The sequence below is a fragment of the Lampetra planeri genome, chromosome 5 (assembly GCF_965212315.1).
Source record: "Lampetra planeri chromosome 5, kcLamPlan1.2.h2, whole genome shotgun sequence".
NCBI lineage: Eukaryota > Metazoa > Chordata > Hyperoartia > Petromyzontiformes > Petromyzontidae > Lampetra > Lampetra planeri.
In genome coordinates this window covers 3,900,892-3,963,686 of record NC_136111.1, presented here as the reverse complement: position 1 = coordinate 3,963,686, position 62,795 = coordinate 3,900,892, and the positions used below count along the sequence as shown (strand labels likewise).

The 62,795-nt window shown below is 52.2% G+C and overlaps 1 long non-coding RNA gene across 2 annotated transcripts; it reads right to left on the bottom strand.

Moving 5' to 3' along the window:
• Positions 1–13,541: 13,541 nt before the first annotated feature.
• Positions 13,542–61,396, bottom strand: LOC144719192 (uncharacterized). 2 transcript variants are annotated; one of them, XR_013585556.1, is made up of 3 exons: positions 61,141–61,396; positions 15,408–15,506; positions 13,542–13,990 (listed from the first exon to the last, which is right to left on the bottom strand). It is a non-coding gene; the product is annotated as an uncharacterized LOC144719192 (long non-coding RNA). The 2 variants fall into 2 exon arrangements; XR_013585555.1 differs by lacking the exon at positions 61,141–61,396 and adding an exon at positions 58,290–58,415.
• Between the last annotated feature and the right edge of the window lie 1,399 nt (positions 61,397–62,795).

Here is a 62,795-nt window from a genome sequence, read left to right as displayed (position 1 = left end):
ACCATCGCAATCAAATCGATCACTTAACACTTTAACGCAGTTTCTTTTTACCAGTTGATGTTATTCGGGAATACAACGATTGCTGTCTAGATTTTAGAGGAAAGTGTTAGGCGCGGAGATATCTCAAGGCCCCACCGAACGAACATATTTCGGAATAGCCCTTAACGAATCCTACAACAGCTGTAATTGCAACACTGCCCCTATACGGAATCAACATAACGGCGACGTTCCGGACAATGGCTCTTCTTCAAGAAAACGTGTCGTGCCTGTCAATGAAACATGACACGGGGGTTGGGTGATGGAGGTCGTGCCATCCATACCCCGCGCCCGCGCGCCCCGCGCCCGCGCGTTCCTCCTCCTCCTCCCCTCCTCCTCCTTCGCCTCCTCCTCGATTTTCCGCAGCTCGCCGGTTTCTCGGATCAACTTTCGCCGCAGGAGAAACCGCTCCGACAACGCGGCGCAGGAGGGGTGTAGGTGGCTATAGGAGGGGCCCGGGGTGTGTCGAATGGACCGGCGCTGTGACACCAGCCTCCTCACCCTGAGCGCGAGAAGGACGTCTATGTGTGGGTGGTGGTGGTTAGGGGAGCTGGTGGTGTAGCGGTTAGCGCTACGCTGCGCTACGAACCCGGCGACCCGGTGACGATTATCTGAACGGTCATGGCCTCCCCTAGGGTCGACTCAGCTTCAAATGAGTACCTGGTGCGGTGTGTAAGCATCGCCACTGGGGAGACAAAGGCGGTCGGCGTGGTGCTGGCCACCACCCCCTCGTGTACCGTTCCGGCCCTTCATAGGTGCTCGCTAACAGCACTTGTCCCTACAGTCTGTCAAGGCTATAGGGGGATCTTTGTCTTTGTTTGGTGGTGGTTAGGGGAGCGGTCGTGTAGCAGTTAACGCTACGCTGCGCTACGAACTTGGCCAACAACCGGTAGCGGAAATCTGAACCGGTTCTGCCCCTCCCCCTAGAATCGACTCAGACTCAAATGAGTACCTGGTGCGGTGTGTGAACATCGCCACTGGGGAGACAAAGGCGGGTCGGGCGTGGTGCTGGCCACCCACCCCCTCGTGTCCCGTGCCGGCCCTTCATAGGTGTTTGCTAACAGCACTTGCCCCAATAGTCTGTTAAGGCTATACGGAGGATCTTTGTCTTTTTTGGTGGTGTTGTACACGCGTGTGTCACTGTTGCGCTGATGAGCGGTGGTTGTAGAGGTTAGCGCGCTGCACGACAAACCCAGCGAGCCAACACCAGTGACGATTATCTGAACCGGTTCTGGGCCTCCCCTAGGTCGACTCTGCCTCAGATGAGTACCTGGTGCGATGTGTAACCATCGCCACTGGGAGACAAAGGCGGCCCGGCTTGGTGCTGACTACCAAACCCCTCGTTGAATGCCGTTCCAGCATTCATAGGCGCTACGTTTACTAGCACTTGCCCCAACAGTATGTTGAGACTATACGGGGGATCTTTGTCTTGGCGACCGAGCTCAATTCCTGCGCACGGCCACCAACGCCAGTGATGATCATCTGAACGATGTCTGGGCCTCTCCTAGGTCCGACTCAGCCTCAAACGAGTACCTAGTGCTCACTGAGCGAGTGTTTTTTTCAGTGAATATTTGCGCAATGCGTCTCGTTGCGGGTCTAACGGAGCGAACCCCATCTCGACCCGCGTCACCCAATCGGCTCTCGTTCCCGTTCGCGAGTAATCCGATATCATTTCACTATCTGAATCACGCGACGCGACTTGGGTGCATCTGCTGCCCGATGACTGCCACACTCGACAATACTGGGCTGTGTGCGGTCCCCCATAGGCTCCATGCTTTGCTCATTCTTTTACTGGAAATAAAATAGGAATTTTTTTTGTTATAAGTCACGAACGGGGTCGCGTGCGCGCGCGTGTGCGTGCGGTGTGCGGTTATGCATTTCAACATCCGTGGGTTGTTTCAATACGGGCACGCGTTGGCATGCGAGCGAGTGTGCAGGACGTGGCGAATGTGTGTGTGCGTCTCTACAAAGACAAAGATCCCCCCCCCCTCCGTATAGGCTTAACAGGCTATTTGGGCAAGTGCTGTTAACGAGCACCAATGAAGGCCGGAACGACTCACAAGGGTGTGGATGGCCAGCAACACGCTGGGCCGCCTTTGTCTCCCCAATGGTGATGTTTACACACCGAACTAGGTGCTAGGCGCAAGAACGGTTCAGATAATCGTCACGGGTCTTGGTGGTCGTGAGCGGGAATCAAACACGGGTATGTGCGTCTCGTGCGTTGGGGAGCAGCTGCGCTACGAACCCGGCCACCCGGGTTCGATTCCCACTCACGGACACCAGCAGCAGCGACGATTATCTGATCGGGTCATGGACCTTCCGTAGGTCCCCGCAGCCTTAAATGAGTACGCGGTGCAGAGTAAAAAAAACCCATCAGAACTGGAGATACAAAGGTGGTCGGGCGTGGTGCTGGCCACACCATCGCCTTCAAGCGCCGTGCCAATCTTCATAGCACTTGCTCCAGCAGCCTGTCACCTGGGTTGGATTTCTGGTCGCCTGCGTTGGATTCCTGGATCAAGAGCAACTTCACTGGCACGATGTGTTTGGTATCTGATGCTGTCCTGCATCGACCCCCACCCCCCTCCTTCGCCACCCCCCCCCCACACCCCGATAAGATTGACTCAGCCTAAAATCACGAACAACAAACGCGGTTCAATATGAAACTAGTTTGGGGCGTTACTCGTCTCCGTTCACGGCCCTGAGTTAGTGAGGGTAATTCCACATTCTCCTGACGGAGCCACTCATTGTACACGACAACCAACAGTTGGCCTCCAACAAATTGTGATCCGTTATTTATCAACCCGTGACATAAATCATCACCATTGTTCCTGAACAGCGTCGTAATATGTGCTCGCATTGACAAGCGATGTATATCCACGTCGTGATGTAATTAAGGCCCGTGACGATGAGGCCAAATTAGCAGTCCATATCAGAGCACCCTCTATTGGTATAGCCTTCTGCTAGCAGCGGCGTGATCAAGCAATTCCGGGGCTGCACCTTTAACTTTAAACACGTTGACATTAGACGGGTTTATTTTTCTTCTAAATTTGTAGTTTTCCGTTTTTATTTATCTAACACGAGGGCTCCATAGAGAACAGCGAATCCAAATGGCCCAGCGCCACACAACGCAGGAGCGAACGGAGGTTTTGAGCGCAAGGCAGATTAAATATTGTTTTGCAAGTGTTCAGGGACAGGAGAATCGTGAGCGGAGTTTATGAATTTAGCAGTCGTTCTTGGAACGCGGCGAATTAATTTTGGGCCACGTCTCAAGCGGGCGCCGAAGTGGCGGGATGTTAACTACCTTGCCGGGTATACAGGAGGTCGTGCGTTCGATCTCGACCCTGACGCCGACTGTTTAGTTTGAAGATTGTGTGTTCTCCCCGTGGTCGCGTGGATTACGGGTTCTACGGTTTTCCCCTCCACATTTAGAAGCGTGCGTTTCGAGTATGCGGCTGCTCCTATAAATGTCCACATGGTAAAGCACTTCATTGAGATATCGTTTGCGGCCAGATCGCTTCTGAAAAAATATCTACATAGCTCAGTGGGCCTTACCTGGTAAAATAAAAACATTTTAGTTTAAGTTGCAGGTTGGTGACAAGGTGGGGCAGTGGTTGCACTGGTTCTTAGAGCACTGCGCCACGACACCTGCATGGCAACCCGAGGGCGTTCCCCGGCCACGACTAACATCAGTGGCCTGTCCTTTGTTTCCTACCACGCCTAAGTTCACTAATTCACACTGACAAGCATGGTGAAGTATGGTCAAACCCCAATGACCGACTCGGCGCCGTGGTGGGGTGGGGGGCGTCATCCAGCACGACAGTGGATCGATTGCCAGCGAGGGCTTTAAATGACTATTCAAGCCACGGAATGGAACAAGCCAGCCCGAGTGTACGTCCATCGAGGAGATGGAGCGATGAAATCAGTTCATGTCCAGCTACTAGGTGGATCATTACATCGCAGCATCGCGGTGGCTTTGGGAGGCCTTCATCCAGCAGTGGACTGAGCGTCACTGATGATGATGATGATGACCGCGAAGGTCCAGTTACTTTTCGATTTAAAGCTTTCGTGACTGCAGAGATTCATCTTCTTGGTACTTCCGGTAAAGTCACGCAGAAGGGAAATAATCATCAGCGTCACTGATGATGATGATGCTGGCCGCGAAGGTCCAGTTACTTTTCGATTCAAAGCTTTCGTGACTGCAGGGATTCATCTTCTTGGTTCTTTCGGTAAAGTCACGCAGAAGGGAAATAATAAAGTAATGAAAATAATTATTATTTTATTATTTTTTTCCCTTCTACGTGACTTTACCGAAAGAACCAAGAAGATGAGTCCAGTCACTTGTTTAGATATTGTATAGGTATCACACACACGCCGGAGCTTTAGACTTTTAAATTTAGCTCGGCTAAGCCTCGTCCTGGAGGCTGCTGGGTCGGGATGGGCCCTCGGCTGCTGGTATCGGATGTGAGTTATGGGTCTCACCCGCCCCCGCCGCTCTCTATCCTCGCCCCCCCCCCCACCTTCACCCCCCCCGCCCCCCACAGCTATCCATCCACCTCCAACCACCCCCCACCGTGACACGGGACTTGGTGGCTGTGCTCCTGCCCCACTCGACGTCTAACGTGTCACATTCCGCCCGAGACACAGGGATCGGTGGGGGGGGGGGGGGCGAGGGATCGGTGGGGGGGGCGAGAGAGGGATGGGTGGGGGGGGGGCGAGAGAGGGATCGGTGGGGGGGGGGGCGAGGGATCGGTGGGGGGGGGGGGGGCGAGAGAGGGATGGGTGGGGGGGGGGCGAGGGATCGGTGGGGGGGGGGGCGAGGGAGGGATCGGTGGGGGGGGGGGCGAGAGAGGGATCGGTGGGGGGGGGGGGCGAGGGATCGGTGGGGGGGGGGCGAGAGAGGGATCGGTGGGGGGGGGGCGAGAGAGGGATCGGTGGGGGGGGGGGCGAGAGAGGGATCGGTGGGGGGGGGGCGAGAGAGGGATCGGTGGGGGGGGGGGGGCGAGGGATCGGTGGGGGGGGGCGAGAGAGGGATCGGTGGGGGGGGGGCGAGAGAGGGATCGGTGGGGGGGGGGGGGCGAGAGAGGGATCGGTGGGGGGGGGGGGCGAGGGATCGGTGGGGGGGGGCGAGAGAGGGATCGGTGGGGGGGGGGCGAGGGATCGGTGGGGGGGGGCGAGAGAGGGATCGGTGGGGGGGGGGGGCGAGGGAGGGATCGGTTGGGGGGGGCGAGAGAGGGATCGGTGGGGGGGGGGGGCGGCGAGAGAGGGATCGGTGGGGGGGGAGAGGGATCGGTGGGGGGGGGGGGCGAGATAGGGATGGCTCAGAATTGTGAACGAAGGAATGATTAACAGCGTTGGAAAGAGCAAGACCGAAAAATATATACGTGCATATATTTAACAATAATTACACTTTTATTTTCGGGGGTAATTTTGTGCTCGAAGGCCGACAATGTAATGGGGATCCCACGTGTGTATGCCACCTTTGCCGGTGTGAGATGCAGCGTGGAGTTTTCCCCTCGAGATTTTCTCCCTCGAGGTTAAAGGCTTTGCGAACCGCGGTGTAGATTCTGCAGTGTAATCGATCGCGTCCGAACCCGTGTTTCTTTTAGTCAGAATGTATTTATGGTTGAGTCCGAAGCCTGATCGATGACAACGCACGTGGGGTTTCAGGCACGTCTCAGTGTGTGGATTTCACTCGGTCATTCTCTTCGTCTCGTTGACTAAAGCTGTGAACAATTTAATCGATTTTAAGTTATTGAGGCACCACGGCGGCGAGATGTAACTACCTCGACTGGTATACAGGAGGTCGTCGGTTCGATCACGACTCTGACGTCCTTAAATTTGGAGTTCGCGTGTTCTCCCCGTGGCCGTGTGGATTTTTCTCCGGGTTCTCCGGATTTCTTTCCCCTCCACATTTAGAAACATGCGATTTGAGTATTCGGCTGCTATACATTCCCACGTGATAAACCACTTCGTTGAGCTATCATTTGTGGCCAGGTCGCTTCTTTAAAAGAGCTATACAGCTCAGTGGGCCTTACCTGGTAAATTGAAATTATATATTTTTTGTAATTAAATGTTGGTGTGGAGCCATTGCATATTCCCCTCCAAGTATTATCAGGTCAGCCAATCTGTTATATAAATATGTATGTTGAAATTATTTCGCACTGTAAACAGCCAGCCGTGGTAATGTGGTCAATTCTCATGTTTGCACTTCTAATGCATTGCAGTTTGTAATAACGTAAACTAAATGATATAATAGTCTGCGTCTTCTTTTAGACGCGTTCGTTGCATCTTATCAGAGCCGGTGTCACACTTAGATCTTTGGCAAAACAGTGGTTATCACACTGCACTGTGAGCCTGGCAACTGGAGGTTATATATATCTATATATTTAAGTATTTATTTTATTATAATTTTTATCCTTGTTTACCCAGGACAGCCTCACTGAGTCTCATGACTCTTTTTCACGAGGGTCCTGCCAAACTTTCGCAGTTTATTCCCGGCTGTGGCTAACGTTAGTGGCAAGTGATATCTGAACTGGCCCCAAGCCAGATTCAGATGTATTGGGAGGCCAGCGTAGCACGGTTTGGTTATCGCTTGGCTCAGTAAATAGCCAGTGGAGAATCACCCGTGCCATCTTGGCCCCGTGCTGGCTCGACTCGGATGTGCCAGTGGAAAAGGTGCATATTATTCACCACTGGGTGTATACAACATGTAAGTCAGCGTTTTCCAATGACAATGGTGACGCTGTAATTTCAGCGGTGGAAGCTCTCGTCATGAATGCACGGCCGAATAGATGTGGCTTGGAGGGCTGTGTCATTTTAGGACTGTGTGATGCACCAAGTGTAAAGGGCGGGGGAGGTTTTTGGACGGATTACAAAGGAACTTTAGACGGGATGGGAATGACGGGAGATGGAAAGAAGGCGAGAGGAAGTATTTACAGAGTATGCAGCCAGGAACCATTGCGAGAGAGGAAGGGAAGTCATTTAGAGAGAGAGAGAGAGAGAACGAGATGGAGAGGGAATTTGCAGAGGGCATGGGAAGGAGATATGCATAGGCCCATGAGCCAGTGGTGGAAATCCCGCATTCTTTTTTTAGAAATATAATTTGGAAGTTGTATTCCTCATTGTATTCCCGGTGCGACTACGATCAGCGTCGTCGCTAGACAAATAGTCCATTTGGAAATCTCGACCAGCAATGCGATATCTCGCGTGCCCGAGGACGCCTAGCTCAGATTTGTTTTTTAAATCCTTTATATTAAGTTCACTTGCTTGCTTGCTTGCGTGCTTACGACCGTGCAAATCTTTCGGTCGTTTTTTAACCCACTTCCCGTGATCCAATCGAGCTGACATTTTCCACACAGACTCGTTGTGCTTGACAATTTATTTTCGTGAAGTTTTTTTCCCAAAATTTTACACTTTTTAGAAGAAAAAAAAAAGATATTTAATTACCAATTGCTTAATGGTGGCAGGCAATCATCTGACCCATAGGTGGCAGCCATCTCAAGCCAGAGGACGAGAGGACTCTAGCCGCCACGCATATAAAGGATTTATAGTGAAAAACTTTGTTTGTTACGGGTTAATTTTTTTCTGCTCCAGAAAGTTTTTTCAACACTTCAAGCCGCCCTTGTATCTGCAGGCGATAGGTGGCGCACTTTCTCAAGCGCTCTTCTACGCGACTCGTGCTTGTTGCGAGCCGGTCGAACCGATAGCACTTCAACGGTCAGCAGCGTAAGTCTGCGTAATTAAGTGCAACCGGAATTTAATGCGATGGCGTCTTGTGCAGTCGTTGGTGACCAGGCTGAGACCATCACTTCACGACACTTGAGAGCCCGGTGAAATCATTGTCAGCTGCTGGGATTCGAACCCATCTTCTCAGCGGTGCCAGCAGAAGTGATGTGACCTCTGAACTCCCCCGCCACACTCCAGCACCTGAACACGAGGGGCATGCTGTGATGGGACTTCATCTCAACGTGGTATTCCACTTAAGAGCGATTTTGAGCCGAGCTGCACCCTGACCAGAATTTCGACTTCACAACCTTCTGTAAAGTCGAGTGCTCCAACCACGGCACTTGCGAGCATCCGTGGTCTATCCACTGCTGGCTGAAGGCCTCGCCAAGCCACTGCCGTCTCTCGTTGGTCTCGCGATGCAATCCCCACCTTTGGTCTGCCAATCCATTATTAGTCTTCACCACCGGCAATCGTTCGTTCTGACAAAGTGTTCTGCCCTAGCCCACCTGCCAGGCAATATGATGTCTCCAAAGAGAACCGAATGAAATTTCAAAAGTGTGCAAAGAAGCGTGGAGAGTTATGTGTTTTGGAATTACACTTACGAGACGGAAATAGGATGAACACGCCGATTAGAGAGCCGTAGGCCCGTTGGAGACGTTGCATTGGCGTGTCACTGATAGTTACCGTCATAGCGAGAGTGAGCGACAGAGAGAGACAAAGTGGGCGAGAGAGAGACAGATTGAGATAGTTAGAACGAGACAGAGTGAGCGAGAGAGAGAGACAAAGTGGGCGAGAGAGAGACAGATTGAGAGTTAGAACGAGACAGATTGAGAGACAGAGTGAGCGAGAGAGACAGAATGCATGAGAGAATGATAAACAAAATGAGTGAGCGAGAGATATCGAGTAAGATATTTAAACAGGGTGAGAGAGACAGTCTGGGAGAGAGGCAGAGCGAGAGATAGAAACAGGGTGAGAGAGACACACTGAGACAGTGAGCAACAGAGAGACAGAGTGAGTGATATATAGACACACAGTGAGAGGCAGAGAGAGACTGATAGAGACAGAGAGAAAGGGACAGAGACAGACACAGAGTGAGAGTGTGTTATATAGACACACAGTGAGATAGACGGAGAGAGAGACAGATATAAAGCCAGAGCGAGAGAGACAGAGAGAGAGACAGTGAGAGAGACAGAAAGAGAGACAGAGAGACAGACAGAGACAGAGAGAGACAGAAAGACAGACAGAGACAGACAGAGAGAGACACAGAGAGAGACAGACAGAGAGACCGAGAGAAAGCCAGAGACAGAGAGAGAGACACAGAGAGACACAGAGAGAGACTCAGAGAGAGAGAGAGAGCCAGAGACAGAGAGAGACAGAGAGACACACAGAAAGACACAGAGAGACACAGAGAGAGAGAGAGCCAGAGACAGAGAGAGAGAGACACAGAGAGACACACACAGAGAGAGACTCAGAGAGAGAGAGAGCGCGCCGCTGCACCTGTTGACCGGGCTGCTATTCATAGCCCTCAGCTGCCGCGGGCCGTTCAGGCCGCCCCGGCATCCCGGGGCTCTGCCGGGCGGAGCCTCGACTCGAGGGCATCCGTGGAGGCTGCGAGGCCGCGGGCTCGTTTTAACGACTCGGCCAAGACGCCTCCGTCAGTAGCGTAACGAGCGGGGGGGGGGACAGGGGGGTGCCTTGCCCCCCCTCTACCTCCCCCCCCCATGATGGCCAAAGCCACGCGTTGGGGGCCCTCTTGATAAACACAGTGAGAAATGTTTTCAATAACAGTAAAAAGAAAACTTACTTCTTCTTGGTTCTTTCGGTAAAGTCACGTAGAATGGAAATAATAAAATAAAATAAACATAATAAAATAATTCTCACGACGTTTCGGCCACAACGCAAGCAGCCGTCCTCAGGTCTTCTCGACGGACCTGTTCTTCACCTGAGGACGGCTGATTGCGTGGTGGCCGAAACGTCGTGAGAATTATTTTATTATGTTTTATTTTTATTATTTTATTATTCCCATTCTACGTGACTTTACCGAAAGAACCAAGAAGATGAATCCCTGCAGTCACGAAAGCCTTAAATCGAAAAACTTACTTATAACGCGGTTTAATCTTTTTTTTTTCTTCACGAAAATTGTTTCATTTACGTCCCACGTTCTGTTTCAAGTTAATTCGAGCGGTCACGTAATTTTGCGACGAAAGCGCTAACGGAGCATTTGGCGACGATGGAGCCGCCCCGACATCGTCAAATGTTCGAGACCGTGATGAGGCAAGAGGAGCCCCGATAAACGACAGCCCTCGGTGCGACCGTGCGAGGCAAATCAAATATCGGGGCCCCGCCTGACCGATGGCCGCACCGGTGAGCTGACAACGTCGTGGTGATGACGCTATTGAGTATGGCTGACGAAAAATCATTATCTTCTTGGTTCTTTCTGTAAAGTCACGTAGAAGGGAAATAATAAAGTAAGAATAAAAAAACATTAATTATTTTATTATTTCGCTTCTACGTGACTTTACCGAAAGAACCAAGAAGATGAATCCCTGCAGTCACGAAAGCTGTAAATCGAAAGAAGAATCATTATCTGCGCATTGCGTCTCTGTCAACAACAACACACTGCATCACATCAGTTCGTTGTCCTTCCCCGCCGCATACTCCGATTATTACAGTTGGCTACGTACGGTGCGAAAGAAGTTCAAAATGCATGCATTGGAACGTTGGGTGAATTGCGTAAAACGAGCGTTCGGTGCCCACGTGGGAGTAATAATGCCCGTGTTGTGTGTAATAATTCGAGCTGTTTTGTGTATTGTGCAGCGACCATAACCCGCAGAGGACGCGAGGTGGTCTGTAATGTTGCAGTACAGAAAGTATGTCGCTGATCTATTTGTATTAGTTACGCAATAGTCCTTAAGGACCCTGCTGTACTCGTCCTCTGCGACATTGATAGTTGTTGTTTTTTTTGTTGCTGCTGCTGCTGCTGTGCTTACGAAGTACCGCAGATCTCTCGTGTAAAATTAACCGGGCCACTGGCTCAACGGGATCATCATCCCGACCCTGACGATGCCCGTATACTTTGGAGTTGGCGTGTTCTCCCCCTGGTTGCCTGGATTATTTTCTTCGGATCCTCCTATTCCCCCCCCCCCCTCCACATTCATAAACGCGCATGTCGAGTTTGTTTTTTGTTGGCAGCTATACATTTCCGCGTGACGATAGGGCCACTTCGTTGAGTTTTCAATTGTGATCGCCAGATCGCTTCTTAAAATAAGGAATATTTAAAAAACGTTTTTAAAAACACGCTTTAATGCAATGTACCGTGCTAGCAATGGAAGAACTCAACGACTCCAGCAAGTGGCCCCGAAGCTTGCCATAACGTAAGGGACCGTGGCCAATTACAGCCAACGTCAGTTGACCGTGGACAATTATAGCCCAGCCGAAACATAACATAGAAAAAATTACGTTTTAAAATATGTTTTTATGATCAAATATAGTATTGTCATCAGTATGACATAAGTATACCAAGTTTGCAGTCGATACCACATTGGGAAGTGGGTAAAAATTTAGTTAGAAGATTTGAGGATTCAACAACAACAACAGAGTGAGTTAATAAAAAGCGTGTAAAAATAAAACGAGCTAAAGCTCAGTGGGGCACTTACCTGGGAAAATAAATAAATTAAAAGTTTAGTTTAGTTTAGAGCGGTCAACAAATGTTTCGCTTCAATGCTATCCACGTGACCTGGCTGCGCCCTGCACTTACAACGCATTTCCCCGTGCGCAATGACAGCGTTCGTGGAAGGCGCTCCGGCTCGCGGCGGCGGCGGCGGCGGAATGTTATTGCCTCAATCGCGGTGAATGTTTACACCGTGTGTGTGGGTGTTGTTGCATCGCGGGGAATCGCTCCAACCCTGAGCATCCAACTAAACCAGTGGGGAGCGCGGGGGGGGGGGGGGCTTGGGGAGGGGTGGGGGGCTCCCTCATTCGCCGCTCGTGCTCCTCGCCACGTGTCAATCATGTCTGTCACTCTCGCCCCAGAGTTAGAATACTCGAGTTGATGCGAGGATCAAGGTTTGTGCCGTCTCCGTGGAGCGGTCCGAGACCATCAACTCGCCGCATTTCAGAACTCGTGTTGCATTATAATAGTATTCATCGGGAGCTGCCTGGGGTCTGGATTTGAGCTCCCAGTCAACGTGAACCGCCTCATCCACTCGACCACACGACCAATGCCATTCGATCTTGGAAGCTAAGCAGCATTTACCTGGATAGTGCGTGGATGGGTGACCACCGCGCACGGCAGGTGGTATAGACTACAAACCGTGGAGCTGCGTGGCGAACAGCAGAGAGCAGTGCGGCAAAATCCATCGTTGTACCGCACTTCTATGATCTCGCATCTGTGCTCGCCCGGCGAAATCCGGGCAAGCAACTCCCACGGCCCGCAAGCAGCGTAGGGCAGGCCCTCATCCGGGAGTGCATTGGGCAAAGGGCTTGTAAGGCGTACGTGGGGCATCAGTCAGTTAATGCCAACTCACAGATCTCCAGTGGATGACTGCTAGGGGAGGCTTGTGGGCGTCTGTTGTCGCCTGCGGAATCGCGACAGACGGGCACAGATGCTCCTTGGCGCTCGAGGACGGCGGGGGGGGGGGGGGCATGAGAATCCGACTGGTGGTGCCGACGTGGTGAATTGAGCACTGGAGCAAGCAAAATATCCAGTGAGCTTCATGTTCCGTGCACTGTCACAGAACACTCCGGATAGCTTTCCTCAATTCAACAAGCCTTACGGGAAGCAGGGTGACTTAGCAGCCCCGCGCGCTGTTTCCCAGAGCGCAATTTTTACGCATGGCGAGGATGAGTGCGGTGGTGGCGGGAGGGGGTGGTGGGGGAGCTTGACGGATCATGCAGAGATCATAATCTTCTTCATGAGAGACCCAACTTACGGGGGCACCAACAGGACGTCTGTCCTGGGAGGTAACAGCAAATCGTGGGCTACTGATCTATACATCTGAAAGGTGTGGGTTTTTTTTTTACTTTTAATCTCAAACCACGGGACCTTGTGGTAACGTCACTGCACGGTCCGAACTTTCGCCGGCAGCTTTTCAGATGTTGACCAGGCTGCTACTGCTACTGCAGCAGCAGCAGCAGTCCACGGGCTCACTCACCAAGCTTGACATGAGGCATAGACACAGTGCCGATCACAACTCCTCACTGTAAGACGTCACGCTACACCACCACTTGCAATAACCCCCCACTCTTTATGTGAACCACTGGCATCTTACGTGCGATTTTATAATTGCTGTAAAGTGCCTTGGAATTAGGCACTATATATATATAAATCTGGATTAAAAAAGAGAAGAATAAAACATTCACCAAACATCCAAAAGCAGAACTCTGATTAACAAGAGCTTTGATAACAGGTGAGGCTTTAATTCTAGATTTGAAGCTTTCGTGACTGCAAGGATTCATACTCTTTGTTTTTTCGGTAAAGTCACGTAGGTAAAAAATAAAATAAAATAAATGAAAACAACTAAATTAAATAACAACGTAGCGCCCGAAACGTCGTGATTTAATTTAGTTGTTTTCATTTATTTTATTTTTCTACCTACGTGACTTTACCGAAAAAACCAAAGAGTAGGTGAGGCTTTCTTCTTGGATAAATAAAACAAACACAGCAATTCTCCCACTTAACATATATGTACGAGCAAAAACATGACACTACCCTTTCTGTGTTTGCTTTGATGCAAAACAATAGTGACACACACACATCACGCACGCATGTTCTGCCAACATCTATTGCGAGTAGACACATTTAATCGAATGTCATAAATACAGCAGGCGCGTTTCCCCGTCAGGATCCTGCCGGGCTAAGGTCATCTCCTTGGGCCGGGACTGTCTAGGCAAGACAGGAGGGTAGGAGGTTGGTCCTGTGTGCCTTCGTGGCCTGTCATCAACATCATCATCATGGGCTATCCCTCGCAATCGAGGACGATCGCCATCCGTAGAAAAGTTGGATTATCTGAGGGTCCCAACATGGCCGAAGAGAGCGATCTTGGATTGACAGATTTTTGCCCGCAGTCTGGGCACACGTGGTATTGGCTGCTACTACACACATGTAATGAGCTGTTACTACACGCGTGTCGAGACAAGACTGGGCTGAGTGGAACTGGATTCGTAAGTCGGCCAGCAGCTTTGCTGTTTCCACCGTTCCCTCTTTCCTTCCTCTTCTTCCTGTTTCCACCTGTTGAGTAAAAAAATAAAACATGTTTGGGATCAGTTTAACACGTAGGCTTTCGCGACCAATATCCGTAATGGAGGTTTTTGTTTTGGGATGAAGTTAGTTGTAATTACTGGCGAAATTTCGTAGTCTGATTGTAAATGTTGTGGCTTGGCTCTGCAACACACCGCTGTGGTGCTGTACTAGTATACTACACTATACACTACACTATACACTACACTATACACTACTATACACTACTATACACTACTATACACTATACACTGCACTACTATACACTACACTATATACTATTACACTATACACTACACTATACACTACACTATACACTACACTATACACGACTATACACTACTATACACTACTATACACTACACTATACACTGCACTACTATACACTACACTATACACTACTATACACTACTACACTATACACTACACTATACACTACACTACACACTAGTGCTGTACTAGTGACGAATTGGCCACGTTCTGTTTACGTGACAACCCTTACTAGTTGGCTGTGTCGAGTGGTGGCGGGTTTAACGACACATTTCTATATTTACGTGATCTATCCCGCCCCCCCCCCTCTCCAAAAACCCCCTCTATGATGTTTGGGATCGTTGAGAGTGACTGTCTGTGCGTGGTGATCCTGGGCCAGAGTCACCCGTGAGTTGGTGTCGATGGTTGTCGGCCTTGGGCACATCCTTGACGCGCTTTCTCTGCCCACCCGTCATACGCCTGTGCCGTATTAATGGTTAAAGACACGGGGCCCTGCTTTATATTGAAGAAACGTGCAGCTTTTGGTGCAACACGGAAGGAAATTAAAGTTGCGGTGTTGCACATCGGCTGTTGAGTAACACGTTGAGAGCGTGAGACGGTGGCGTGCCTTTTGACAGCTGTAAAACTCATTCTTGACGATTGCCTTTTGCCTCGCGTTTTCCTAATGTGCTCTGCTATTGCCCACAGTCACTTCACTGCGCACCAGTTTATGATTAAGCGATTAGTAATCCAGTACAGATACCGCACGAGGACTCGTGCTGAGTCACAGCTCATCCTGGCTATTTAAAGTTTGTTTATTTTTACAAAAACATCGCATCCACTTTGAAAGGCACGGCACTCTCGCGTGGTACGCGACACAGCGCATGAAGATTAACCAACTCCAGTTGAATGCATCCATGCACTTATAGGAACGGCAGCAACAGCGTCCAGTCGCCAATTACCCATTGTGGTGCTTGTGCTAGACTAGGTGCACTTTTGGGACAAGTGGAAGTTTAACGAGCCCCACTGGCAGGAGATCACAGGGCAGTTCCCGGAGTTCTGAATCGACACACCGAGGTGACCGGCAGATGCATCGCCTCGCCGCATTTTATCCGCCTATCGCTGTGCTCAATGTTGTGAGCGTTGTTCTTCGACCTACCGGTGAAGCTGCAGTGAAGCCGCCACCACGTGTCCAGTATCCGTCGCGATATTCACAAATTCCCTCCGCGGAGTTCCGATCCCGACATCGTGGCACGGGCTAACACGCGCACACACAAAATCGCTAAATGAGCCGTCCAAATGTTACACTCATTATAGTTTGGTGCGAAACTCCGTTCAGATTTACAGGGCATTGACACCAAAATGCAGTAGGCACGTCCGCTACCGGCCATGTATGCACGTGCGTATGTATGTCACCGACGGTATGTGTGTGTGTAAGTATGCTCATGCATGCCCGGGGATGATCTCCGCAGCGAATTGCTGACGGATGGAAGGTGGCGCTTCTGCACAAGCTGCCTCGCATGACATCATCGTAAAAGCTCGGACTACATTTAAATGATGCTCTGATGGTTTAACACATAGTAGGAGGCTTTCGCGACCAATATCATGAATAATAGAGGGTTTTTGGGGTGTTAGATCGCGTAAATATACAAATGTGTCGTTAAACCCGCCACCACCCGACACAGCCAACTAGTAAGGGTTGTCACGTAAACAGAACGTGGCCAATTCGTCACTAGTACAGCACACCGGTGTGTTGGAGAACCAAGCCACAACATTAACAACATTTACAATCTGTTATTTTTCCAAGAATGGGGGCCGCACTGACTGGACTAACCACCAGAGGTGGGACAAAGTCATTGTTATGCAAGTCCAAGTCGAGTCGCAAGTCATCAAATTCATGACTCGAGTCTGACTCGAGTCCAAGTCACATGACTCGAGTCCACATCTCATAGGTGGGACAAAGTCATTGTTATGCAAGTCCAAGTCGAGTCGCAAGTCATCAAATTCATGACTCGAGTCTGACTCGAGTCCAAGTCACATGACTCGAGTCCACATCTCATAGGTGGGACAAAGTCATTGTTATGCAAGTCCAAGTCGAGTCGCAAGTCATCAAATTCATGACTCGAGTCTGACTCGAGTCCAAGTCACATGACTCGAGTCCACACCTCTGCTAACCACAGGGGCATCTTCCTCTTCAACGTGCCGGGAAAAGTCATTCCACGGACCCCATTGTGGTATATTTGTATGCCACTTGAGCTATCTGATCATGAGCATTAAGGACTTTCATGACGGTGGACAAGCCTGGATAAAGATACGTAACCAGGAGTCTGAGCCATTCCATTCCCTGTTCGCCTCGGTCCCAAAACTATTTAGGATAATTTTTTGACCACGTAATAAAAAATCAAGTCTTCCCTGGCTGTACCAGCGGAATTCACATCTGGTGCAGATATAATAGGAGGGTTATCCCATTCCTGAATGCGGTCAAGGGATGACTCTCTACGGATCGACCACATCATGCGTGCATGCTGATGGCAGGGTGATTGTTGCACACTCTGAGGTGCCTCTTCTGCTGAACCTGGAGTTACCACGAAAAAAAGTGCCTTACTATGAACACCACCAACACAAAACTCATGCCTAGATACACCCCACCCAACTCCCTCTCCATGACCATTGCTGTGGTTATGGGGGGGATGGATGAGTTCCTGTACCTCTGCGTTGACAGCAGAGGTCTCAAGCTGAATGAGCCAAGCGGCATTCTCTTTTCGTTGGCTGTATCATCTTGCGTGGAAGCTGTCTGGCCCGTTGGTGCACACCAAGATCCGAGTCTTCTCCAGGAAAAACGTGGCCTCTAGTTTATAAGCGTGAAAAACGTAGACTCCCTTAAAAGAACACATATGCCAGCTTGAAACATGCAGGCTGTCTTGCCTGAATTTGAGGACTTCGCAGATACTGTATTCGAAATACCCGGGCATAGATCCATCAGCGAGCTTCTCCAGCAAGCGAGTGTTGACTGGGCATGTAGCCCGCAGGCCCAGCCACCACATGACCAGGCAGCTTCTGTTTGGCTCGATAGAAGGGACTAAACGGACATGGCAGAGGCTAAATAAGAGATGGGCTGATGTGGTGCAGGAAGTTCTGAAGTTGAGCTGGCTTGCCACTGTTGCCAGCGGTGTCAACATCGGCCTGTGCGGAGGAGGCTCGTGAAGGACGCTACTGGGCAGTTGGAGGCAGTCGTCCTCCACAACGACAACGCAGGGCAGAGGAGCGACGCTCACAACAACGGGCAGAGCAGCAGGTGGTTAAAACACAGCAAGCTGGCACAGTAGGAAGCCCAGGTGGTGCATCCGCCAGTCATCTCAGTCAAGCCATAACACCTGGGTCTGTCCCGTGACCCGCCTGCTAGCAACGAGCCTTCCACATTTCATGTGGCCTCGAACGTGCACCTAGCCTGGCACATGCACTGAGGTGGAGTCACCGCCACTTAGTGGCGAATCGCAGCTGTTGTTGTACACACCAGGTACATATCCGTATTTATATCGCCACTGGCATGATGGTCACCACTGGAATCTATGCACGTACACGCAATTATATACCACGTGTGTACATACCCTACACAATAATGCATGCACATACGTCTTTGTCACCATTGACATAACTGTCACCGCTGCTATGCTTGCTCGCATATATAGAAGTGTGTGTATATATAGTGAGGAGCGGTGGCACAGTGGTTAGCGCACTGCGCTACGAACCCGGCGGCCCGAGTTCGATTCTCGCGTAGGGCCAATAATAGTGGCGAATATCTGAACCGGTCCTGTGCCTCTCTCTACTCAGCCTTAAATGAGTACCCGTTGCGGTGTGTATAAAATATCATCACTGGGGAGACAAAGGCGGCCGGGCGCGGTTCTGGCCACCCATCTCGCGTGCCACAGTGCCGGCCTGCATTAGGCGCTTCTTACTAACACCACTTGCCCCAACGTGTCTGTCGAAGGCTATACGGGTGACCTTTGCCTTTGTGTGTGTATGTGTGTGTATATGTTTGTATGCATGTGTGGGGAGCGATAGTGCAGCGGTTTGCGCGCTGCGCTATGAACCTGGCGACACGAGTTCGATTCCCGCTCACGGCCAACACCAGTGACGATTATCTGAACCGGTCCCGGGCCTCCCCTAGGTCGACTCAGCCTCAAATGAGTACCTCGTGCGGTGTGTAAACATTGCCACTAGGGAGACAAAGGCGGTCGGGCGTGGTGCTGGCCACCCACCCCCTCGTGTACCGTTCTGGCCTTCATAGGTGCTCGCTAACAGCACTTGCCCCTACAGTCTGTTAAGGCTATACGGGGGATCTTTGATCTTTGATATGTTTGTATGCATGTGTGGGGATCGGTCGTGTAGCGGTTAGCACGCTGCGCTACGAATCTGGCGACCGGGTTCGATTACCGCTCACGGCCAACACCATTGACGATTATCTGAACCGCTCTTGGGCCTCTTCTAGGTCGACTCAGCCTCAAATGAGTATCTGATGCAGTGGTGCGTAGTAAACATCGCCATTAGGGAGGCAAAGGCGGTCGGGCGTGGTACTGGCCACCCCACCCCTTTTGTGTGCCGTTCCGGCATTCATAGGCGCTGCTCGCTAACAGCCCTTGCCCCGACAGTCTGTGACAGTCTATCCGGGGGATCTTTGTATTTGTCTTTGTGTGTCACCGTCCGTTTCGCAGTGACCCCAGCGTGCATCTCTCCGCGAGACGCGTCGGCGGGATGGAAATAGCGCGGCGCCGCGGATTTCGGAGGCGCCAGGCGCCGCGTCTCATCTTTCAGGGGCAACTTTCAGCGAAGCGCGCTCCGGTCCCAGGGTCCCGCGACATTGCAGCTCCGGTAGCCCAGTGGAGCCAGTGGTTCTTCACTCGTTTTTAGAGGCGGTTGGGGGGTGGGTGTGGGCAATAAGACCATCATCAGTGTGAGTGCGGAGGGCCGCCACACATTTGAATCAATTGGGGGGTTGACAGCAGCACGACGACGATGATGATGATGATGACGACGTGGGGTGTTTTCACAAGTGTGTTTATTGTCCGTGGCCGCAAGGTCAGGGACCGCACGAAAGGCGCATCAGGGCTCGCCGGTGACCCGCGGGCCTTGCGATGAAGATCACTCCGAGTGGAGACACTCCACGACTTGAGGATCCCGAGCAACGCGTGTCAAACGGCGTCCTCGTGGTGGTGTTTGACACGCGGGGAGACTGAGACAGGATCAGGAGCAGGAGAGAGGGGGGAGCAGAGTGTTGTCATCGAGGTTTGTTTTGGGCGCTGAAGGCGACTTCGTAACACGGGGATGGTGTGATCTCTTTCGGAGCGACAGGTATAGAAACACAGAGACACAGCGAGGGAGCGAGCGAGGCAATGGGACGGACGCGAGGATGGAGACAGGAGACAGATATAGGGAGAGGCACGGGGTTACCGAGAGGCAGATGTACAGACGTAGAGAGACAACGAGAGGCAGACGGACACAAGTATATACACAGAGAGACCACACAGGCACAGAGACCACACAGGCAAGGCAATTGGGCAGAGTACCAGTGGCGCGCACCCCAGGTATAATACACATTCATCTGGGAGGGTGGCAAATGGTTTTCAAACCAGGGTACTACTTAGTTGTAAATGAGTTTGCCAAACCCTGTTTTTTACGTAATATGCAACCAAATGCTTATGATTTGAATATACTCCGGATTCATTTAATAGAATGATAAACTATTCCTCTGACTTTTGTGTTAAGTTTGTTATCCCTTCTCCCGCATCTCCGATTCGCACGATTGGCCACGTACGGTGCGAAAGAAGTTCAACGTACATACATCCACTGCGCCACCACTCCCCCATATATAAACGCTACCATGAACACACACACACGCAACACACACACACAGGCAACATAACTTTACGATCAAAGCGTCAAAAATACGTTTAATGACATACATTGGGCCGTCTAAAAATGTCAGGATTTGAGTAGGGGGGGGGGGGGGTCAACTGCCCCGACCTCCACCCTCCGCCCCCTGATGCGCCGCTGGGCAGCATCACGGGAGACGCGAGCACGTTTCGCCTTTTTAGGGGGGGGCCTCATCAGCGAGACACGCCTCCAAAACGCAGACTGCCAGCGACGACGTGAGCCACGAGGCTTACAGGGTAACACATCGAATTAATACGTTGGCCTGATTACTTTCCGGAGAAAGGGATCGGAGAGCCCCCATGCAGTGAAACTATAGAATCTGGGGTTCAAATACCTCTGCGTGGAGCAGTGCCCCCCCCCTCCCCCCCGAGACCCCCACCGGTTATCAATACCTGAGGAAAAACACAGCACGCGCAGACAAGATTAATTTGAACGGAGCCTCCGCAGCAGAACGTGGGGGACACTTCCTATAGAATTTCAGACAGAGAGCAGAGAGGGTGGGTTTTTTTTTGTAACGAGTCTTGTTTTGGCACGAACTCCGATCTCAGAATGCGAGCTGCGGACGATCTGATCTCTTTTTTCCCCCACAAAAAGTTAAAACAAATAATAGGAGCTTAAAACAACAGTAATGAAGGTTCCCCGCACACCCCCCCCCACCCCTCCCCACGCAATTTAAATCCCAACCCCACCAGCACAAATGACCAGACTCTTTCTGGCTCGGATGACAACGCGACACCGTGACGCAAGAGACCCGCAACCCGAGATCCAGTAATGGTCTCATCAGATGTGACTGTCAATAACTCGCCTAACGAGACGCGCCAAGTGCTAGCTACGACGTGGTGGGTGGGTGGGGGGCTGGTGGTGGAGGTAGTGGCGGTGAGTGACAGGGGGTGGTTTCGTTTGCTGGGGGGTTAGCGCTACGCTGCGCCACGAAACCCGGCGACCCGAGTTCGATTCCCGCTCACGACCATCAACACCGGTGGCGATGATCTGAACCGGTCGTGGGCCTCCCCGAAGTCGACTCAGCCTCAAATGAGCACCTGGCGCGGTGTGTAAAAGCATCGCCACTGGGGAGACCAAGGCGGCCGGGCGTGGTGTTTTCCACCCACCCCCCCTCGTGAAACGGTTCCGGACTTCACAGGCACTTGCCCCAAGACTGTGTTGTTGAGGCTATGCGGGGGATCTTTGTGGTTTAGTTTGCTCGGCGTTTAGTGGTGTGGTTTGGCTGGGGAGATCTGCGGCGCGTTGCACGGGGAGGTGTGGTGGTGGTGGGACTTTTAATCCGGCGCCGGACTCAACGCCGGAGAGAGTGGGGGAAGCAAAGGACTAACCCCCTGGTATGATGGTCAGCGTGAAAGTCTCTGTCGCGTGCAATATAGCAGCCAGCTGTGCCTGCGAGCGCGTGCGCGTAAATAATATGCAGTGGGACAAAGGGTTAGGCGCTTTTTCTGATAGTGGGTGATAGCATTGTGAGTGGTGACATGTTAAATAAACGCAGCCTGGAACATGTCATACCCCCCCCCCCCACTCCAAGCCGCCCGTGTTGTTGACTCCCTGTCCCTGTTGCAGGCCACGGTCAGGCCTTCACGTCCCCCCCCCTGCCGATGACTTACTGAGCGTCTACGAAAAATAACATGCCGCCCGATTCAGCGGATCTCAGACGATGCATTTGAGATGCGTTCGCAGCGAGTCGCTCTGTAATTCCACATTGTATGTAAGCTGAACTTCTTTCGCACCGTACGTAGCCATCCGTGCTAATTGGGGGTTGAGGGGGGAAGGACAACAATCTAAACACGACATGGCAGCTCTAAAGAAATTAGTTTTTAATTTGGAAAATTTGTTTTCAATTTGAAGTGTGCGATGTTCCATGCCGACCAGAAAAGCAAACGACATTCTTGTTCCATGAACCAACATTCCACGAGGTTCTGCGCTATCCAGCAACAAACATTTGTTCTAGAAAACACCGAGTGATGAGACCCATTTCTTTTTATCTACGTGGCTTTATCGAAAGACCCAACGAATATGAGACCCATAAAGTCGAGCACTCAAACGCGACTCCTGGAGTTAAAAATACGTCTTCCAAGGCAGTCCATAGGTGGGTATTGGTTCACGGGTGAACCGATAGGGGAATCCACGAACGATGCGGACTTTACCTGGCAAACTCTTAGGTTTTTTCGATAAAGTCACGTAGGTAAAAAATGTAATTAAAATTAATAAAAGTTAAATAAAAAATTACGACGTTTCGGAGGCAACACAAGCTTCCGTCTTCAGGTGGAACCATCACAGCACGATTGCTTGATACAGAAGACGGAAGCTTGTGTTGCCTCCGAAACGTCGCGATTTTTCATTAATTTTAATTATATTTTTTACCTACGTGACTGTACCAAAAAAACCTAAGAATATGAATTCCTTGCAGTCACGAAAGCTTCAAATCTAGAATCTTTACCTGGCAGTCTGTAATTGGGCTTGGATTGCTGATGAGCTCGGAGGAAGGTGAAACGCGTGCGTGTTTCGCTGCGTGTGGACTGCCTTGAAGTTCTTTTTTCGACGAGCCATCGAACGAAGATGGTCACTGCATCGTGCGCGTTCAGATGCGCTGCTGCTGCCACGTGTGTCTGTGTGTGTCTGTGTGTGTGTCTGTGTACATGTCATGGGGAGCGGTGGTGCAGAGGTTAGCGCGCGGCGCTACGAACCCACTGACCCGAGTTCGATTCCCGCTCACGGCCAACACCCAGTGACGATTATCTGAACCGGTTCTGGGCCTCCCCTAGGTCGGCTCAGCCTCAAATGAGTACCTGGTGCGGTGTGTAAACATCACCGCTGGGGAGACAAAGGCGGCCGGGCGTGGTGTTGGCCACCGAACCCCTCATTCGCCGTGCCGGCCTTCATAGGTGCTCGCTAACAGCACTCGCCCCAACAGTCTGTTACAGGCTATACGGGGGATCTTTGCCTTTGTGAAACATATTACGTACACACGTGTACGTGTGTATGTATGGTGAACTTATTTCGCACGTAGCCAACCGTGCTAATCGGGAGGTTGCGGTCGTGTAGCGCGCTACGAGCCCGGCGACACGACGAGTTCGATTCCCGCACACGACCGCACAGGACAATCTAATCAGCGGGCACCTCTGCTCTTAAGGCAAGCGGCAGGTTCATGATCAGAGGCGAGCGGATCACGACTCTCTCTCTGCTCAGAACAAAGCCTCCTTAGTGTGGAAGCAGCTCCCCTATCCGCGCAAGGCCCAGGGGCCTGAAGGCATCTTCTGTGAGCTCGGGGCTGCCAGCCCGTGCAGCTGCTGCTGGGATTTGATTATCAGGGCTCAGCGGCGGCGGAGGGGAGGGGGGTGGATGTGCTACGGAGGCAGTGTCAGAATTTGGTTGGGGCGGGGGAGGCGGAAGGCGCCAAAGGCGACTGTGCCGCCATCATCAGCCATGACCAATCCACTGCTGGATAGTGGTCGGGACAGGCAGTGGCAGATTTTGGGGGTAGGCGTCAAAGGCGGAAATTCCATCATCATTATCATCATCAGCCATGATAAATCCACTGCTGGATAGGACTCTAGATCGGAAAGTGGCAGATTTAGGGGGTAGGCGTCAAAGGCGGCTGTGCCGTCATCATGGTCATCAGCCATGATAAATCCACTGCTGGATGAAGGCCTCCTCCAGCTATAAGCATATCTCACGGTGCTGCAACGTAGGCCAACCATCTAGCACGTGCACACGAACTCATTTCATCGCTCCATCTCTGCGGCGGCTGACCACTGTGTTATGTCCCGCACGTTCTGGTGGAATATACAGGAGGGGCGAATTATTTAGTTTTATAGTCCCACCCCCCACTCCGCAATGGCATTTCCAGAGGTGCTGGGTGGAGGGGGGGGGCTTGGTAAAGCTATATGCGCGTAAAGTTTTATAGGAAAGCTGTGCGGGTTTGCGGGTGGAGGTTGGAGTGAGAGACAGAGCGAGGAAAGTTTAGGTATAATCGTAATTGACGTTCGCTTGCCGATCCACTGCTGGATGGAGGGCCGCCCACGTCGTCTCGGTCATTGGGGTTGTTTTGACCACGCTTCAGAAGAATTGACCTCGGCCACAGAAATGTGGACGTTCCCATGATTGCCAACGGGGATAAACTGCACGCCAAATTGGATACACTCGGATGGCACAGTTTTGGGTCGCTGGGAATGGCAACAAGTTGTGTTTAACAGACACAGCAGGGTGATTGTAGTCGTAATGATAATCATCAACATGGCTAGGCATGATCTATCCACTGCTCCCCAAGTGAAAGCCACGTTTCGGTCAGATCTTTTTTGCGACGCACCGATCCATTAGTCTCGACCGTCGGACATCATCCCTTTGAGCGACGTGTCCTGCCCGGCAAGTCCGCGCCTCCGGTTGGCTACGTACGGCGCGAAGGAAGTTCGACTGCACATGCGATGCGATGTCTCTCGCTCGCGTCTCCCTCTTCCTGTCGCCTCTCGGTGCAATACCGAGCGTGCACCTCCCCACGCTTCGATGTAAACGTTCGCGGTCGTCATCGTCACCATCGTCACCACCATCAACACCATCATCACCACCATCATCATCACCATCATCACCAGCACCATCATCACCATCACCACAATCATCACCATCATCACCAGCACCATCGTCACCAGCGTCACCATTATCAACACCATCATCACCAGCACCACCATCATCATCAGCCTGAAATGTCCCACCGTAGCGACGATGGGCTTAATGCGTCTCACGTTGCCACCAGAGTCTTGTTATGCGCGCGGGGGGGAGGCGACGCTTTTTAATTTACAGAAAGAAAAACAAATTTGAGCCGATTGAGTCGACGATGAATGGAGAAATTTGTTCAGTTGAAGGTTCGTTTTGGGGGGGAGTGGGGGGGGGGGCGTTGTGGAGGGTGGGGGGGGCAGGGGTGGGGGATGGGGCCTTGCGAGAACACGGGAGGGGGGGGGGTCGTGGTGGGGTGGGGTTAGGGGGGGGGGGCCTTGCGAGAACACGGGGGGGTCGTGGAGGGGTGGGGGGGGGGTAGTGGTGAGGTGGGGGTTGGTAGTGGTGAGGTGGGGGTGGTAGTGGTGAGGTGGGGGTGGGGGGGGGTAGTGGTGAGGTAGGGTGGTAGTGGTGAGGTGGGGGGGGTAGTGGTTAGGTGGGGGGGGGTAGTGGTGAGGTGGGGGGGGGGGTAGTGGTGAGGTGGGGGTGGGGGGTAGTGGTGAGGTGGGAGGGGGGGGCTCTGGGCTCACGCCTCTGCGGGTGTTGACGGAACCGGCGCGCGCCCTGCCCAGGGCGCCCCTCCAGGAGCGCCTCGGAGCGCTCCACGGGCCCCGCGCGCGCGGAACGTCAACGCCGTGGGGGTGCGGAAGCCTCCCGGGAGGGCACCGCAGATTTAAGCGCAGGGACTTTTTAAAATATATATATTTGGCTAAACCGATACATTTCACAAAACCCCCTTCAGTTTTGCTCCAATCAATGCAGTCGTGCGGAATAGGGGGATGGGAGGGGACGTTGAGAGGTTTGAGAGTCGCTGGTTCTTGTGCGGCACTGAACCCCCGGTACGAGTTCCAGTCCTCGCCCTGGACTCACCTCAGCGGTGAGTCGACATTTGAACGGATTCACCAACTGGCGTTGAGTTTTCAATCGAGATGAAAAAAGTTCCGGAGCCCCATTTTAGGCGCCCTCTAGACCGCCAGAGGGTGTTTGGCCTACTCTTCCACGCCGGCCAGACGCCTTGGATGGAGGTGGGTGGACTCACACTTTACCCGGGCCAGCACGCGATCTGCTTGCGCCGATCGACTGACCACTGTGAAAAAGAGCTTTGCAGCTCATCGGATTCCTCCGGTATAAATACTGATTCTGTTTCGTGCCACTGCACCACATTGATATTGCAGTGCGGACAGAGGCGGTCTGATTCCACAAAAAAAAGCCCCCCCCTCCCCCCCCCCGATTGTTTGAATTGCCGCGCTCGGCGATTGAATCGCGACCTCTGCGAGCGTGAATAATGAATAATAATAATAATTACAGCCAGGCAAGCCCGACATCCATCCGCCTGGCACCAACATTCAGGACCACTGACTCCTACTCCACCGACTCCGACTCGCCGCTAACGAGGATGTCCTGGTCAACAAGTTGTACAAATTGGGGTCGAATGAACAAATGAATATTCGCGTAGCCACTCACATACTTGTTTCTCTCTCTCTCTCCACTCATCTGGTCGAGACTCCACAAAGTCTCAAATGGCTCTTTGCCAGCACGGGGGGTGGGGGGGCAATGGGAGTTAAACTCTGCTGCTGCTGCCACTGCATGCGGAGCGACGAAGAGTCACAAACTGCGCTTGTTTCTGGCGGACAGGTGTCAGCTGGCGCCGTGTGACATCACCGCCCCCCCCCCTCCCAACACCACCACCAGCACCCCCCCCCCCCCCTGAGTCCACTATCCTCCTGACCCCCATTACGCGCACGCCGACACACACACGCACACAGACACACACACGCACACAGACACACACACGCACACAGACACACACACGCACACAGACAAAGATCCCCCGTATAGCCTCAAACAGGCGTTTTGGGGCAAGCGCTGTTAGCGAACACCTGTGAAGGACGCCACGGCGGGCGTGGGTGTGTGTGGCCGCGACAACACCACGCCCGGCCGCCTTTGTCTTGCTAGTGGCGACGTTTACACATCGCTCCAGGTACTTATTTGAGGCTGAGTAAACCTAGCGGAGGCACAGGACGGGTTCAGATATTGGTCACCGATGCTGGCCGTGAGCTGGAATCGAACTCGGGTCGCCGGGTTCGTAGCGCAGCGCGCTAACCACCACGCCGACACACACACACGCACACACGTACTAATATACGTACACATATACTGGTGCGCACACACAGTTATTGGGGGGCACATGACGACACACAAGCGTTCACACGTACACAAGTATGCACAAGCATCACGCATTTGAACATATTGCACACCTACACGAGCAAAGACAAAGATGCAATCTTGAACCGATTGTTGGGGCAAGTGCTGTTAGCGAGCACCTATGAAGGCCGACACGGCACACGAGGAGGGGTGGGTGGCCAACACCACGGCCGGCCGCCTTTGTCTCCCCAGTGATGATGTTTATTCACCACATATGCAAACATATACACATGCACAGGAATTAATACAAACGCGCGTACACACACGTACACACACGTACACACACGTACACACACACACACACCCCCTGTTGTGTCGTCAGCACCTGTTAGGGGATGCTGGAATGCTCTGTCCGAATGCCGGGGCGCTGGGTTTGCTGCCGGGATCGAGGGATGTTGTGCTTCGCGCTGTGAACACGAAAAGTGAAGAGCAAAGGCCATATTTGGTGCCGGTGGGAGGACGACACTGACGGGGAGGTGAGTCACGTGAGCCACCCAGACCTCGACAACGCGGCCCCTGACAATAGCTGGGGACACACGACCCTACCTGACCCGAACACTGAACGATCTAAGACAATTAGACACGAACCCAAACAACATTAGCCAATCCGAGCCTGGACATGGGGGCCGTCCATAAATGACGTCACGCGATTTTGGACGATTTTTGACCCCCCCCCACCATCGTCACACGGCGTCACAAAAAGTCAGCCCCCTCCCCCCTCGAATTTGACGTCATAAAGCTCTGCCCCTCCCTCCACCCAAAAAATAAAACATGCTTCAAATCGCTTTAAACTATTGTCATTGTAGTGCGAATTTAATGTGGCGCTGCACTCTGATGTTGTAGGAGAAATCATGTATTAAAAAGTCTATTTAACTAAGTAGAAGGTGTTGTCTATATTTATTTAAAGTTGCGCATTTCGATGTGACGTCACATTTCTCAACCCCCCCCCCCCTCGTCACACATCGTCACAAATGTTGACCCCCCCCCCCCCCCTAGGTGCGTGACGTCATTTATGGACGGCCCCCTACCTGACTCGAACACTATAAGATCTAAGACAATTAGACACGAACCTTAACAACATTTTCCAATCCGAGCCTGGGCATAGACTGAATCGGACTTGGATCTTATGTTTGTATAGAATTTTGGAGATCTTTTTGGTCACGCCTGCAGTACAGTGCATAAAATCCGTGATCTGATTCCATCTGTGAAGGATGTCGTTCCTGACTTACAGTATCCTGGAGTCTACAAATTGAGTTGCATTTGTGGTGATTGCTACATTGGAGAAACAAAACGTCATGTTGCTGATTGTGTCCGCGAGCACAAGTCAGATCTGAAACACGGCAGAACTGATTCTTCGGCCGTTGCCGATCATTGCTACAACTCGGCGGGCTCTCATGAAATTGTCTTTTCCGAGACCAAGGTTCTCTGCAAACCTCCGGGCTACCATCAAAGGTTTGTACACGAAGCCATACAAATATACAAACACAGACATAATTTCAACCGTGATGATGGGTACAAACTCAGTAATCACTGGAAAGATGTTATTAACCACGCAAAAAAGACTTAATTACACTTTTTGGACCATCTTATCTGACAGGCACTATTTTAATTTACTTCACCGAGTGTTAACATCCACAGTGTTTAACAGTAATCTCTTCATTGTTCTTTGATCACCGCTCGCCACGTTTCCATTCATTGTGTTGAGCACTACGTGATGTCTTTGATCACCGCTCGCCCTCCGTCCCGGCGCGTCTCCATTCATTGTGTTGAGCACTGCGTGCAGTCTTTGATCGCCGCTCGCCCTCCGTCCCGACACGTCTCCATTCATTGTGTTGAACACTGCGTGCAGTCTTTGATCACCGCTCCTCCTCCCTCCCGATACGTTTCCATTCATTGGCTACCACAGCCTGATAAGCCCCCCCCCTCTCCACCTCCCTTCAACTTGCTTATAAGGGATTACATCTTGAATCATTGCTTCACTTGATGCAGCTAATTCGGCTGTGACGGTCCCACCTGATGACGGAGACTTGTGTTGCCTCCGAAACGTCGTGAATTTTATTTTTGTTTTGTTTTATTTTACTTTCATTAATTTTAATGTTTTTACCTACGTGACTTTACCGAAAAAACCTGAGAATATGAATCATTGCAGTCACGAAAGCTTCAAATCTAGAAAGACATAACCACGTTTGGCCAAATAGATCGTACCCTTAAATACTCGTCATGCCATTCAAACCAAAATCCCAGCCCCAATTAACCATAACTACACGAGCTATCTCGAACCGACCCTCAAGCCCTCAACCACAACCACACTCATCAATTGTACCACAACTTTAACCATAACAAAAACATAATCCATCGCTAACCATGCCCTACGGCAGCCATCATATCCTTAGCCGCTGAATCCTCCCAGTCTCTTATCACCGGCCTCGTTTTTCAATCTTGATTCACTTCGTCACGTTGAGGAGCGCCCCTCCGCTGGAGGAAGCAAAGAGGGGCGCGCTTCTGCGGCCGTCTGGAACCTTCTTCTTCCCGTTATATTAGGACGCCACTGGAGCTCTCTACTATTTTAAATGATCTAGATTGAAAACTCATTTCTTTAGAACTGTGTTGTTTGTTGTCAATCCCCCGCACCTCCGATTAGTACGGTTGGCTATGTGCGGTGCGAAAGAAGTTCAACAAACATACGTGTCGAAGCCACTGCCAGCGCATTTAAGTTTTTGGTTTGCGTCTCTCTGCAGGTCTCTCCGTGTTTTTTGTGAGTGAATGGACTTTGCGTAAGTTCTGCGGACCTCTTCGTAAGTCTATCGGTTGATGGATATCTGCACGAGTCTGTGGGTCTGTGCGAGTCTCTGGGTCTGAATGCGACCCCGTACGTATCTGTGAAAGCCACCGGGTGTCCGTGTCAGTCTACGATTTTCCGTGCGTATTCCACGCATCTCTTTGTGAAGTCTATATGGCTCTCTGTGAGCCTGCGTCTCTCTGTGGGAGTCTGTGGATCTCTATCTGACAATGAGTGTCTCGCGTCGATGATGAAGCCACTTGCTAGCTCAGTGGTTCTTTACCTTTTTACTCGCAGCCTGCACCCCTTTGGTTCGCAATCGTAGGAGAAAAGTGTGTCGTGTTATTAACAGGAAAGGTTTTGATGAAACAGAGCAGTTGTACTTACGTGCCCGTGTTTCATTTGTGTTTTCGATGATTTACCTTCAAAACAAAAGTCTGGCCATGTCTCGCAACCACAGAAAAGGCATCTCACACCCCCCCCCAACCCCACGTGGGGGGTTCGTGCATACCCAGGTGAAGAAGAGGAACCACTGCGCCAGCTCATTCCAGTTTGTCAACGAATCCGCACCAGTACGCGTTTCCACGCGAGCCCGGACAAGCCGGCTGTGGTGGGTGGGCATTTTTAGGCCTCCTCAACGTGGAGCCACGACCTCGCCTGCTATCGCAGGAGGTTTGTACTTCCTCTCTCCCTTCCCGCACGGACCTCGCGTCGGGGGCTCGGAGATGTGAACTACCTCGCCTGGTATACAGGAGGTCGTGGGTTCGATCCCGACCCTGACGCCTGTTGTTGTATATTTGGAGTTTGCGTGTCTCTCTCATCATCATCACCACGGTGGCGAGGAGATGTTAACTACCTCGTGGGTTCGATCCCGACCCTGGCGCCTGCTGTTGTATATTTGGAGTTTACGCATGTCTCTCTCATCATCATCATCATCATCACGGTGGCTGGGAGATGTGAACTCCCTCGCCTGGTATACAGGAGGTCGTGAGTTCGATGCCGACCCTGGCGCCTGCTGTTGTATATTTGGAGATTACGCATGTCTCTCTCATCATCATCATCATCACGGTGGCTGGGAGATGTGAACTCCCTCGCCTGGTATACAGGAGGTCGTGGGTTCGATGCCGACCCTGACGCCTGCTGCTGTATAGTTGGAGATTACGCATGTCTCTCTCATCATCATCATCATCACGGTGGCTAGGAGATGTGAACTCCCTCGCCTGGTATACAGGAGGTCGTGGGTTCGATGCCGACCCTGGCGCCTGCTGCTGTATAGTTGGAGATTACGCATGTCTCTCTCATCATCATCATCATCACGGTGGCTAGGAGATGTGAACTCCCTCGCCTGGTATACAGGAGGTCGTGGGTTCGATCTCGACCCTGACGCCTGCTGCTGTATAGTTGGAGATTACGCATGTCTCTCTCATCATCATCATCATCACGGTGGCTAGGAGATGTGAACTACCTCGCCTGGTATACAGGAGGTCGTGGGTTCGATGCCGACCCTGGCGCCTGCTGTATAGTTGGAGATTACGCATGTCTCTCTCATCATCATCATCATCACGGTGGCTGGGAGATGTGAACTACCTCGCCTGGTATACAGGAGGTCGTGGGTTCGATGCCGACCCTGGCGCCTGCTGCTGTATAGTTGGAGATTACGCATGTCTCTCTCATCATCATCATCATCGCGGTGGCTAGGAGATGTGAACTCCCTCGCCTGGTATACAGGAGGTCGTGGGTTCGATGCCGACCCTGGCGCCTGCTGTATAGTTGGAGATTACGCATGTCTCTCTCATCATCATCATCATCACGGTGGCTGGGAGATGTGAACTACCTCGCCTGGTATACAGGAGGTCGTGGGTTCGATGCCGACCCTGGCGCCTGCTGCTGTATAGTTGGAGATTACGCATGTCTCTCTCATCATCATCATCATCGCGGTGGCTGGGAGATGTGAACTCCCTCGCCTGGTATACAGGAGGTCGTGGGTTCGATGCCGACCCTGGCGCCTGCTGCTGTATAGTTGGAGATTACGCATGTCTCTCTCATCATCATCATCATCACGGTGGCTGGGAGATGTGAACTCCCTCGCCTGGTATACAGGAGGTCGTGGGTTCGATCTCGACCCTGGCGCCTGCTGCTGTATAGTTGGAGATTACGCATGTCTCTCTCATCATCATCATCATCGCGGTGGCTAGGAGATGTGAACTACCTCGCCTGGTATACAGGAGGTCGTGGGTTCGATGCCGACCCTGGCGCCTGCTGCTGTATAGTTGGAGATTACGCATGTCTCTCTCATCATCATCATCATCACGGTGGCTAGGAGATGTGAACTACCTCGCCTGGTATACAGGAGGTCGTGGGTTCGATGCCGACCCTGGCGCCTGCTGCTGTATAGTTGGAGATTACGCATGTCTCTCTCATCATCATCATCATCACGGTGGCTAGGAGATGTGAACTCCCTCGCCTGGTATACAGGAGGTCGTGGGTTCGATGCCGACCCTGACGCCTGCTGCTGTATAGTTGGAGATTACGCATGTCTCTCTCATCATCATCATCATCACGGTGGCTGGGAGATGTGAACTACCTCGCCTGGTATACAGGAGGTCGTGGGTTCGATGCCGACCCTGGCGCCTGCTGCTGTATAGTTGGAGATTACGCATGTCTCTCTCATCATCATCATCATCACGGTGGCTGGGAGATGTGAACTACCTCGCCTGGTATACAGGAGGTCGTGGGTTCGATGCCGACCCTGGCGCCTGCTGCTGTATAGTTGGAGATTATGCATGTTTGTCTCTCGCCGTGGTCGTACAGAGCGGTGAGCCAATCAACAGGTCGCGTGTGGTGGAGCGAAGGGTGATTACTCCCACCTCTTCAAAATACATCTGGTCGGCGTGGAAGAGTAGGCCAAATGCCATCGAGAGGGGCTCTCTGGAACTCCCGTAGAGGAGGCCCTTCCACCGGCAGTTTGTACTGTATGTTGAACTTCTTTCACACCGTACGTAGCTAGCCGTGCTAATCAGAGAGGGGCAGTAGCGTGAGCGGCCAAATTGGTGGGCCGCGGTGGCGAGATGTTAACTCCCTCGCCTGGCATGCAGGAGGTCGTGGGTGTGGTCCCGACGCCTGAAGTATATTTGAAGTTTGCGTCTTTCTCCCTGTGGTCGCGTGGATTTTTCTCTGGATCCTCCGGTTGTACCCTTCACGTGACAAGCCACTTCGTTGAGCTATCATTTGTGGCCAGGTCGCTTCTGAAAAAGAGCTATATAGCTCAGTGGGCCTTAGCTGGTAAAGTGCTGTTAGCGAGTAGCACCTATGAAAGCCGGCACTGTGGAACACACGAGGGGGTGGGTGGCCAACACCACGCCCGGACGCCTTTGTCTCCCTCGTGGCGATGTTTACACACGGTACCAGGTACTCATTTGAGGCTGAGTCGGCCTAGAGGAGGCCCAGGATCGGTTTAATTAATGGTCACTGGTGTTGGCCGTGAACGGGAATCGAACTCGGGTCGCTCGGTTCGTAGCGCAGCACGCTAACCACTACGCTACGGCTCCCACCCACACCCACCGACCCACACCCACCCATCCACACTGACCCACACACCCCCCCATAAACCCACCCACACCCACACACCCACCCCCACACACCCGCCCGCTTCTCTCCTCTCCTCACTTCCGAGGGGGGGGGGGGCTCGAACGACGGAGGTGTGAAGACATCAGAGCCATTGATGTCTTCACACACCCCAGCAGAACACCCCCCGACCCCACGCCTCTCTCTCGCTCTCTCCCCGTTGTCTTTGTCTCGCGCCTTCCTTTGTAGTCGCTGACGAGCTGTTCATGTTTGTTTATTTATTGATATGAGTGCCATCAGGAGGCACCGCGCCCTGCTATTATTATACATCCAGGATGTACAACACGTCGAGAAAGTTGCCGGTACGCGGTGGTTTGGAGGAGAGAGCAGGAGAGAGAGAGACAGAGAAATATAGAGACTTTTAAATACATTATTATTTGTTTCTTTCGGTTAAGTCACGTCTAAAGATGAAATAATAAATTAAATTAAATAATAGAATACGACGTTTCGATTGCAACACAAGCAATCATCATCAGGTATAATGAAATAGCGACATAAAATCTAACCAGAAAACTATAGACAGACATATTAGCCGACAGATATCACCAAGATACATAGCGAGAGCAACACAGGTAACAGAGAGGGGTGATCGTCTCTGTGTGGTGGCCTTAAATAGACAGAGGGGGGGCGGAGGCAGAGAGAGGCTTTTAAATACATTTTATTGCTTATAGGAAGCGTCAATGCCAGCAACCAGTGACAGTAGACTAGTACGAAGCGTCAATGTCGGTAACAACAAAAAGGTGTCCATCACGCATGACCGGGCATCATCTCTGAGAGAGAGGGTTGGAGGAGTTGGAATTAGAACGCGGAGTGAAGTGCATTATTTACAATTGTACCTAGGGCGTCTCCGGCGCGCCGCCATTTCTTTAAAAAGACACCCTCCCCCCCCGGCATTGCCGTAGTACGAGTGCTCCAGCTTTAGCCGTGCTTTTTTGAGGGCCTTCAGCATTGCCAGTGCCCCACAGTCACGACTATCGCCTTCCAGCCTTTGCTTCCTTGATTTACAGATCGACAGTTTTGCCTGGGCGCTCGTCACGGCCACTCCGTGCACGAATGCACTTTCGTAGAAAGTGATGTCCAGCCTCCTGAAGATCTGTGCTAAGAAGCGGAACAGCGGATCGAGCCGTTTGCACTTGAGGTATTGGTGGGCGATATCCTCTCTCAGTCCGCAAAACGCACACAGGTGTCCGGAGTTCTTGGTGATGCTCGTTTGACCGACACAGCTAAAGGCACAGTCCAGTGCGCCAATCTCCATTGGAGGCCGCCACAGCGTTTTGCAGTGGGGGGCTTGTACATCCATCAATGGGGAGAAATATTCTCTCCATTTTGTGTCTGGTAATTTCTCCAGGTCCTGAAAACGCAGCACTTTTCCACAGTGAGTGTACAGCTCTTTTTTTGTGAGCCTCCCTCAACGAGACGTCTCTGCATCTCTCCATTTTCAAGAGCTTTCCCCTGTCCTTGCGATCGGAGGAGGCGGCGCAGGACAAAGTAATTTGGGGGAAGGAGCGCCCACTGCTGTCGTCCGGCATCTCCAACTTCAATCCCAGTTTCTGCAGCGTCCGCACGGCCTCCCGCAGCAGCTTCTCCCCAGCGAGCGTGGAGCGAAGTCCGGCCACTTCGGAGAACGCCAGAACTGGCCCCCATCTCCGCTGGCGAGTGTCCACCAGGTCGCGGACCCGACTCACTCGCATACAGGTAGTCATGGTTGACCCGCTCGAACGCTTTCTCCTGGTCAAGGAAGAGAAGGCCAGAGTCCAGTCCATGGGTGGCAGCCAGGTCGACCATGTCCCTGACCACACTGGTATTCTGGTCGAACACCATATGAGACTAGGCTCTAAAGAAAGCTGTCTCTGGTGTGGACCAATCAGTTTCAAAGACAATGCATAAATTAGCAGAGTATTGTTTTTCGTTTGCATTTGACTGCAAGTATTGTGGTTAATGTAAGCATGATTCCTTGCAAAAGGTGTCAGTTTTTGTTGCCAGAAAAAAGGGGAAAACCCCTATTAGTATATTGTGGTACTGGCAAAGGATGTCCCATGATGACACACTCATATTGTTGCGTATTGACCGTCCGGGGATACAATACGACTGTTCTGGCTGGATGAGTTTCCCAGACGCGCCTGTCAAGCGCTTCACCAAGGCTTTAGCGACGGTCTTGTAGTCTGTGCATGGCACGTGACCCCGGCCGCCAGTTCGTAATGAGGCGCAAGTCCCCCTTTTTGGGGGACCACTGCTCTCCTGCAACTCTGTGGCAACTCACACCCTTGGCAGACTCTCGTTTAGCACTTCCAATAGGGAAGGGCCGAGCTCATCCCAAAAGGCGTCAAAGAACTCGGCTGGGAGGCCATCAATCCCTGGCACCTTTCCAGCAGCAAGACCCTCTACGGCAGTCTCCAGTTCTTGGAGGGTAATCTGCCCTTCCAGCTGCTCCATCTCAGATGTGCTCAGTGCGTGAAAGCCGTCCAACAATTCCCCAAGAGCTTCCCTCTGGATGCTTTCTGCGGTGAACAGTTTTGCGTAAAAACCCGTAATTATCTTAGCGATGTTTTCACCGCTTGTGTGGGTTTCACCATTTGGGGCCTGTAGACTGCGAATGAGGTTCTTAGCGACTGGCTGTTTTTGCCGTCTCAAGAAATATTTGGTTGGTGCATCCATCTGTAACAGACGCTGCATCCTTTGATTGACAAATGCCTTCTAGGCTTCTTGGTCTGACGCCGATCTTATTAACCGTCGTTTCTCCAGGAGCGAGTTAGAGCTTTTGTAATGTTGGGGTGAGCCCAGCTCTGCCTCTAGTAGCAGCAGCTCATTCTGCAGCTACTCTGCCCGTTCTCTCCGAGTTGCGGCACGCTGGCTCATGAATTGCTGGCAGAGTGTCCCGATCTGCGCCTTCCCATTATCCCACCATTGTTGGAGAGAGCTGAACGTGCTTTTGGATGTTGTCCAAACCTTCCAGAAGGCTCTGAAGGCCCTCTGCGCTTTCGTGACTCAACGATGGTGAAGCCATCCCGCTCGCCGTCAGTCGCTGACTTTGCGCGGTCAGCTGCAGAGTCAGCGGGCGCCTGCTGCTGCTGCTGCTTCTTGTTGTCCTGCTGCGGATGGTCCTGCTGCTGCTGCTGCAGATTCTGCTGCTGCTGGTTCTGTTGCTGCTGCTGCTGCTGCGGCTTCTGCTGCTGCTGCACTGTGTGTGTTGGTGCAGGCTGAGCAGTATTTTCCTTGTCCTTGGTCGGGCAGTTTTTTTCCGGGCGTGGTTGGCACCACCACACCCGAAACACCGTGGCATGGCCGTGGAAGCGTACGCGGTTTGGACGTAGCCCTCGATTGTGTACTTGAAGGTCACGTTGAGGTTTGTATTACTGTCCTTCAGGATCATGAAGGTTTGTCGCTGGAGCGACATGATGTGTGCCAGCGTTGGGCCCCGTGTCCTCAAAGGCAGCATGACGATGAGCGAGACGATCGTGCCGAACCACTGTAGGTCTCTCGCTGCAGTCCGGTGCTTTTGAGGAAGGGTAGTAACGTTGGAGAGCAGCACTTTGACGGCGGGTGAAGAGAGAGGGGTGCACTGCACGAACATCTCCCCCGTGATCTCGAGTTATTTGTGCACTTCTGCCGACAGCCTCACAATAACGGAATGTGATGAACCCCGTGTTCCCAGGTGAAGAAGCGAGGGTGATGGTGGTGGTGTTGAGACGGCCTCCAGTGAACGCGCAACCATCTCCCCGTATGCAACCATTGAGTTTTCACTTCTTTCGAAATATTCGCGCTCTGAAGGCGAAGAAAATCAACATCTGTCCGATGCTTATGCATTTTGCCTCGACGCCCTGTGTTCATGGCAGGGAACGTGCCGAGGCGCGGCGCCACCTCGCGTGGGTAACAGGCAACTGATGGCACCTCCGAGAATCGCGTCGGTAGAAAATAAAATACATTAAATCACGACGTTTCGGGCGCAACACAAGCGTCCGTCATCAGGTGGGACAACCACAGCGAGAAACAATTGCTGAAGTGGGCCCGCTTGTGTTGCGCCCGAAACGTCGTGATTTAATGTATTTTATTTTCAACCTACGTGACTTTACCGAAAGAACCAAAGAGTATGGATCCCTGCAGTCACGAAAACTTTAAATCTAAATTTTACCTCCGAAATCGTTTTGATGTCATCCTCCTATGGACAGCGTCGTAAACCAATGGTGGCCTGCGCTCATTCAACCGAGCGATGGCTAAACTACACCACGTGGCTAGCTGACCTCAAGGTTGGCGCCTGCTCCTGAAAACTTTTCTGCTTTACACAAAGACATATAATAGAGGTGTTTGCATGCATGCTCGCGTGTGATGTGTGTGTGTCGACTCAGCCTCAAATGTGTACCTGGTGCCGTTGTGTAAACATCGCCACTGGGGAGACAAAGGCGGTCGGGCGTGGTGCTGGCCACCCATTTTCTCGTGTGCCTTCATCGGTGCTGGCTAACAGCACTTGCTCCGACAGTCTGTTAAGGCTATACGGGGGATCTTTGTCTTCGCGTGTGGTGTGTGTGCACGCATGTTCGTATCTTCCAAAGCCCGTTAGTATCCAGTGGAGCTGCTGGGATGCCAATTCTCTTCCCATTTCCACAGCCCTCTGCCAAAGTTCAAGTTGGGAATTCGCTTCTCTCACGTCGCAACGCCTGGAGCGCATCTATATAATACACCGTCGTTTACGGCACTCTGTCGATCAAAACGTTCGATGAATGTCTTCACCACTCCGCGTCGGTCTTAGTCGCGAACTCGGGTGGGCCGCGTCCATAGCGCGGTGCTCTATGGGGCCGTCCATAAATGACGTCACGCGATTTTGGACGATTTTTTATACCCCCCCCTCCTCGCCACACGGCGTCACAAAAAGTCAGACCCCCCCCTCAAACATGACGTCACACAGCTCTGCCCCCCCCCCCCAAAAAAACATATTTCCAATTTGAAAATAAAACATGCTTCAAATCGGTTTAAACTATTGTCATTGTAGTGCGTATTTAATGTGGCGCTGCACTCTGATGTTGTAGGAGTGTTGTTATAACATTTAGTGTTGTTATAGCAATTATATATTTATTTAAAGTTGCGCATTTTGATGTGACGTCACATTTCTCAACCCCACCCCCCCTCGTCACACATCGTCACAAATGTTGGACCCCCCCCCCCCAGGTGCGTGACGTCATTTACGGACGGCCCCTAACCGCTGTTGCAGAGTATCGCGGTTCGAATCCAGCGGCGGCCCTGACGATCGCCACCGTTACGACGCGCGCCGCCTGCTTCACTCGCAGCCACGTACGTGGAAAAGAGACCCCGGCGTTATTCGCAAGCGTAGGCCATCCTGTGCCGGCATCAGGCTTCACATTTGAGAATTGCCCTCAAATTGCATGCAGTCTCAACCCCACACGGTTTAGGCCGTATTCTCGCGCATGGAAAGTTAGTTTTCAGGTCGTTACGGCCTACAGGCGTTTCAATACGGGCAAAAAACAACGAAATCATACGTCCGAATAAAAAAAGTCGTGGGACAGATCTAAACCAAAAATTGACTCTGGAGAGTAGCGATCGCCGTAGCAGCGGACAAATTTGATCCTGAAATTTGCACAAACAGGATTGGGAGGTCCATGAATGAAAATGTATTGTTTCACGCTTCATAATTTCCCATGTTTATCGTTGTACATTTACAACACGAGAGTGTGCGTCGACATGTCGAGCAAGCAGCAGCGTCATCAACATGCAAGTTCACAGATAGTCGAGCATGATAAGTAGCATCATTGACACCAATGTTCAAAATTAATACGTAAAACTGTTTTTGTGTAGTAACATCATTTTTGGTCAACCTGTTTGTGTGTGTCCCTTGTGATGGGACTGTGTGTGATGAACGTTGAGATTTATAAGGGCGCGGGGTGAACCAATAAGGTCTGAATTGGTCTGTAATAAGGTAGGGCAATGATAAGGGGTTGACAGCTATGAAATTGCATGACTCAATTGGGTCTATACATGGCAATCGTCGACCCTACTGGCAGACGAATACGCCCCCAGGTCACACTTGCAAATGACACAGTCCTGGTCGTTTGAGGTCTTCCAACCGGTTAATCGACACGCAGTGGAACACAGCGAATGTAAAGGCGGTGCTGTAGTATGAAGGTGATCCAGCAGAGGGCGATGTAGATCCGTGAAAAGGGCCTTCAAGATTTACATTCTGCGAAACACTGACACTGCGCATTCCGGCAAGAACCACGTTTCCATACTGATCTGCACAGAGATGCAGAACATGCGACACCATGACTGCAGGTAGGTAGGCACTGTAAGGAGGAAAGCAAGCGTGCTGACCAATTATGATCATGATCAAGATAACCCCAGATACTTAGCGGTGGGTGTTGGTGGATGACGCAGAGATGGAGCTGTTTGCGCGTGTGTGTGACACCCAATCGCAGAACTAAACTATTTTTTTCGTATGAAACTAAACAGTTTTTTTTTTATGAATTGTATTTTACCAGATCAAGTCCACTGAGCTGTATAGCTCTTTTTCAGAAGCGACCTAGCCACAAATTATAGTTCAACAAAGTGGCCTATCGTCATGTGGACATTTACAACAGCCAAATACTTTTAAACAAGCTGGTGGTGCCTGCAGAGTGGGGTTCTTAAAAGCCAACATCTGTGCAACTCTGGGGGGCTGCGAGTTCAAATCCCAGTCGGTGATCCGCTCGACCCATCATACGTCCAAGGCCGATACAACGGGTAATCAATTCGTCCATTCGTTTAGCACAAAGCATCGCCGCGCTCTCTTTCGAAACGAGGACTGTTAGCAGCCTTCTTACTCTACTGCCTCTGAACTCGGCACCTCGAAAAAACCCGGCACATTTGGGAGCCACGCGCGTGGTGATCTTTGCGTGATCCACCAACCCCCCCTTCCCCACGTCTATAACAACACGGGGCGGGGAGGGGCACCACACGCAAGGTCGCGTGCACGTCAGGTCACGTGTCGTGTCGTCACGCGTCGTCACGGAACGACGACGGCAGCCAGGCCACGTGGACCGCGGCGAGAGACGTTCGATTACAGGAAGCGGATCAACACACGGGGAAGAAGACGACGACGACTAAAAAAAAAACGGACAGAGCCCACAGCACGACAAACAAATGTAGGATGTCATTGGCCCCCGAGCGTTTAATGGAACAATACGAACGAAAAATTCGTATCGGTAACGATTTCTCGCCTTGTTGATGAATAGCCGCGGTCAGAACTGCTGTACTCCCCTCCAACCTGCTCACCGACTCACCCAATCCAGCTCCTCCCCCCTGTGCTAATCCCCATCCTCACCAGAATTCACCAACCAGATTGTGGCTGGTGATGATAATGGCAAAAGCTCGCCAAACCTGGATTCCCACAGTAACTAACCTACAACCACATACCCATCCATATCAAGCCATCCCCCACCCACCGTACCACCCCACCCCCAACACTCTCGTATATGAACGTGTGGATTAATCTACTTCGAGAATAGACCGTTAAAAGCAAGGGCGTTCGGACCGAACGTAACGCGTCCTTGTGATTGAATGCGCGTCTCGTTGGAGCTGCAATGCGGTGAACGTGTGAGCTGCTGCTGCGGCGGTGGTGATGATGATGATGTAAAAGTGTCCCCACGTCCAACCGTGCACGCAGGGCGCTGAGCATGCGCCTGTGATCGCGAGAGACAGGTGGATATTCCATTTCACTGTGACAAGGGGAAAAATCTCTCTACGTAGGGCGATCACTGTTGACTTTCCACATTGAGCTATGGGCCAGGTCACCTCAATTAGAAGTCACGGCTAACAGTCGTGGCTGGACACAACAACCTTTGCAAATGTGATGTGTAACTTTGATCCTTACCAATGTATCGAGAGTTCAATTTTAATGTGCAATCGTGTTGAGGGACTAATGTTTTCTTGGTGCGGTCTGGGACGGTTTTTGTTTTGATTTTGATCTTTTGCCCACGATTGCAATTCGTGCTGAAAATTGACAGGAATTGTAGTATTTTTGCAGTTTGTACTCAAATATTCCTTTTTTACATGCATATGGATTTTATTTTCATGTGACTTGCCTAGATTTCCTCTACTTTGCACTCCTATCGGCGGGTGTATTATTCGTTGTTGTAATTTTCTGATCCGTAATAGAGGTTCGATTATTGGTCTCGAAATCCTTCGTGTTTTCTGACACCCCCCCCCCCCACACGCCGCCCGACTGGACGTCGGCTAAAAAGAGCTTCGAAGCTCATCGGATTCCTCCAGTCGACAATAACGATTCGGATTCAGTGCCGAGTGAAACCTCGGATCGCACAGCCTACAACAGGGGCTCGGCAAAACAGCGCCACCGGCCTGGACATCACACCCCCCCCCCCCTCCCCGACACGCGGCAACAGATCGAGCCTCGAACACAGATCGCATGTGAACACCCTCGTCCCACTCTTCAGTCAGTCGCTCATCATTACGTGCAAAATCCAGCCACCGAGATGCCCTACATAATGCATAAGCCGGCGGTGCTCATTGGTACTGACCGTGAAATTAGATTTTCTAAAATTGTGCAATTTTTAAAAACGAGTGGCATTAAAACTTCAATCTCGTGTTCTCTCGCTCCTTGGCGGCGGTACATTTTGTGCTGTTCTGCAGCCTTCAGCGGCTGGGTGCCGATACTATGGAAGAGCTTTGTTGCATTAAAAGGCGATATAAATTATCACCACCACCACCCCCACCACCGCCACCACCTCCTCAAACAAAACGAGCGGTGCTCGCATACATGGACTTTAAAGAATGAAGCAAACTCATAAAAAATGGCTTTTTATCTCATAGCCATACTCCACTCGGACTGTGTGTCCCTGTACTTTTCAACGTGAGTTTGAATTTTAGTAAATGATTTCAAAAAAAAAAACCCGAGTTTGATTCCACGAAAATGTCTCAACCTGTCCTGCAACCGCACGACCTTCACTTCACAAGCCCGCACTGACCAACGTGGTGATCGTCAAACTACCCCACCGCACAACAGCGTGGGGGAAGAGGCCTTCATCCAGCAGTGGATTTACAAGGCACTGCACATTATTAATGCGAACTCATTGCCGTCACCTCAACAGACACATGTGAATGATGAAAAAGGCCACTTTCAAATTAGAAGGATATCTCTACGAAGGTGACACGTCTCGCTGTCCATTTCAGCACCACACCTCAGTGGGCACGAAGACATCCCCCCCCCCCCTCTCCTCTCTCTGTCTCTTGATACGCAACGCGCATCAATCCGCCACCCGTGAGATGATCGTAGTCAGCAGCAGCTGTGGACTGTTTGTGTCTCTGGCCGGTGCGGTGACCAACCAGCAAATTGAACCTGCCGCATCGTTCCCGATGCGAGACGGTGCTCTGCCCTTTGCGTGGTTACACACCCGGTTTGGAGCATGCGTACACATTGAACGCCGATGAAATAATGACAGTCGTTTGTCTGCGGTAATAATAATAAACAATAATAATAATAAAACAACACCCTTGTATAAATGTGAAGGGCCGGCTACTTGTGGTTGATTTAAATTTCGTGGAAGAGTGTCAGTGTGCCCCACGTCGTGTTTAATCAGATGGTCCAGTGTAATTGAGATACATCGAATATACCAAGCACTCACTCATTTATTCAAATCATTTCCTCTTAGATGTTTCCCAAAAAAGCTATTGAAATCCATAAGCTCTCTATACCAAAGAGAAACACCGGCCTTGCGCGCGCACGTGTGCGTGTGTGTGTGTGTTCCCGAGTATTTTTCCATTGGAGAAGTGTTTTGATTGGGCTGATGTCAAGACTCTACCCGTTCGTGACGAGCCCTCATTTTGAGCAGCAGAGTCCCTAACTTGATATCAGAATGTCCTTCATAAAAATCTGTCCGTCCCCCCAAGCATCCCCCCCCCCCCCCATTATCTGCACAAGTGACGGTGTGACTGTTGAAAGTGCGGCGGAAGAGTTCGCGTACCTTGCCAAAGTGCTCATGGCGATAGCTTTGGATTTTAGTTTGAAGTCCAACTCCAAATCGAATGGGCGGCAGTCATCATCGCATACCCATTTAATCGACCGCGAGTTGCCGTGTGGAAACGTCCTGGCCATGTCCATGCACGACAGCTCCTCAAGTCTTCTCGTTCAAAATTGTGTGCCCTCTTATTCTCTGCACTCGCATAAACGCGGGCCACATCGCAGCGACACCCACACAACGGCTTTCAACATTGACGCTGGGATACCCTACCACACATCTCGCGTTCACACAGAGAAGAGATGGGCGAATGTGGGTACGGGAGGACCTGGAGATGAGTTGATTTGGTGCCAAGATTGGCCTTTGTGCGTAGGGGCGGTGGGGGGCGCTCGTGACATGCGCTCCTCGGCAGCGAGCTGGTGTTGAACATCCCACAGCAACACGTGGAGGCGGAGTTCCAATGCTCACAACCATGAGCAGAGCATCGGGCAGATTAGACAACGCGATCTGACACAGTTTGGGAGTGATGTTGGGTGTTGTATGTATGTGTTTTGAACTTCTTTCGCACCGTACGTAGCCAACTGTGCTAATCGGATGGGTGTGCGTCGACTGGTCACCCTGGTCTGTCAAGGCAAACAAACGTGGGGTCCGTCCTGTGGCCTGCGGTGAACCTTCACCGTTCCACTGCGTGTGGCCTGGGACCCATACATCGGTTATTACCCGGACGCTCTGATGTATGTACATCATTGACAGTTTAAGAATCGATTCCAACAGATTCATCGATGCGCCGTTTAGGTGCCCAGAGCCAATGCATCCTCGTGAAGTCTTGCATCCTTCTCAAGCGCCGTCGGAGAGAGAGACAGACAGAGAGCAGAGGGTGTCAACATGTGCATTTGAATTCTGCTTTGCCAGATCGTCTGCAGGGATTCCTGGCATTTAACGAAAACGCAGCAACGCCGGCCCTGGCTGCGATGCTCCACTTCAGTCTCCCTCGACAACACAACCAACGAGCCACGCTGGGGAGCTTGGATGTGCAGGTGTGACAGCGAGTTTGTCAATCCACTGCTGGATGACGAGGGCCTCCCCGCCACTCCAGCACTCCCCGCACCTCCGTTTAGCGCCGTTGGCTACGTACGGTGCGAAAGAAATTGAACGCACAACTTTTTTCAGATTTTTGTTCAAATCTACTTCACGGCGCTGGTCAGTGTGGGTTGGTGGTGATAAGGGGCATAGATGTGGACGTGGAGACGTACAGTGCAACGAGGTTTTATTGTTGTTGCAGCGACTGCATATCACGTTGTCCCGCCAACTCCCGTGGCAACCCCCCTCCACCCCCCCCCCCCTCCGAATTATAAACACGGTAATTGTAGCTAATTAATTCTTAAACATACGATCTGACGCATGCAAAGCAAGCGTAACAATCCATTTGGGTCGATTAATCAGTGCAATCCATCCGTGTGAGAAATCCTCTCTCTCTCTCTCTCCCACGTGGCGTTCACCTGCGTGGCGGGGCGGGGGGTTAAAAAAGAAACCCGCGGATGACGCGGGCTGAACGATTTCCATTGTGGGCTGATGGCCACGTGACACCCCACGGGTCGGTGTGTAAGGTCAAAGATCTGAATAATTGATTTTTAAAAAAATCACGTTTTTGCTCGGAGCCGTCGTAGCGGCGGCGGTTGTGGTGGTTGTGGTGGCTGTGGCGGTGGGGGAGCGGTCGTGTAGCAGGTAGCGCGCTGCGCTACGAACCTGGCGACTCGGGCGCGGTTCTGGCCACCCATCCCCTCGCGTGCCGTTCCGGCCTGGGTTCAGGCGCTTCTCGCTAACAGCACTTGCCCCAACGGTTCTGTCGAAGGCTATACAGGCGACCTTTGCTTTTGTGTGTATATGTGTGTGTATATGGGGAACGGTCGTGTAGCGGTTAGCGCTACGCTGCGCTACGAACCCGGCGACCCGGCTTCGATTCCCGCTCACGGCCAACATCGCTGACGATTATCTGAACCGCTCCTGGGCCTCCCCTAGGTCGACTCAGCCTCAAATAAGTACCTGGTTGCGGTGTGTAAACATCGCCACTGGGGAGACAAAGGCGGTCGGGCGTGGTGCTCACCACCCACTCCCTCGTGTGCCGTGCCGGCCTTCGTAGGTGCTCCTCGCTAACAGCCACTTGGCTCAACAGTCCGTCACAGGCTATACGGGGGATCTTTGTCTTTGGTGGCGGTGGCGGCGGGTGACGCGGCTATAAAGGCAACGGATGCGTCAAGGAACTCGAACGGCCTCTTCCACTCCGCAATCGATGCGAGGAGGTGGCCTGAGGACACGGCAGCGAGCGATACTTTGTCCTGCTGCGTTCACCGCTCACCGAAACGTCGGGCTCCGGACGCGAGCACGCGGCGTTTGATATCGGACGCGGGAAAAGGACAAAGAGGTTAAAGCCACGGCAGTGACAATGTGAAGTCTTGTCATATGGCAATCCCCGTATTTGTTCTGGAGAGCCCTTCAATGCGTTTCAGCACTCTCCGTCAGGATGGTTCGACACGACATGTTTGGGTCCGTTGCATCTTGAGCATGTATTGTGTTTGTTACCGTGGAGGGAGATCAGAGTGGTGTGCGTTCCGAGGGGGATATCTGAGTCTACGTGTAGGTAAGTAAATAGCCCACATTGTGTACCGCGCAATACTGGAATGGCCGCATTGTTCTGCTGATGAGTGCCTTACGTGATGACTGCACGATGCACCAACCCTGCCCTCAACTAACCCCGAGTACAGTGCAAACATTACGATAATAGAATAAGATTGATTAATGACATTGACAATGATGTTGATTGGAAAGCCTCCGCGGATGATGGTGGTGATGATGATGGTGATGATGATGGTGGAGATGATGGTGGTGGTGGATGATGATACTCGTGGTGATGACGATGGTGCAGTACATCTGGTGATGATGATGATGGTGGTGGTGATGATGATGGTGATGATAACGATGGCGCAGTACATCTGGTGGTGGTGATGATGGTGGTGTTATGGTGGTGGTAGTGATGATGATGGTGGTGGTGATGATGATGATGGGGGTGATGATAGTCGTGATAACGATGTCGCAGTACATCTGGTGATGGTGATGATGGTGGTGGTAATGACGATGGCGCAGTACATCTGGTGATGATGATGATGGTGTTGATGATGGTGGTGGTGGTGATGATGGTGGTGGTGGTGATGATGATGATGGTGGTGGTGATAATGGTGATGATGATGATGATGGTGGTGTGATGGCGGTGTGTTGGCAAATTGCAAAACTAAAACAGTTTTACAAATTCCGGCATCGCCCCACGTGACAGTCACCGTTTATGACTCCAGCACTGTACGGAGCGCTTCGACCCCGCCCCCCGCATCGCCTGCATTGGTGATCATCAGCATCGCAGCCCTTTCTGTTGATTTCCTTTCCCTCCATCTTCATCCACCACTACCGCTCTTCCATCTCCATGTATCTCTCCTCCTGCTTCTTCCCTCTCTCCCTGCCTTTCACTCTCTGCCATTCTCCTCAACATCACCACTTCTACCCCATCATCATCCTCGTCCACCACCAACCACCGCTCTCTCGTCCGCGTGCATCAGCGCGTGATTGTCTTAAGGTCACCATCACAGATGGGTTTGAGCAAATGAGCGCGTCTGACAGCAACACGTGACGCAGCGATAGACACATGTGGACCGGTTTCACCCTCGGTAGGACTCATCAGTACCGATTAGAGTCACCGATGCTCGCTGCTGCCAACTTTGCCTCCTGGAACCGTGGCACACGCGCGCAACTGGCCGTGCGCTCTTTACGCGTGTGCACGTCTTGCGTCCTGCACTATCAATCTGTTACGATGGCTGTTCCACGTCGCTTGCAGATGTGATCGCTGCTGGTTGCTGATATTGGGACGTGTTTTTGTTTGTGCGTTTGTTTACAAGAGGTGGAACCCGTCTCCCTCAGTGTTCCGAGGCCTGCTTAAGGCGCGGCTCCGGCTGGAGCACGCGTACCACACACATGTCGGTGATGTGCACGTCTTCTTCGAACGCTGGGCAGCCGGAAAAGCCCTCTGTACCAGCGTGGACGGCACCCTCGTGTTCACCTTCTGAAGCGCTCGCTCGTCACCGTGGCGTGCGCGATGACCACCACCACCACGTGGCTTTTCTTTTGTGTTGTGCGCGGTGCTTTTAGGGCCACAGCGCGTCGATTTGTAGCGTTTATTTGCATTTGTTTGCTGGTGACTTTGTGTATTTCATATCGAAATCGCCTCCAGTGCTTTTGCTGCTGGCGGCAATAAAAGTTGTTTAAAAGTCAAAAGTCTCTCTGTCTCTTCCAATCGTACAACAACAATAATGATGATGATGTACACTTCATCACGTAGGCTTTCGCGACCAATATTACTCATAATAGATGGGGGTTTTTGGGGGGTTAAGCGATCCAACCCCCCCCCCCCCAAAAAAAAACCCCACCCTCTATTACGGATGAGGCACACGATACAACAAGTAGCCTTGTTGTCGATCCATTGCTGGATGAAGGCCGCCATACTTCACCACGCTGAGTCGGCGCGGGCTGGTGAAGAGGGTGGGTGGGTGGTGGGGGGCAGGTGGCATGGACTGGTTCAGGTGGCACTCGCCACTGATGGCAGCCGTGGCCAGGAATCAGACTCGGATCACTTCGTTGTGCGGGCGAGTGCCGAGCACAGTGCGTCACTAACTTCACCCCAACAAACAATAGCGCCGCCCTTCGTTTCCACCGCGCGACACGGTCCATTGTAACAGCACAACTAGCATATGCATTGCCGTACCGTATAAACGTGTATACAGGATAACAACGCAATAGTATACGCCGCAGTGCGTAATGTCGTAAAGCTATTGCAGCTATCGCAAGGTGTTACCGCTCGCTGCAAGTCCGTGACTTTCTATGTCAATGGGGCCCTTTGACCCATGGGCTCTTGGGTGGTGCAGGGCCGCCGCTAGGCACGCGAATGCTCCCCCACCCCTCCCCGCGGTGTATCGGTGGTGGCGGAGGTCGCCGCGTGACCTTGGGCGAGCGAGGCACCAGCGGGGAGTGATTCTGACGCAGCCAAGCTGAACGAGGCGACGGGGAGCGAGAGGGAAGGAGAGGGAGGGAGAGGATAGAGTTAGGAAGCTGGAGGGAAAGACAGAGGGTGGGGGGGGGGGATCTAAAGAGGAGGGCGGGTGGACACACGGAGAGAGGGAGGGAGGATGCTGAGGAGTGGTTCCGAGAGAGAGATGGGGACAGAGGAAGAGGAAGACGCGTGGAGACGGAGTGGGAGGGAATTAGAATGAAGCACAGGAGAGAGAGAGGCAGAGAGCGAGAGAGTGAGCGAGAGAGTGACCGAGAGAGTGAGCCAGAGATCGAGCGAGAGGTGGGGGTTTACATAAAGCAAAGTTTAAATAAAAAAAATACGAAATGATGAACGAAGCAAAGTGCCGACTACACCGAGCATCTTCTTGTTTCCACGGATCGTAAAAACAAAAGAGAGCGAGAGAGAACAGGGGGGGGGGGGGGAGATAGAAGTGGAGGGGGGAGATGAAGCGGTGGCGTAGACATTGAGTGTGAAGGCGGTGCAACTGCGCTGGCTGACACGGCACGGATGGGGACGAGAGGTTCCGGGCTACAAATAACGGGGAGATGCGGGTGGAGTGGAGGGGGGGGGCTGGACAGGGGCCTCCATTTCATTGCTTGCGCCCGGGGCCCTGGCAATCAAGCTACGCTGCACAGAGGGAGACGCGCGGCGTGAGAGAAGGGAGAGAAAGATGAAGGGTGGCAGAGGAACGGAGAGACAGTGGAGGAGGGAGGGAGGGAGCGAGATCGAGAGGGAGAGAAACATGCAGAGACAAAGACGAAGATTTCCCGTGTAGCCTTAGCAGACTACATTGGGGACAAGTGCTGTGAGCGAGTAGCACCTCGGAAGGCCGGCACGGCACACACGCGCGGGGGGGGGGGGGGGTGCTCAGCACCACGCCCGGCCGCCTTTGTCTCCCTCGTGGCGATGTTTACACATCCTGGGTCTTCTCCCCTCGGGGAGGAGGCCCAGGACCGGTTCGGATAATCGTCACTGGCGTTGTCCGCGAGCGGGAATCGAACTTTGGCCCACCGGGTTTGCGGCACGGGCAGCTGAACGGCGCTACACGACCGCTCGCTCTGCCGGCTAGATACAGAAAGACAACGAGCACGGAGAGACGGACGCTTTTCACGAAGTTTAACACGCAGTGGGCTTTCGCGACAAATATCAACCATAAAAGAGGCTTTGTTGTTGGGGTTAGATCGCGCAAATATATAAAAGTGTCGTTAAAACCCGCCATCACCCGACACAGCCAACTAGTAAGGGTTGTCACGTAAACAGAACGTGGCCAATTCGTCACTAGTACAGCACTAACCGGTGTGTTGGAGAGCCAAGCCACAACATTTACAAAGATTGTAAAAGCCACAACATTTACAAAGATTGTACATGTTGTGGCTTGGCTCTCCATCACACCGGTTAGTGCTGTACTAGTACACTACACTATACACTACATTATACACTATACTACTATACACTACACGATACACTACATTATACACTACACTACTATACACTACACTATACACTACATTATACACTACACTACTATACACTACACTGTACACTACACACTAGTGCTGTACTAGTGACGAATTGTCCACGTTCTGTTTACGTGACAACCCTTACTAGTTGGCTGTGTCGGGTGGTGGCGGGTTTTAACGACACATTTATATATTTACGCGATCTAACCCAAGACACCTCGATTGTGTTTTCACGAAGTTGTCCGACTGCCTCGACTTCTTCGCGCGCGACTCGTTTGCTGTCGATGTCTTCATCTTCCCGGTTCCCCACCCAAACCACCCCACGAGCGATTCGACCATCTTCGCCGCCTGCCCGTTCGCTCCTTCTCACTCGGGGAGGACGCCGATGACGCCGCCGACTTTGGGGGGAGCCCCCAGCAGTCTCCTCCGTGCGAGCCACAGAGGGGGCGGGGGGGGGCGAACGAGTCCCGGGCGCGTAGCGACTTCGTTAACAGCTCGGGGGGGGGGGGGGCAAGCTGTCAGGTGAGGTTCCAATGCTGTTGACAATTTCCATCTCGTGGTGGCTGTCAAGGGCGGATGAGGGAGGGTGGGTGGCTCAACTCGTAGCTTTGGCCACTAGGGGCGGGGCGGGTGGGGGCTAATGCACCCCCTGCACCCACGCTACTAACCTCAAGGATGTGATCAGCCCGCTTGATGTTCACCGTCGGTGTGTGTGGAAGGGGGAGTGGAGGGGGGTGGGGACTGCGCTACGAACCTGGCGTCCCGAGTTCGATTCCCGCTCACGGCCGACACCGGTGACGATTATCTATTATCTCAACCGGTCCTGGGCCTCCCCCTAGGTTGACGCGGCCTCAAATGAGTACCCGGCGCGTTGTGTAAATATATCGCCACTGGGGAGACAAAGGCGGTCGGGCGTGGTGCTGGCCACCCACCCCCCTCGTGTACCGTTCCGGCCTGCATAAGTGCTCGCTAACAGCACTTGCCCCTACAGTCTGTCAAGGCCACACGGGGGATCTTTGTCTGTGGTGGTTGGTGGGAGCTGTCTACTTGCAAGCGAATCGCACGCGGATGGGAGCGCTCTGCGAGGCCGCATTTTACTCGAATTAAAAGGGCGTTGAGGCACGCGATGAGGGAGCGTGCGGCACAACGCTGCACATTCATCATCATCATCGGCGGTGGTGGTGGTCGCGAGTTCAATTAGTCAACTCCAGACCCTGGCGAGTGTAGTATCATTCAAGCCATCGTCCCCCCCACCCCCACCGGTCAATACAATAATTTCCCCTTCATGGGATGTCAGCAATGGTTGTCCTGCAGAGGAGCCATTATTTATCTACTGCTGGATGAACACCCCCCCCACCACCACTCTCACCCCCCCCCTCCGCCACCACGATCGCTCATCCCCTTTCAAAGCAACACAATCCATCTAACGCCTGCGACTCGAGTCGATTTCATTCATCGCTTCTTGGCTGTCGTTCGTCTCGACCACGCAAGGCGCGCCTGTACAGTGCGCGCAAGCATGCACACGTGTGCATGACGTGCACGCGTGCATTACGTACACGTGTGCATTACGTACACGTGTGCATTACGTACGCATGAGCATGACGTGCACGCGTGCATTACGTACGCATGAGCATTACATACGCGTGTGCATTACGTGGCTAAGAAGCGTTCTCCTGTACTTGTGTGCGTCGGGTGATGTATTTACCCTTCTCGTACTTGGCACTACGATCGCGTTTTTTTGTGGGTACCCTTTATTGTTGCGACCTTCCTAGCCGCCCCTAAGCGGACATCTGTGCAAAAAGAGCTTTTCAGCTCATCGGATTCCTCCTCCAGCACAACTCACTCATTCCGCTTCTAGATTGGCAGGTGGGGTCCCCCGCCGGCTGCCGTCGCTGGATGGATGCCGCTGTGCAGACGAATCGCACCGTTGCTGCTGGTGATGTTGGTGGGGGGGGTGCGCAAGTCCCGTTCGCACGGAGCCGTCACGACCCGCGGAGACGGCAAGGTGTTGGCGTACCCGACATCCCACCGGGCACTCGCCACACTCTGAATCGACCCTAGCGAGGATATACCCCCACACGAGATTCAGTCTGGCTGCATGCGCCTACCGTAGAATCATGTGGGGGGCCTCGGTGTGTCTGCACGGCTTGTCGCTCCCTCGCTCTGCTTACCGCGTGCTTCTCTGCCTCGTGCGTTCGCCGATGGCATCGTGGTGCACATTTCTTTTGGCCACGAACCGAATACGTCTGGGGTGTAGCAGCCACGGCGCGTGTTCGCTGGTGTCACAGTCAGTCGCGGAACATCTGAGGTCACCCGTGTGGAGCTTTCGTTGGTCAGAATTTGACCGATGCCGTTGCTCACGTGAAAAAGTTCATCTTTTTGTCGGGTGGTGGAGGGTTATACAAATCGTCCAACGCAGCGGCCGGTAACCAAAATAACAAGAAGAGTCATTATTATCAAATTCGGTTGAAACAAACAAACCCCGCTCAATATTTCCAGGGCCGCAATGCACGTAATGAACACGAGACGGTGACGGTCCCGAGTAATTAACATCACGGAGCAGCCCGAATGACGCAAACACAAACGTGGATCAGTGCGCTCTGTGACCACCACTTGGCTGCACCGCGTGCACAAATAAAGTCTCCCCCGTGTTGCATTTCACAGAGGGTTGGGGCAAGTGCTGTTGGCGAGCACCTCTGAAAGTCCGGCACGGTACACGAGGGGATGGGTGAGTGGCCAGCGATCACGCCCGACGCGTCTTTGCAGTCTCCCCAGTTGGCGACGTTTACACACCGCACCAGGTACTGATTTTGCGGCTGAGTCGACCCAGGGGGAGGCCCAAGATCGGCTCAAAATTAATCGTCACGCGACAAATGTGCACACACGCGCACGTGCACGCTCTGGCTTAATTGCCCTCTGAATCCCGTTCAGTGATCACACAATAGCTCATTTTAAAGGTCGCGGTCATTATTCGTGAATAGCCCTGGAGGCCATGTCACCTTTGACCTATCCGTAACGGACCTACTACTGTACCCCCACTCCCACGGCCTTGCAGCCACGCGGCGGCTTCCCACCACCATCGCCTCCAACTCTAGGCAGAGTTGCCACCTCTGAACTCCTACAAACCGGGACAATATCATGGGAAAGATATCTTACAATAACGAAAGAGAGGGGGGGGGGGGCGGGGCTACATGTAAATGTATTCTCTTGAGTGGTGGAATATTATGATTATTAGGAAACTGACCAAAAAAAGGAACTTTTGACGGGAATTACTCTCATGTTTTTCCAGCATAATTACATCAACAGGAGGATGTCCTGGGAAAAAGCAGGACAGGTGGCAACCCGGTCTCTTCACCGTTTATCGCCACCCATTCATAGGAGCCACGGACAATTTTGTTTTACTCTCACGCGGCCCACTGTCTCGAGTGAGAGAAATCACGACCCGTTGCCAACATCGCCACCACCACCATCATCGTCATCATTAACCCGGCGAGAGACCGAACATCGGTCAAACAATCTCCCGCTCTCCAGAGCAACAATAACAACAACGACGACGACGACGGCAACAACACACGCCGCGCGAGTGAGGACTAGGCGAGGAGGAGGACTGGGAGTCGCCCGGCCGCCAGGTGTAACGACCCATGGGATCGCCCGCGCGAACACGCGCACGCACGGTTCACGGAAACCATCTCGGTAATTCGGGAGCGGAGGGGAGGTGGGGAGGGGGGATGTTGAGTGGGGGGGGGGCGCAGCCGGCAGGTAAAGGCGGCCGAGCGTGACGGTGACATTAAGACGCCGCTTGAAGACTCGCTCAGGTGTGCAGCAGCAGCACCAGCACCATCACCAACACCACCACCATCACCACCACCACCACCACAACCACCATCACCACCACCACCATCACCACCACCATCACCACCACCACCATCATCACCACCACCATCATCACAACCATCATCACCACCATCACCATCACCACCACCACCATCACCACCACCACCACCATCACCACCACCACCATCACCACCATCACCATCACCACCACCATCACCACAACCATCATCACCACCATCACCACCACCACCATCACCACCACCACCAGCACCATCACCAACACCACCACCATCACCACCACCACCACCACCACCACCACAATCACCATCACCACCACCACCATCACCACCACCATCACCACCACCACCATCACCACCACCACCATCACCATCACCACCACCATCACCACCACCACCATCACCATCACCACCACCATCACCACCACCACCATCACCACCACCATCACCACCACCATCACCATCACCACCACCATCGCCCACCCGGGGAACGGGAGGGCCGACTCCCCCCTTAACCCGTTGTTTGGATCGAGACGCGCGGCCTCGCGATCTCTCGCGGCACGTGGCAAGCGCTTTCTTATTCGTTTTTTCACCAGGAATCATTCCTCTCGTTGGGGGTAGCCGTAGAGCTCTGCTGAGGATTACGTGGGTCTTCCCGTGATGTTAAATGTCCTGGGGATTGTCAGCGGCGTAAGAATAATAGTAAACCACTCAATACAATGCATTCACACGGAGCTCTCCCCTCGTCTGCTATTATGATATCTTCTTCTTCTACTCCAGGTCTTTATACCTCCGAGGTGGCAACGCGGGCTCATAGGTACCTGTCAACATCATCATCAGCCATGCCGCGTCAGTCGTAGGGGTTGTTTTACTCAACTTGGCCAAACTGACTAGTCAGAGTCAGTCAGAGAAGAGGGTTGGTTGCTGGTGAGCGGTCTGGGTATCACTTCTAATCCGGGGAGTTTTGGAGAAGAGGTTTCATGGGTCACCGTAGCAATTGCATCGACCATCTATCGCAATAATCCTTACCCCAGTCGAGCCTTATGGCGACTGGACTAAGGTCTTGCCCCACCATATCTTGGCATCTATCCGCGTGCCTTCTCACCCTCCGTGTTGTCAATATTCGGTGCCTTTCTCTCTCTGTCCCTCCTTCTCCTTCACCGGAACAAACTCCCCCCCCCCCCCCCCCACATTTAAGCAGTCACCTTCGCTCACGAAGTTTCCGCTTCTCACTTATTGTTACTCCTAGCTCACTCCGCGACCCCCCTGAATCTCCCCCTCGCCGTTCCCTCTTCATGTTCTCAACCCACGGCTATCGCTCATTCCCCATTCATCCAATCCATTCGTCATCATTTACTGCCATCAGTTTCGCTTTCGCCGAATTCACGCATCGTCGCAGAATCGCCCCCGTCGCTTCGTCTCATCTGTTTCAGTCACCTCAACTCCACCGTTGACATCCACACGCGCCATTCTTCATTCCGCGTAAAGCGCCTTGGATACGGCGCCGATATTGATTCGTGTAAGATACGAGAAGGCGATACAAATGAGCCCGTTTCGCTTAGAGTTTACGAACGCGTGCGGCCACAAGCGCAATTAACCGCTGTTGGTGTAGCTGGAGGGGGGGTGGGGGTGGTCGGTTTATTAAAGGGCGAACTACGAACGCGAACGACGCTCACATCGACGCGTGAGGATCTTCTGCGAACGTCCGCGGCGGCACCTTTAGCCGAGCCCTCTGCAAGGGGGCTACCCGCGCAGGCTGTGGCAGACATCGACAGCGGCGGTCTGTCCAGTTGTGTTCCCGACGCCGGGCGTAGTCGAGAGCCGTCGCAGCAGCGGCGGCGGATTGTGGCTGGCCGTCGGACACAGACGGTCACCGCATCGCGCGCCTTCAGATGCGCTTCTGCGGCCGTCTGGAACGCTCTTCCTTCCTGTGTTAGGACGCCGCTGGAGCTGCGCACTTTGCCATTATTTAGATTGAGAACCAATTTATTTCCAACTACTTTTTTGTGTTTAGTTTGTTGTCCTTCACCCTGCACTTCCGATTCGCACGGTTGGCCGCGTATGGCGTGAAAGAAGTTCAACACGCGGTACATATCGAGCCTTGACGGCCACGTGGTGTTGTGCGGTGTTTTTTGTTGTTTTGTTGTACGATAGAAACGACAGTGCCCTTGGACGACGTCCCACCAAGGGACGATCATCCCACTTGACGTGGCAGCTCCGCTGTTTCCGCAAGGTCAGGCGCCTTCATTTATTTATTTAGCCGCTCCTGCCGCAGACTCTTTCGTGGGTTTCTAGGCGCACTTACGGCAACGCGACACAAAGCGAAAGGCACGTTGCAGCAGCAGCAACAGCATCAGGATAATAGCAATACTGGAGCGAGTGCTTGCTTCCTAATGTTTTGACTTCGATTTCCAATACCGTTGCTCGCCGGGTCCCTTTCACTTTGGCAATGAGTTTGCTTCGATTTTTGCAATGGTAGCGACGCTCGTTTCGCTCAATGTCGAGAACACCGCGCGTTGAATTCCGGAGGTTTTCCCGTTTGAATTTCCCGGTGTGGCGGTCGTAGAAATGGTGCAACGCTTCTCAAATCCAACCCAGGCGTACGGTGCGAAAGAAGTTCAACATGCATGCATCATACATGGATACACGGAATATTAAGAAATTTGCAAGTCGTCTGCGGTGGGGTAAAGTGTGAGCGTTTCATTCTCTTCAAAGGCCCTTCCACCAGCAGGGACATGAGCAAACAATTGCAGGGTTGCGCTTTTACCTTGCACCCAATGGTGGGCTGAGTGTTGATGGGTGGGCGGTACCCAGACACGACCAATGAGGTGACTTCTCAATGATTGTGGGCGTCACGGTGAGTGAGACGTTAACTACTTCGCTTGGTATACAGGATCGTAGGTTCGATCCCGACCCTAACGCCTGCTGCATATTTTGAGTTTGCATGTTCTAACAACGGTCGTGTGGATTTTTCTCCAATTCCTCCGGGTTTTCCCGTCCACATTTAGAAACATGCGTTTAGAGTAATTGACTGATATACATTTACAAATTAAATAAAACCCCACTTCGTTGAGCTATCATTTGTAATAGCCAGGTCGCTTCTGAAAAAATAGCAATACAGCTCAATGGGCCTTACCTGGTAAAATAGATACTTTTTCATTATCAAGTCAAGAACCCACTATCGAAACCAGCTCACGTATGCCCGTAAATCACGTGACCTATCTGTCGCCACTCCCATTCCGAATCCCTCCCCTCTTGCCCGCCCCCTGTGAAAACAGACGCCGCTCCGTGCAACTCACTCGCTCCTCCCTTAATTTTCTCGCTCTCTCGTCTCTCTCCTCTCATCCCTGGCATCTTGGCCCAGTTTTTGTTGTCTTTTTTTCTCTCATTGCTATCCCTTTAACTTTTTTTCCTACGGAGTGTATCACTGCCTCTATACCCTTGCCGTGGTGTGCCAGGAGTAAAAACAAAAAAGTTGTTTGGGTAGTCAAACTTATTTCATGCAAATAATGAATATAATTGTCAAAATCCTAGATATTTTTGGGGCCAAATAAATGTATGGCCCTGCACCTACGATTAGTGCGGGTTGGTTACGTACGGTGCGAAAGAAGTTCAACATACAGTACATACATACAAACACTCACTGCTCTCTCCGCTCCCTAGCAGCAGAACCCAGATTTCACAACCGCATGGCTCACGTGGACAACGAGGGAACGATCATTGTCTACCATCCATCACTGCTTTGTCCGCATGTCCCTATCGTTGCTAACAACACCCTTTCCCCCCCCCCCCCCCAAACATCGTCCTCACCTCTTAGCAAACAGCTCAATCAGGTGTCTAATCCATACATTGGCACAACAACAACAACAAAAATTCTGCCAGTGGTTAGCAAACCAACCAAACAAGTCGTCATGTCTGCTAATTCTTGGCTGTTTGAGTCGGAGAATATCTCTTCTCCCAAAAAACTGACAGAGGCAGTTTTTTTTTTCCGCAAACGCGTGAACGTGAGATGCTTCTCGACGTGACCTCCAATCGCACCGTTCCCTGCACCAAACTCGGTCAACACCCAATGACCAGCAAAGACAAAGATCCCCCGTATAGCCTTCAACAGACTGTTGGGGCAAGTGCTGTTATCGAGCACCTATGCAGGCCCGAAACGGCACACCTAGGGGTGAGTGGCCAGCACCACGCCCGGCCGCCTTTGTCTCCCGAGTGGCGATGTTTACACACCGCACCAGGTACCCATTTAAGTCGACCTAGTGGGGGCCCAGGACCAGTTCAGATAATCGTCACTGGTGTTGGCCGTGAGCGGGAATCGAACTCGTGTCGCCGGGTTCGTAGCGCAGCGCAACTAACCGCAATACGACCGCTCCCCACAATGACACGTGTGTGTGTGTGTATGTGAGTACCTGTTGCGTTGTGTAAACATCGCCACTGGGGAGACAAAGGCGGCCGGGCGCGGTGTTAGCTACCTCAACCCCCTCGCGTGCCGTGCAGGTCTTCATAGGTGCTCGCTAACCGCACTTGCCCCAACAGTCTGCCGAGGCTATACGGGGGATCTTTGTCTTTGCCATGTGTGTTTGATGAGAGCCGCTGTGCAATCGTGAGCACGCACGCGGTACACAACAAACGCGCGTGCTCCGGGCGCTCACCCAAACGGGTTAACTGTGCGCATTTGCTCGCTTGAATGAGCGTACGGGTTGCCAAATTGCCCATTGTGTTTCAGGAAATGAGAAGTGACTGGCATTTAACATTTCTCTCTCCCCCACCATCCCCCGCCCCCCCCCCAACACACACGCGCTCGTGTGGGCCTTCCCACACAAGCAAATTGTTAGCATTTACCCCTACAAAGACAAAGATCCCCCGTATAGCCTTGATAGACTGTAGGTGCAAGTGCTGTTAGCGAGCACGTATCAAGGCTGGCACGGCACACGAAGGGGTTGAGTGGTTAAACACCACGCCCGGCCGCCTTTGTCTCCCCAGTGGCGATGTTTACTACACACACCGCAACCGGGCACTCATTCGATCCACGCATACGCACGCGTGAACAGCAATAACAAAAGGCGCCATTCGCCAGCTAAGAGCCCGTCGATATTCCCACTAGCACTGGGTGCCAAGCTGCTGTTGAGTCAACGTGGATTGGCCATGTCTCGCTGGCAGCCCGCAGTGCGCCATGGAAAGTCGAGCTAACGACGTTGGTACAACCGTTCCAATTACGCGTCAATGTTGGCCCAACGTTGGAATGTTTTTGCCGGGAGGTGGACAGAATTTAGAAGAAGCAGAGCAAAGCCGAGGGTCGTTGACCGCGTCGGTATTTCGCGGTTGTGCCGTGTAGCTTCTGCGTCGTGTTGTCCAGGATGTTTGCCGCCCGCGTTGTTTGGCTTGATTGCGCCACGTGGCGGTCGCTCAAGAAGCTCCCAAGCACGTGGGGCGAAAACGTGGGACAAGACGCTGAACGAAGTTTTAACTGAACGGGTGGGAAATGGAGGGGCGAGGATGAGTCTCGTTTGTGAAAAGCGATCGGGGGTCACCCAAAAAAAACCGACGAAAGGCAAACAATTGCAAGACGTTAAAAGCGACGAAGCAAACGGAAAATCAGAGACGTTAACAACCGAGTTACGTTACAAAAATGTTAAAATATCGCAGAGACATAAAACAACGATGTTAACTAACACATTCACCGGAGAGCAACGTGGCTCGGCAAAGATGATTTTTCGACCGATCATGTAGCACGATAACAACGAAGCTACGACGACAGAAGCATGAGACATACACGGGGTGACTCTTGTCCTGATATACAAACAGATACGAGCACGAGTCAAATGCAATCGCCGGTGAAGCCATCACACAGAATCGACTCGCCGTTCCAAAGAGGCCAAGGAAGATGCTGGAAGAGAGGGGGAATGCAACGCAGAATTCTAAATATCACAAATTGCGTTACGAAGAATTCTTCGAACGAAAGCAACCATTCTAAAAATAAAAATCAAGACAGGGACCACGTGCTCGCAGATCCTAATCAGCGAGAAGCCACGCGGAGTGGGGCGCGTTGGAGGGCCGACTAATTGGGCTGCTGGTAAACGCGCGCCAAACAATAGAGCAGGAACAAACTAACGACACGAAAAAATGCACTCATAACACAACACGTATAATGTGAACGCGTTCGTATCAGATATTGGATGCTTTTGATCATGAAAGTTATGTTGCACGTGTGTGTGTGTAATGGTTCGCGTGCTGCGCTACGAACCCGGCGGCCCAAGTTCGATTCCCGCGAACGGCCAACACCGGTGACGATTATCTGAACCGGTCCTGGGCCTCCCCTATGTCGACTCAGCCTCAAATGAGTAGCTGGTGCGGTGTGTAAACATCATCACTGGGAATACAAAGGCGACCGGGCATAGTGGTGGCTACCCCCCCCCCACCCCCCGTGTGCTGTGCCGGCCTTCATAGGTGCTCGCTAACAGCACTTGCCCCAACAATCTGCTCAGCCTATACGGGGGAATCTTTGTGTTTGCTGTGTGGGTTCGTGGTCACGTTTGTATGCGGGCGGAGTGGTGGCGCAGCGGTTAGCGAGCTGCGCTTAAAAACGAAAACCTTCATTGCGGCTGCTGCTCACGGCGAACAAATCGGCCGCAAGCGAGATCCATACACCGGTTCTGGGGTTTCCCTGGGGCCAGACTCAGCCACACATGGACACGTGGATGTGGAGCACGAATCATCATCACTGGGGGCACAACGGAGTGCCGATGGCTGCTACGCCATCCCCGTTTTGTGCGCCAATGCCCGGCCTTTGGCGCTGCTCGCTCGCGTCATTTGCAACGACACTCTTCCAAGGTACGCGTGCACGTTCAACTTCTTTCGCACCGTACGTAGCCAACCGTGCTAATCGGAGGTGCAGTGTTGGGTCCATGGGCAGTGTTGGTCTATGGGCAGTGTGTACGCGTGTACAGTATGTTGAACTTCTTTCGCACCGTACGTAGCCAGCCGTGGTGGGGGAGGGGGGGTATGCGTAGCACCAGGGAGGAAATGCAGTGACACGTTATTATTAGTATTACTATCGCCAGATTAAAAGCTAAAAACCTATTTCCTCCCAAAAAAATGTGAAGTAATAAATGGTCGCGTCAGCAGTTTTGATGAATGCAATAGCAGCAGCAGCCAATGCATATAGATCAGGCTACAAAAGCCTACACGCACAGTAAATAATAATACTGTAATAACAACAACAACAACGTGTTGGCTCTCCACAGCAGAGAGGAGGCTTACATGACATTCGCCGAGACTGTGCTTCAGGACTTAGGGGCAGAGGCTTGCAGCTCTGTCTGGTTCGTGAAGGCGATAGTCCACCCCGGGTTTCCCCCCCACCCGCTCTCGGGTGATAGCGCTTGCAGGCGGATTAGTTGAGCAAATGGAACGTGCCGCCGGTGGCTTTTGTCATGATGAGCACTCACTCACTCGAGGCCCATAGAGTCACACGGAGAACCACAGACTCCTCGCACAGAGACCCGCTGATAAACTGGAATCGGGGACATGCAGCGCACGTAGCTTCCCGGGAGAAGTGGTCTCGTGGAGCCCATCACGGGTGCACCACCATCACCATCATCACCACCACCATCACCTTTGTGTTTATATTGCCACGTCGATGTACGTGACTTTACCGAACGACCCAAAGAATATGTAACCAACATTCTTCAAAAACAAAATCGACTTCACACCCGTGTGTCAGTCAATTGGCAGATGTAGCGCTCCTCGTGTTGCCTCCGATTGTTCGAGAACACTGGACGAGGATGCTCAGTGTGGCTTGATGAAGAGAGAGTTTGGGGGGGGGGCAGCACCGGCTCGGATATCACTCAATGCTGGCGCTAGCCATGTTTCTCGCGGCTCCAGGTTTCCACCCCCACCCCCGCCTCGGGTGATGCCATCCAGCTGGAATCGTTAATGACTGCAATCTGGAGGCGACGCGTGGTGGGGATGATGATGATGATGGTAGTGCTCCCGCCGGACCGGTTCTTCTCGGAAACTACGAAGGCGGCATGCTCTCCGTCCGCTGGAGAAAAAAGAAGTGCTGATGTTGCACCCGCTGCTAGCGCGTTTCCAGTTTCTCAGTCGATGTCTTTGCTTGATTTGCGCTGTGCGAGTCTATGAGTCCTCTGGGTGCTGACGACGAAGCCACTGCCGTTGGAACGCCGCCATCTTGCTCGGCTCTTCCACTTGGCACGCGTTGTCACCGGAGATCGGGAAAAGCCGGGCCGGGCTCTTTTTAAATCCTTTATATTAAGTTCACTTGCTTGCTTGCGCGCTTACGACCGTGCACATCTTTCGGTCGTTTTTTAACCCACTTCCCGTGATCCAATCGAGCTGACATTTTGCACACAGACTCGTTGTGCGTGACAATTTATTTTCGTGAAAAAAAATTTCCCAAATTTTCCACTTTTTAGGAAAAAGAAAATTTCATATTTCATTTAAAATACCAATGTGATCAAAATGAAACTCTTACTCAAGAAAAACAGAAATGAATAATATAATAAAACCGATGCCACGCATATAAATGATTTATAGTGAAAAACGTTGTTTTTACGGGTAAATTTTTTGGCTTCACGACCCGGAGCCGCAAGCCACCGCCCCCCTCCCCCCCCCAATATGGTACCACAGCAACGGTGTAGCGTGACCGTGTGTCAAAGGGGGGGGGGGGGGAAGCACACACACACACACAACAAAACTTGCAGACCACGAAGACGATACCGCAGCGGATTATTAAGTGTGTGCAACGAGGTCATTGCGATGTGCGGGACGCATACGAATTTGGAAGGTAGGTTGAGCCTTCAATAGAAGGGGAGGGGGATTATATCCCCCCCTCCTGCAGACATTACAAAACCTGCACTGCAGACTCCCCAAATTCAATATCGGGCCTCTGCACTGCG